Source organism: Oncorhynchus masou, chromosome 16, assembly GCF_036934945.1.
Source record: "Oncorhynchus masou masou isolate Uvic2021 chromosome 16, UVic_Omas_1.1, whole genome shotgun sequence".
NCBI lineage: Eukaryota > Metazoa > Chordata > Actinopteri > Salmoniformes > Salmonidae > Oncorhynchus > Oncorhynchus masou.
This window is the reverse complement of record NC_088227.1, coordinates 35,468,331-35,540,419: the sequence shown is the minus strand read 5'-3', so window position 1 is coordinate 35,540,419 and position 72,089 is coordinate 35,468,331. Positions and strand designations below refer to the sequence as shown.

Sequence of the window (72,089 nt, the reverse complement as noted above, 5' to 3'; positions counted from 1 at the left end):
TTAATGAAGACAGCTTCTCCATCCTGGAGGGGGAAATCAATCATTTCCAGGCCCAGGGACATGTACTAGTCTGTGGTGACCTAAATGCCAGAACCGGACAAGAACCTGACACCCTCAGCACACAGGGGGACAAACACCTGCCTGGAGGTGACAGCATTCCCTCCCGTATGCCCCCCTAGGCACAACTATGACAACATAACCAACAAAAACGGGTCACAACTCCTGCAGCTCTGTCGCACGCTGGGTATGTACATAGTCAATGGTAGGCTTCGAGGGGACTCCTATGGTAGGTACACCTATAGCTCATCTCTTGGCAGTAGTACTGTAGACTACTTTATCACTGACCTCAACCCAGAGTCTCTCAGAGCGTTCACAGTCAGCCCACTGACACCCCTATCAGACCACAGCAAAATCACAGTCTACCTAAACAGAGCAATACTCAATCATGAGGCATCAAAGCCAAAGGAACTGAGTAACATTAAGAAATGCTATAGATGGAAGGAATGCAGTTTGGAAACCTACCAAAAAACAATTAGGCAACAACAAATTCAATCCCTTTTAGACAATTTCCTGGGTAAAACGTTCCACTGTAATAGTGAAGGTGTAAACTTGGCAGTAGAAAATCTTAACAGTATATTTGACCTCTCAGCTTCCCTATCAAATCTAAAAATCTCAAATAGAAAACCGAAGAAAATTAACAACAATGACAAATGGTTTGATGAAGAATGCAAAATTCTAAGAAAGAAATTGAGAAACCTCTCCAACCAAAAACATAGAGACCCGGAAAACCTGAGTCTACGCCTTCACTATGGTGAATCACTAAAACAATACAGAAATACACTACGGAAAAGAAGGAACAGCATGTCAGAAATCAGCTCAATGTAATTGAAGAATCCATAGACTCTAACCACTTCTGGGAAAATTGGAAAACACTAAACAAACAACAACACGAAGAATTATCTATCCAAAATGGAGATGTATGGGTAAACCACTTCTCCAATCTTTTTGGCTCTATAACAAAGAATAAAGAGCAAAAACATATACATGATCAAATACAGATCTTAGAATCAACTATTAAAGACTACCAGAACCCACTGGATTCTCCAATAACATTGAATGAGTTACAGGACAAAATAAAAACCCTCAAACCCAAAAAGGCCTGTGGTGTTGATGGTATCCTCAATGAAATTATCAAATATACAGACAACAAATTCCAATTGGCTATACTAAAACTCTTTAACATCATCCTTAGCTCTGGCATCTTCCCCAATATTTGGAACCAAGGACTGATCACCCCAATCCACAAAAATGGAGACAAATTTGACCCCAATAACTACCGTGGAATATGCGTCAACAGTAACCTTGGGAAAATCCTCTGCATTATCATTAACAGCAGACTCGTACACTTCCTCAATGAAAACAATGTACTGAGCAAATGTCAAATTGGCTTTTTACCAAATTACCGTACAACAGACCATGTATTCACCCTGCACACCCTAATTGACAACCAAACAAACCAAAACAAAGGCAAAGTCTTCTCATGCTTTGTTGATTTCAAAAAAGCCTTTGACTCAATTTGGCATGAGGGTCTGCTATACAAACTGATGGAAAGTGGTGTTGGGGGTAAAACATACGACATCATAAAATCCATGTACACAAACAACAAGTGTGCGGTTAAAATTGGCAAAAAACACACATTTCTTCACACAGGGTCGTGGGGTTAGACAGGGATGCAGCTTAAGCCCCACCCTCTTCAACATATATATCAACGAACTGGCGCGGGCACTAGAAAAGTCTGCAGCACCCGGCCTCACCCTACTAGAATCTGAAGTCAAATGTCTGCTGTTTGCTGATGATCTGGTGCTTCTGTCACCAACCAAGGAGGGCCTACAGCAGCACCTAGATCTTATGCACAGATTCTGTCAGACCTGGGCCCTGACAGTAAATCTCAGTAAGACCAAAATAATGGTGTTCCAAAAAAGGTCCAGTCACCAGGACCACAAATACAAATTCCATCTAGACACTGTTGCCCTAGAGCACACAAAAAACTATACATACCTTGGCCTAAACATCAGCGCCACAGGTAACTTCCACAAAGCTGTGAACGATCTGAGAGACAAGGCAAGAAGGGCATTCTATGCCATCAAAAGGAACATAAATTTCAACATACCAATTAGGATTTGGCTAAAAATACTTGAATCAGTCATAGAGCCCATTGCCCTTTATGGTTGTGAGGTCTGGGGTCCGCTCACCAACCAAGACTTCACAAAATGGGACAAACACCAAATTGAGACTCTGCACGCAGAATTCTGCAAAAATATCCTCAGTGTACAACGTAGAACACCAAATAATGCATGCAGAGCAGAATTAGGCCGATACCCACTAATTATCAAAATCCAGAAAAGAGCAGTTAAATTCTATAACCACCTAAAAGGAAGCGATTCCCAAACCTTCCACAACAAAGCCATCACCTACAGAGAGATGAACCTGGAGAAGAGTCCCCTAAGCAAGCTGGTCCTGGGGCTCTGTTCACAAACACACCCTACAGATCCCCATGACAGCAGCACAATTAGACCCAACCAAATCATGAGAAAACAAAAAGATAATTACTTGACACATTGGAAAGAATTAACAAAAAAACAGAGCAAACTAGAATGCTATTTGGCCCTACACAGAGAGTACACAGCGGCAGAATACCTGACCACTGTGACTGACCAAAAATTAAGGAAAGCTTTGACTATGTACAGACTCAGCGAGCATAGCCTTGCTATTGAGAAAGGCCGCCGTAGGCAGACATGGCTCTCAAGGGAAGACAGGCTATGTGCTCACTGCCCACAAAATGAGGTGGAAACTGAGCTGCACTTCCTAACCTCCTGCCCAATGTATGACCATATTAGAGAGACATATTTCCCTCAGATTACACAGATCCACAAAGAATTCGAAAACAAATCCAATTTTGAAAAACTCCCATATCTACTGGGTGAAATTCCACAGTGTGCCATCAGAGCAGCAAGATTTGTGACCTGTTGCCACGAGAAAAGGGCAACCAGTGAAGAACACGCACCATTGTAAATACAACACATATCTATGCTTATTTATTTTATCTTGTGTCCTTTACCATTTGCACATTGTAAAAACACTGTATATATATAATATGACATTTGTAATGTCTTTATTGTTTTGAAACTTCTGTATGTGTGATGTCTACTGTTAATTTTTATTGTTTATTTCACTTTATATATTATATACCTTACTTGCTTTGGCAATGTCAACACATGTTTCCCATGCCAATAAAGCCCCTTGAATTGAATTGAGAGAGAGAGAGAGAGAGAGAGAGAGAGAGAGAGAGAGAGAGAGAGAGAGAGAGAGAGAGAGAGAGAGAGAGAGAGAGAGAGAGAGAGAGAGAGAGAGAGAGAGAGAGAGAGAGAGAGAGAGAGAGATGATCATCCCAAATGGCACCCTATTCCCGTCTTCGTGCACTACATATGACCAGGGCCCGTAGGGCTTGAACACGACTTCGTTATTGTCCCAAAATGACTTGACAAATACAAAAGACACACTTACTGTGCACCGTTTTACTACAGATCTCTACAGAGGTGTTTTGTGGTGTAACAACATTTTAGTTCAGGAAGTGTCGTAGCCTCGTTCAGGTAAATGTGCAACACAAAACGCCTCAGTGGGAATCTGTGTTAAAATGGTGTATCTTTTGTATTTGTGAAACTATTTTGGGTGGTGTGAAAGCAGAGTTTGACACAATAATTATTAACGGTTTGAAAGAGCGTTGGGACGGTTGCAGGCCTACACGTTGGCTGCACTGTGACCAGTAGTCGACTCGGGACGGCCCATTGGATTCTCAACACTAGACACAACCCAGTAACAGGTCTCTGCATTACAGTATGAAGCTAATATAACAGTGTTAACAGGTCTCTCTCTAAAGCAGTAAAACACTTTGTCTAAATGATGGATCATATCATGACAGTGACAAAATATCCATTGAGACCTATGCCATCCATTTAGGCCTCTCGCTCCCACATTCAGTTTTTGCCTTACCGTCTAAGACAGAGTCGAAGACACAATGCTCTGAGCACACAATTCATTCATCTATATTTCAGCAGCAAATGTATGTCTTGGACCCTGACCAACACTTATGCGTCTGTGTGCTTGGTCATTACTCATGACTGAGGTGTGTGGCCCTATTAAACAGAACAAACCCGAAGCGTGCTAAAAGCATCCTGCCCGGACATCCCATCTAACCGCTGGGATTCATGGTTAAAGATGAGTTTCTTTCTTGTTTTCCAACTCCATACCTAGTGACTTGGTGGAGTGCTGTGGTCCTATAGCAGTGAGACTCATCAATCCTCACCTCTACAGCTCATTGTAAAGCTTTCCTGACCAAATAACTGTCTAGATATGGGTTGTGTTCATTAGTCACCAAAAGGAAGAAAATGGACTGAAACAGGGAGGGACTACAAGGACTAGCCAACAAGAATGGCTGATTTGTTTTATAATGGTCAGTCAGGACTAAACCCATTACAAAAACATGGGAGGGAACGAACGTCATATAAAGCATATATATAATCACAAATGAATCAGATGTCATGCAGTATCAAACTAGAATCCTCCTAACTCAACTCCAAAAGACGTACTCTCTGAAACACAGATGGAAATGCAAAATAACTTCTCCGTTCTTTAACGTAGAGCAATAACATCTCAGTCCTTTAACGTGTAGAGCAATAACGTCTCAGTCCTTTAACGTAGAGCAATAACGTCTCCGTTCTTTAACGTAGAGCAATAACGTCTCCGTCCTTTAACGTTGAGCAATAACGTCTCCGTCCTTTAACGTTGAACAATAACGTCTCCGTCCTTTAACGTAGAGCAATAACGTCTCCGTCCTTTAACGTAGAGCAATAACGTCTCAGTCCTTTAACGTAGAGCAATAACGTCTCCGTCCTTTAACGTAGAGCAATAACGTCTCCGTCCTTTAACGTAGAGCAATAACGTCTCCGTCCTTTAACGTAGAGCAATAACGTCTCCGTCCTTTAACGTTGAGCAATAACGTCTCAGTCCTTTAACGTAGAGCAATAACGTCTCCGTCCTTTAACGTTGAGCAATAACGTCTCAGTCCTTTAACGTAGAGCAATAACGTCTCTGTCCTTTAACGTAGAGCAATAACGTCTCAGTCCTTTAACGTAGAGCAATAACGTCTCAGTCCTTTAACGTAGAGCAATAACGTCTCCGTCCTTTAACGTAAAGCAATAACGTCTCCGTCCTTTAACGTAGAGCAATAACGTCTCCGTTCTTTAACGTTGAACAATAACGTCTCTGTCCTTTTATTAACGTAGAGCAATAACGTCTCCATTCTTTAACGTAGAGCAATAACGTCTCCGTCTTTAACGTAGAGCAATAACGTCTCCGTCCTTTAACGTTGAGCAATAACGTCTCCGTCCTTTAACGTAGAGCAATAACGTCTCCGTCCTTTAACGTTGAGCAATAACGTCTCCGTTTTTTAACATTGAACAATAACGTCTCCGTCCTTTTATTAACGTTGAACAATAACGTCTCCGTCCTTTTATTAACGTAGAGCAATAACGTCTCCGTTCTTTAACGTTGAACAATAACGTCTCCGTCCTTTAACGTTGAACAATAACGTCTCCGTCCTTTAACGTAGAGCAATAATGTCTCCGTCCTTTAACGTTGACCAATAACGTCTCCGTCCTTTAACGTTGACCAATAACGTCTCCGTCCTTTAACGTAGAGCAATAACGTCTCGTCTTTAACGTAGAGCAATAACGTCTCCGTACTTTAACGTCGAGCAATAACGTCTCCGTCCTTTAACGTCGAGCAATAACGTCTCCCTCCTTTAACGTAGAGCAATAACGTCTCCGTCCTTTTATTAACGTTGAACAATAACGTCTCCGTCCTTTTATTAACGTTGAACAATAACGTCTCCGTCCTTTTATTAACGTAGAGCAATAACGTCTCCGTTCTTTAACGTTGAACAATAACGTCTCCGTCCTTTAACGTAGAGCAATAACGTCTCCGTCCTTTAACGTTGACCAATAACGTCTCCGTCCTTTAACGTTGAGCAATAACGTCTCCGTCCTTTAACGTTGAGCAATAACGTCTCCGTCCTTTAACGTAGAGCAATAACGTCTCCGTCCTTTAACGTTGACCAATAACGTCTCCGTCCTTTAACGTTGAGCAATAACGTCTCCGTTCTTTAACGTTGAGCAATAACGTCTCCGTCCTTTAACGTAGAGCAATAACGTCTCCGTCCTTTAACGTTGAGCAATAACGTCTCCGTCCTTTAACGTTGAACAATAACGTCTCCGTCCTTTAACATAGAGCAATAACGTCTCCGTCCTTTAACGTAGAGCAATAAGGTCTCTGTCCTTTAACGTAGAGCAATAACGTCTCCGTCCTTTAAAGGACAGAGTGATTAACTAATATAGTCTGTGTAATAATCCAGGAAGGAAATAGTCCATAGAGACAATGACACTATAAATATGCCAGTTTATGTCAAATCGACATCAAAAGTTTCAAACTTTTGCATTTTAGTTAGCCCTAACCCTTTCCCTAACCTTAACCTAACTATCCTAACCTGCTACAAAAAAATGTACATAAATTGTATTCTATCTAGTCAAAACCGCTAGGGAGTGAACGGGGTGGAGACGATGCACATCACAATGAACCATGGAACATGTTTTTTATTGCAAAACGTAATAAAACGTTTTCTGTTCCCATGCCCTAATTTAAAACGACCCTGGAGAGTCACACTGCAGTCTCTGAAAGTCTATTAATTCAGTGACATGGTCATTTCTCCCTGCATGTCGTATCTAAATGCTAAAATAGGAATGTCATAAACACAAATAAGAATTAATATGATGGTGCGTGTCTCTGGAAATCTATCTTTAATAAATCTGCTTTTCAGAATGGGATACAAACACTGACCTCCAATTTTTTTGCAATTGCTTTTTAATGTAATCTAAATGCAAGGTTCACACAGAGTTTTAGAAGACACATGAAATTAAACAGTATTCAGACCTTGTCTGGCTACCCAGACACATCACTCCGGACAAACGCCACGCCCACTCTAACGTTTCTTCTCCACAATGAATCTGCAGTCGGGTTCCCCTGACGCTGCATTGCATCAACCAATGGTTGCTCAGATGTTGCATTGCATCAACCAATGGTTGTTGCCACGTCATCAACTGTGCAGTCAGGCACAAGATTGCTATAACATAGTGTATGTTGTTAGCTGCTATGTAAAATACATATTCAGGCGTTGTAAGATCTGTTATGTGTCAGAAACGTCTGGGAACACGATCTGAATCTGACCACCTCCCACCTGCATCTCGAACGTGAACACATTCAAGCCATTCTGATTGGTCACAGAAACTCTTGGGTGTGGCCAGAGCCAGGACACACGTGGGTAAAGTGGCGTTTCGGAAATAGTAATTAGCTTTGATGCTCTCGATTGGTTGGAGACAATCCATTCGCTAATGACTTGTTTTGTACAACGCTCCTTACTTTGACGTCAGCAGAAAGGACTTCTAGGACGGCAGTCTGACTGAATGGATCAGCAGAAAGGACTTCTAGGACGGCAGTCTGACTGAATGGATCAGCAGAAAGGACTTCTAGGACGGCAGTCTGACTGAATGGATCAGCAGAAAGGACTTCTAGGACGGCAGTCTGACTGAATGGATCAGGAGAAAGGACTTCTAGGACGGCAGTCTGACTGAATGGATCAGGAGAAAGGACTTCTAGGACGGCAGTCTGACTGAATGGATCAGGAGAAAGGACTTCTAGGACGGCAGTCTGACTGAATGGATCAGGAGAAAGGACTTCTAGGACGGCAGTCTGACTGAATGGATCAGCAGAAAGGACTTCTAGGACGGCAGTCTGACTGAATGGATCAGGAGAAAGGACTTCTAGGACGGCAGTCTGACTATATATGTACCAATGGATCGAGCAGGGGAATTAAATTCAGTACGAGTCATCAGGCAAATTCAGACCCAGAGACACGTAGGAGTCTTTCGAGGTCGTCGAGGGACATTTCCATTTGAGTTCTTTAGCAGACACTCTTATCCAGAGAGACTTAAAGGAGCAATTAGGGTTAAGTGCCTTGCTCAAGGGCTCATCAACATTTCTTACTTACTCAGCTCAGGGATTCGAACCAGTGACCGTTCAGGTACTGGCCCAACACTAGCCAGAAAGACTACTTTTCAGAATACTCAGTAAGATATTGGAGGAACACTTTACTTGAATGTCAGAAAATAATCGTTTTGAATCGTTTTTTGGTTTGGCATTTACAATCTGTTCCGTACGAATCTGTATAGAGCTTCAGATTTGTAGAAAACCAGAAATATATTTAACACAAGGTGTCCTTTAAAAAAAAGAAACATCAGGATTGAGGAAAGATTCAAAAGATATGCTTTGAGAATAAAAACGTTTTTTTTCTAAATATATTTATGTATATTTCATTTTGTTAAAACAGATACCTGGAGGTTATGTGACACCTTCCCTTTATCTTGGTGACATCATTTTACAAGGTAAAACCAACGAATTAGGTAATGTTGACATTAACTTTTTGTACATAGTTTCTCTGAGGCACTCAAAGTGCACTACAACAGGCAACAGCAGCCCAGTATGCCCACCATTAATCACTTTGAGCAGAGCAATTTGCAGAAACAGCAGGGCCATGTCAAAAACAACAGAGAACAAACAAAAACAAAATGTCCCCAAAATACTACCACAGAGCTGGCTGGAAGAACAACATTTTTCTCTAGAAGCGCAGTTGGATTGCTAGATCTATATAGGCCAAACTTCTAAACAGTCTAGGCCATTCTCTCAGGATTTAGACAGGAGACAAATAGGAGAGAGCGAGAGCAGAGAGAGATATTCATGAGATAAAGCAGTCCAAACGGAACGCTTGTTAGGGGCCATTGAGAAGAAGAGGATCTTCAGAGCACAAGATCACGGTAGAGAGAAGAGGGGACCAGAAGAGAGAGTGAGAAAAGCTTGTTAACAGTAAAATACTAGCCAAGAGGCTGTCTCGTTAGAGGAAGACACATCACTGGCTACATTGGGCCATACATGCTGCAAGATCCAGATAGTCAGATCCCTGACATGATGCGCGTGGATGGAGCAAGAGATGGTCACCCATCTTGGAGAAAAAGATTAGATTTAACAAGGTTAATATTGAAATGGAAAGGCAGTTGGGATGTAAACGGAGCTATGCTTTGGCATTAGAGTTTCACTTAAAGGGATAGTCCAACCATATTACAAATGATATACTAGTTTCCTTACCCTATAAACAGTCTGTCCTTTTGTAATTGAGGATAACTATCCCTTTAAGTGAAACAAATAGTCTGCCAAAACTAAAAAAAGTTTCCATTAGGTTAAAGTAAATCAATTGAAGTACACTGCTCAAAAAAATAAAGGGATCACTTAAACAACACAATGTAACTCCAAGTCAAATCACACTTCTGTGAAATAAAACTGTCCACTGAGGAAGCAACACTGATTGACAATAAATTTCACATGCTGTTGTGCAAATGGAATAGACAACAGGTGGAAATTATAGGCAATTAGCAAGACACCTCCAATAAAGGAGTGGTTCTGCAGGTGGTGACCACAGACCACTTCTCAGTTCCTATGCTTCCTGCATGATGTTTTGGTCACTTTTGAATGCTGGCGGTGCTTTCACTCTAGTGGTAGCATGAGACGGAGTTTACAACCCACACAAGTGGCTCAGGTAGTACAGCTCATCCAGGATGATACATCAATGCGAGCTGTGGCAAGAATATTTGCTGTGTCTGTCAGCGTAGTGTCCAGAGCATAGAGGCACTCCAGGAGACAGGCCAGTACTTCAGGAGACGTGGAGGAGGCCGTAAGAGGGCAACAACCCAGCAGCAGGACCACTACCTCCGCAAGGAGGAGCAGGAGGAGCACTGCCAGAGCCCTGCAAAATGACCTCCAGCAGGCCACAAATGTACATGTGTCTGCTCAAACGGTCAGAAACAGACTCCATAAGGGTGGTATGAGGGCCCGACGTCCACAGGTGGGGGTTGTGCTTACAGTCCAACACCGTGCAGGACGTTTGGCATTTGCCAGAGAACACCAAGATTGGCAAATTTGCCACTGGCGCCCTGTGCTCTTCACAGATGAAAGCAGGTTCACACTGAGCACATGTGACAGACGTGACAGTCTGGAGACGCCGTGGAGAACGTTCTGCTGCCTGCAACATCCTCCAGCATGACCTGTTTTGCTGTGGGTCAGTCATGGTGTGGGCTGGCATTTCTTTGGGGGGGGCCGCACAGCCCTCCATGTGCTCGCCAGAGGTAGCCTGACTGCCATTAGGTACCGAGATGAGATCCTCAGACCCCTTGTGAGACCATATGCTAGTGCGGTTGGCCCTTGGTTCCTCCTAATGCAAGACCATGCTAGACCTCATGTGGCTGGAGTGTGTCAACAGTTCCTGCAAGAGGAAGGCATTGATGCTATGGATTGGCCCGCCCGTTCCTCAGACCTGAATCTAATTGAGCACATCTGGGACATCATGTCTGCTCCATCCACCAACGCCACATTGCACCACAGACTGTCCAGGAGTTGGCAGATGCTTTAGTCCAGGTCTGGGAGGAGATCCCTCAGGAGACCATCCACCACCTCATCAGGAGCATGCCCAGGCATTGTAGGGAGGTCATACAGGCATGTGGAGGCCACACACACACACTACAACACAACACACTCATTTTGACTTGTTTTAAGGACATTACATCAAAGTTGGATCAGCCTGTAGTGTGGTTTTCCACTTTAATTTTGAGTGTGACTCCAAATCCAGACCTCCATGGGTTGATAAATGATTTCCATTGATAATTTGTGTGATTTTGTTGTCAGCACATTCAACTATGTAAAGAAAAAAGTATTTAATAAGAATATTTCATTCATTCAGATCTAGGATGTGTTATTTTAGTGTTCCCTTAATTTTTTTGAGCAGTGTAGTTATGTTATGGGGAAAATGGAAGGCAGTGATGGTCAGGCAGCTCTTACATGATGCTCACGCTTCATTTCTGGACAGGACTGTCTTCAGTTAGACACCAGCAGACCACTAGGTCTGAAAGTACTATGCCTCGAGTGCTTCCTTCTGGGCAGGACTGTCTTCAGTTAGACACCAGCAGACCACTAGGTCTGAAATTACTATGCCTCGAGTGCTTCCTTCTGGGCAGGACTGTCTTCAGTTAGACACCAGCAGACCACTAGGTCTGAAAGTACTATGCCTCGAGTGCTTCCTTCAGGGCAGGACTGTCTTCAGTTAGACACCAGCAGACCACTAGGTCTGAAATTACTATGCCTCGAGTGCTTCCTTCTGGGCAGGACTGTCTTCCGTTAGACACCAGCAGACCACTAGGTCTGAAAGTACTATGCCTCGAGTGCTTCCTTCTGGGCAGGACTGTCTTCAGTTAGACACCAGCAGACCACTAGGTCTGAAAGTACTATGCCTCGAGTGCTTCCTTCAGGACTGTAAACCTCTTCGCTGGGTGAACCCAAGTACTGTAGCAGTTCACATGAAAATTCTGAAATGGTTTCTGACTGCTGATATGTATTCAGTGAAAAGTATGCTGCGATCAAATACTCGTTTCTACAAAATGTCTGCCCTGCTAGAGCTGCCCTGGTCAACTGTAGTTTCTGTTATTGTGAAGTGGAAACTCCTCGGAGCAACAACAGCTCAGCTACGAAGTGGTAGGCCATACAAGCTCACAGAACGGGACCGCCTGTCAGTTGCAACACTCACTACAGAGTTCCAAACAGCTTTGGGAAATAGGTTTTTAATGGCTGAGCAGCCGTACACAAGTTTTATATCACAAATGTGAGTTTGGCGGATGCCAGGAGAACGCTACCTGTCCAAATGCATAGTGCCAACTGTCAAGTTTGGAGGAAGAATAATGGTCTGGAGCTGTTTTTCATGGTTCGAGCTAGCCCCCATAGTTCCAGTGAAGGGAAATCTTAACGCTACAGCATACAATGACATTCTAGACGATTATGTGCTTCAAACTTTGTGGCAACAGTTTGGGGAAGGCCCTTTCCCGTTTCAGCATGACAATAACCCTGTGCACAAAGTGAGGTCCATACAGACATGGTTTGTCGAGATCTGTGTGGAAGAACTTGACTGGCCTGCACAGAGCCCTGACTTCAACGCCATCAAACACCTTTGGAACGCAGACTGCGAGCCAGGCCTAATCACCCAACATCAGTGCCCGACCTCACTAATGCTCGTGGCTGAATGGAAGCAGGTCCCTGCATCAATGTTCCAACATCTAGTGGAAATGAGTAGAGGCTGTTATAGCAGGAAAGGGGGGGGGGGGGCAACTCCATATTAATGCCCATGTATGTAGACACACACTACAGCTGAGAAATTCAAGTCAAAACACAGTCATCAAAATCCATACTAAATTGCTACATTTCATAAGTGACTTTAAAAATCTGATATTCAAGGACTGAGACAAATGTTCAGGAATTCTTTTTGCAATTTAATTTTTTCACGTTATTGCTTTACAGTAAAATGCATCGGTTGGATATGTCCAGTATAGCGAGACAATACATTCATATAAGTTATACAGATGTTTTGGATAAATGTTTCATATGAACTAACTTTACATTAAATATATTATCACTATGTTTTATGTCTCATTTTTATTGGTTGACAAATGACTCCCACATCACATTGAGCTCACAGTGCATCAGGTCGTTTCATTCATTCAATAGAATTACATACGGCTCCACTCTGGTGTTGAGAAGTCATAGTTATTGAACGTGTGTGTGTGTGTGTATGGGCAACATTTTCATAGTGCAAACAAATTGTTGCCGAGTGCAAAATAAATTCAGTAACCCTCTATAATCTGTTAGTTTGACAATTAACTTTTCTTCAACAAGGTGTGCTATAAAGAGATGATTTAACTATAGTTTAGTACACAGAGCAATACAGTCAACACACACTGAGGAAAAGTTAAATTAAAATCACACTACTAGATTATAAATTAGGTTCATGGTCATTTTTGCCATAGGGGGGAGGGTGTGTGTAGATTTGTGCACTTTTATTTTGTACAACATGGTTTCCATACAATCTGTATTTTCGATGCAGAGCTATGACATTTATGGCATCTGAATTCTACTTCTTTTTAAACAGTGATAAAGTTGTGGCAGATCGCCCAGAGAACTATTCCACGGTGGCGTGTGAGTGTTAGATGAGTTAGGATAGTCAAGCAGTAAGAGCAGTGTGACCTGCTGTGGTGAGGTGTATTCATTAGCTGCAGACCGTTACAAATCGTTTTGACGGTTGCAAAACATTTCTTTAACGGAAACCGTTTACTCTAGGAACCAAACAGGGAGGGACCTACCTGAATTTGTCCAATAGAAACTCTTGTTTTCGTTGCAAAACATTATCCGTTTAAAGTAAACAGTTTCAAAACATTTTGCAGCAGTCTAACTAATGAATACACCCGTTGTCACCTCTCAGAACCTGGCACCGAGGGCCCAATTTAAAGCAACCCCTAGACCCTACAGACTAGTGGAGATCTGAGAGGATTTGACTGGTATTAGCGCAATATGGTGAAACTTCTGAGCAATGTGGAGCAATTACTGACAGCTGTTAAACACTCGCCACAAGTACCTAGGGCGTAGGGTCTAGGGGTCCATTGGGGATTGGACCAAGGACATGACCACACAGGTGTTAAACTCTCCACAAGTACCTAGGGCGTAGGGTCTAGGGGTCCATTGGGGATTGGACCAAGGACATGACCACACAGGTGTTAAACTCTCCACAAGTACCTAGGGCGTAGGGTCTAGGGGTCCATTGGGGATTGGACCAAGGACATGACCACACAGGTGTTAAACTCTCCACAAGTACCTAGGGCGTAGGGTCTAGGGGTCCATTGGGGATTGGACCAAGGACATGACCACACAGGTGTTAAACTCTCCACAAGTACCTAGGGCGTAGGGTCTAGGGGTCCATTGGGGATTGGACCAAGGACATGACCACACAGCTGTTAAACTCTCCACAAGTACCTAGGGCGTAGGGTCTAGGGGTCCATTGGGGATTGGACCAAGGACATGACCACACAGCTGTTAAACACTCGCCACAAGTACCTAGGGCGTAGGGTCTAGGGGTCCATTGGGGATTGGACCAAGGACATGACCACACAGCTGTTAAACACTCGCCACAAGTACCTAGGGCGTAGGGTCTAGGGGTCCATTGGGGATTGGACCAAGGACATGACCACACAGGTGTTGTACACAGACCCAAACCCACCGCTCAAAACCAAGACAAACAAAGGGAAATGTACAAAGGAAATCAGGTATACTCTTGACCCAAAAAGCGAGCATCATACGTTCAAAAAATATCTATGTATGTACAGTTAATAAGAACCAGTGAAAAGATTGAGAATGCAGTGATCGTTGCAAAGACAACAATGAGAATGGCACTAGCAGAGAACTCTTTCTTCTATGGGGAAAAGACCCACTGGGGTATATACAGAGCAGTGGGGGTAACTGCTATAAACTGATAGTCGAGAACGGTGGGGGGGGGGGGGTCAGAGAGAGCATCGGGGTGTGATGAGGAGAAGGGAGGATAAAGAAGCGGGGGGCAGTAGAGTCTTGAACATAGCGAGTCTACCCCCCCAGGGGTGCAGTTTAGGGGTCCTGCTACTAAAATGTCTGCTCCTCAGGTCCTTCATACAGAGTGGAGATCTCATCTCACAAAGTTCATTCATGGAGAAGGAAAACTTCCAGAAAGTTCAGAGGATTCTGGACTAAACCATCTGTAGCCAACCTGGGGGGTTGTTTCCCAGCAGGAGTCCTTCCCCTCCGCTCCTCAGGTAGAGTTGGTGATTGAGTAATGCCCTTGTACCAGAGGGTCGGACTCCCCCGCACACACAGAATCTACAGTTCCAGAACCTTTCCTCCATGTCCTCTGGCTCGGTCCTTTAGCGGGTCAGTGAGCTCATATTAACCACTAACATTATGGCAACACCAATGTAGTTCCTCCAGAGTCCAACACATATTACGTTGAGATTGCATATACAAGTACCTGCTGCCAACACAAAGGGAAAGAGAAGTCCTCATCTTTAACACTCCCCTATCAATGCAAGTCTCTCCAGCTTATTGTAGACTAAGTTCCTGCAGGTGTTTTTGCATGATGTCAAATGTCTTAGATTGCAGTAGCATGTAGCTGCCGTTTATTTAGAAAGTGGTCGCCGGGGGGGGTCGTGCCATGGAGGAGCCTGCATTTATTGTCCCAACATGCATTGCACTGCAGACAGAAATGGGTATGTGCTCACGATGTTAGAGGTTCAAGTCTATAGGGGATTAGGGAAGGGGGAGGCGGTGAGACCAAGCTGGGCGCGAGCCTGCAAGTCAGCACGCACCCTCGTCATGCCCTCACACAAACACACAGTACAGTACATACACAACCCCCCCCCCCACACACACACAGGAAGCACTATTTGATTCAGAAAGTAGGAGGACAGCTTTGCTTGTTTTAAAGTGCAATATCTACATGTAATTCAGAGAGAGAACACCTATGTCGCCCCCTACTGGATCTGCGGAGGCTCCAGATATTCCCTGATAACCAAACGGCTGTGGTTGCTTGAGACCACCTGCCATGCAGATAGATCAGAGTGAGGGGACATTGCCCCCTGGTGGTCAAAAGGGGTCGAGCAGACAGAAGAACAGACTGAATATCCCATCTGTAACACTATACATGCTACAGTCCAAAGACGTCCGAATATGGACACCGTCCAGAAGATTTCTCCCAACTCTGGAGCAGGTGTTTTTTCTCTTCAGTGTTGTGCAGTCTGAGGGTGTGTGTGTGTGTGATATCTCAGAACAAGAAGAAAAAAAAAAGAGCTGAAATTTCAGCACCACGAATTTTGGAGTTGCCACCATGAGCCAGACGCCTCCCTTCGAGGGGGAGCCAAATGTCCTTACAAGAGAAGTATTTTCTCTGTGTGCTAATTCATTACTGTGAAACAGGCAATGTCCTTTGTGATTGCAACAAGCTCTCAAAAGTATTTTGTAGTAATTTTTAAACTCTATAAAACAAAAAAATACAATACAAAAACAAGAAAAGAAAAAAGATATTCACAAGTTTTCCATTGTGCTGCAAATATACATGACACTTTTCTGGTTGTCAGAGACACAAAGCTTCCTGACAAAATGTCTTTAAGAGTTGATGGAGAGAAGAGAAAAGTTAGAGTAGATAGGAGTGAAAAATGAGTGTCTGCTGCAGAGGGGTGGGACGAAGCAATCTGGGAAAAGTCAAAGTTCGGACTATGTCAGAGGGGTCCAGGTCTGAAAGAGGAGGAGGAGAGTTCCCCCTCCACAGGTTGAGGGTACAAGCAGGATTCAGGGGAGAGGTAGAGTTTTGGGGAGAGGTTGTGTATTCTCCGTAGGGTCTTTGGGTGGATCGGTGGGGTGGGGATGAGAAGAGGAGAAGTTTGGATGGGGGAAGAGTAGGAGAAGGGGTGAGGGTCAATGTTGAGGGTTCGGACTAACCCTAACTTGGACAGAGGTATGTTTGGGTTGTTTGTAAGAGGAAGACTACTGTAGGGTTGATTCTAGAGCCTGTGGGGGAATGCTAAGGAAAGCCAGTAAGACTACAGATCGTGTGGATGGGGGAATGGAAAATGGGTCCAGTTCGTTTAATGTGTCTGTCCACTCCTCAGAACAAAGCCTCATGGGAAAGTGAGTCCAAGCACAGGGAAAGAAAACATTTAAAGACCAGGATCAGATCAAGAGGTCAACAAGTCAGTTATGAAAATGACAGGTGACCTGTCAGACAGGACAGCTTCAGTAACGTGGTGGAGGATGAGGAAAGTCGATTGTGATTGGTTGCCGTTAGGGGTTGAGGGAGGAGCTTCCTTGTTGAGGGGGGCATGGTTCAGCTACTCCTCCATGCACATGGGCAGGTTGACGAAGGTGAACACGTTGTACTCGATCATGATGGAGAAACACAGGAAGACGGCGTAGAGGACCAGCGTGTAGATACCCAGCTTCAGATCCAGCTTCCAGTGGTTCACGTGGATCCCCCCCACCTGCAGAGGGGAACACACACACATATATATATATATATAGTCCCTCTGCAGAGGGGAACACACACATCATATATAGTCCCTCTGCAGAGGGGAACACACACATATATAGTCCCTCTGCAGAGGGGAACACACACATCATGTATAGTCCCTCTGCAGAGGGGAACACACACATCATATATAGTCCCTCTGCAGAGGGGAACACACACATATAGTCCCTCTGCAGAGGGGAACACACACACATATATATATATAGTCCCTCTGCAGAGGGGAACACACACATCATATATAGTCCCTCTGCAGAGGGGAACACACACATCATATATAGTCCCTCTGCAGAGGGGAACACACACATCATGTATAGTCCCTCTGCAGAGGGGAACACACACATCATGTATAGTCCCTCTGCAGAGGGGAACACACACACATCATATATAGTCCCTCTGCAGAGGGGAACACACACACATCATATATAGTCCCTCTGCAGAGGGGAACACACACACACATCATATATAGTCCCTCTGCAGAGGGGAACACACACACACACATCATATATAGTCCCTCTGCAGAGGGGAACACACACATCATGTATAGTCCCTCTGCAGAGGGGAACACACACATCATGTATAGTCCCTCTGCAGAGGGGAACACACACACATCATATATAGTCCCTCTGCAGAGGGGAACACACACACATCATATATAGTCCCTCTGCAGAGGGGAACACACACACACATCATATATAGTCCCTCTGCAGAGGGGAACACACACACACACATCATATATAGTCCCTCTGCAGAGGGGAACACACACACACATCATATATAGTCCCTCTGCAGAGGGGAACACACACACATCATATATAGTCCCTCTGCAGAGGGGAACACACACACACACATTATATATAGTCCCTCTGCAGAGGGGAACACAGTAAATCCTATATATATAGTCCCTCTGCAGAGGGGAACACAGTACATCCTATATATATAGTCCCTCTGCAGAGCGGAACACAGTACATCCTATATATATATAGTCCCTCTGCAGAGCGGAACACAGTACATCCTATATATATAGTCCCTCTGCAGAGCGGAACACAGTACATCATATATATATATATATATAGTCCCTGCAGAGGGGAACACAGTACATCCTATATATATAGTCCCTCTGCAGAGCGGAACACAGTACATCCTATATATAGTCCCTCTGCAGAGCGGAACACAGTACATCCTATATATAGTCCCTCTGCAGAGGGGAACACAGTACATCCTATATATAGTCCCTCTGCAGAGGGGAACACAGTACATCCTATATATAGTCCCTCTGCAGAGGGGAACACAGTACATCCTATATATATAGTCCCTCTGCAGAGCGGAACACAGTACATCCTATATATATAGTCCCTCTGCAGAGCGGAACACAGTACATCCTATATATATAGTCCCTCTGCAGAGGGGAACACAGTACATCCTATATATATAGTCCCTCTGCAGAGCGGAACACAGTACATCCTATATATATAGTCCCTCTGCAGAGCGGAACACAGTACATCCTATATATATAGTCCCTCTGCAGAGCGGAACACAGTACATCCTATATATATAGTCCCTCTGCAGAGCGGAACACAGTACATCCTATATATATAGTCCCTCTGCAGAGCGGAACACAGTAAATCCTATATATATAGTCCCTCTGCAGAGGGGAACACAGTAAATCCTATATATAGTCCCTCTGCAGAGGGGAACACAGTACAGTATGTTCACATTTAATTTATACCATACTTTTTATTTGACCTTTATTTCACCAGGTAGGCAAGTTGAGAACAAGTTCTCATGTACAACTGCGACCACATTTACAACTACTTACATTTTTACAGAAATGCAGTTTATAATAACCCAGATGAATAAAGTTCGGTAAAATAAGGTGGTTCAGTAAAATAAGCTTGTTTCATTTATTGATAAAAAATCCAATCCAAATCACACGTTCACATCGATAAATCACAATATTATGGACATACGCACAATGTCAAATCAAATTTGTGCATATTAACATTTATAAAGGATACCCCCAAATGTCATGTGTAAGCAATTACATTTTCCAATTAGCTGTGATTTAAGATACAGTACCTATGTTTTTAACTGCACATGGTCCCTTTAAAACAACTACTACAGTGCAACAGCATGCACGTTGTGTACCTTACCAGCAAATTCATCTAATGACCCTTTCCATTAGCGCAATTCAGCTTAATGCACTTTTTTCAAACACACACAATCTCTGGCACAGCCTAATAAATACACAGGTAGACTGGTCAGCGGCAGTCATAGATATTACACTACTGACCAGTCATACTGTGTGTAGAGACTACAACACATATAGCAGACATTTTTATCCAAGTGACTTGGTCATTCGTGCATACATGTTGGCCGTATGGGTGGTCCCATCGAACCCGCTACCATGGCATTACAAGCATCCTGCTCTACAAAAGAGGGTATCTGCTCACCGTCAAAGCCACAGATCCCAGTAGCAACACCACAGAGTAGACCAGTCCTCGACTGTTGATCATGACCTAGAGGGGGAAGGCATAGTGCACGTTAGTTAGACGGGGAATATTTCAATCATGTTTTCTAACTGGAAGTTTAGAATTAGAACAATATTCAACATTCTAAAAGTTGTTCCCAACCCCCGTAAACACACAGTCAACCCCCGTAAACACACAGTCAACCCCCGTAGACACACAGTCAACCCCCGTAGACACACAGTCAACCCCCGTAGACACACAGTCAACCCCCGTAAACACACAGTCAACCCCCGTAAACACACAGTCAACCCCCGTAAACACACAGTCAACCCCGTAAACACACAGTCAACCCCCGTAAACACACAGTCAACCCCCGTAAACACACAGTCAACCCCGTAAACACACAGTCAACCCCCGTAAACACACAGTCAACCCCCGTAAACACACAGTCAACCCCCGTAAACACACAGTCAACCCCCGTAAACACACAGTCAACCCCCGTAAACACACAGTCAACCCCCGTAAACACACAGTCAACCCCCGTAAACACAGTATTGGTTAACTCAAGGGGCGTATCTCTACAGTCTAAGTGGCTTCCTCCAGCCATGATGAGCAGAGAACACCTTATAGTATTGAGATGCACTCCTAGGAGACAGGTGGGAGAGAGCTGGAGCAACAATAAGGTCAAGGACTCAGTACTGAAACAGTCCTAAAAAGGTTTTATTCCCCTCTTCAAAACATCAGTGATGAACACTTGAATTCATTTGAGTGTATTCACTTCCAGAAAGATGACTACTATACTACCAATATTTAGTGCATATTGAGCTGAAGTTGTACATCTCTCAGCAGTGGGCTCTGTTCCCTCTGCTCCAGGGTGAAGGCATCAGCGTCCACTCCCCCCATCCTAACCTCAAAGCTAAACTGATCCAAGATCAGTGTCCGGGGTCAACCTCACCCTACTCCGTCCCCTATAGCGGTTCTTACCTCGGAGCCGTAGCTGACCGCCATGGTCTGTAGTGCCCAGGGAACGCCCAGCCCAACCAGGATATCAAACACATTGCTGCCGATGGTGTTGGACACTGCCATGTCACCCAGTCCTACACACAAATGGCTGTCGTTCAAATACAAGCATTTTACATCAAAAACAAACTCCAGAATTCACTTGGAAAAGCCTTAAAGAGTATGGCTAAAGATGGTACAGTCCGAAGCCCCCCCCCCCAAATGAAAAAAAGCCAATGACTAGATGTCCTATCAAAGAGTTCAGGGACAGAAACTAGAGCTGTACCTTGCCGAGCAACAATGAGACTGGCGATGCAGTCTGGAACGCTGGTACCGGCTGCCAGGAAGGTGATGCCCATAATGACATCTGGGATGCCAAGGGTGTAGCCGATGATGGTGACCTGTGACCCACCCCCACACACGTTACGGCTGATGATTCACCAGAACGACAGACAACCCTAGCCCCCCCCCCCCCTCCCACACACACACACCCTCTACCCTGAGACTCACCATCCAGACCATGAAGTAGGAGAAGACAGCGATCCAGACGGTAGAAAGGAAGAAGGAGACCATGAAGAACTTCTCCCAGCGAGGCTTGGCACAGTTGGGGATGGTGAAGAACAGGAGGAGCAGCAGGGGCCACGAGATCAACCACTTGCACTTGCTGCCGATGCCATCTGCAGAACAGCAGTGGAGGATGAAAATATATCAAATGCATTTATAAATCCCTTTTTGTATGCAATCAAAGTGCTTCACAGTGAACCAAGTCTGGAAAAGCATGCAGAAGCACAGTGGTGACAAACTCCCTAGATGAACCTACTACTCTACAACATTCTACAACAGCGTTCTGGTCCTGGAGATCCACAGAGGTCTGAAGGTATTTGTTCCAGCCCACACAACTTACAGAACTAATTTAACTCATCAGCTACTTTAATCATTAAGCTCTTGACAGCTGAAACAAGTCCATTTCATACACACACTTGGCAGTGTGCCATTTACATAATAGTCTGTCAGAGATCATTAGTGTGTGCCATGTACATAACAGTCTGTCAGAGATCATTAGAGTGTGCCATGTACATAAGTCTGTCAGAGATCATTAGTGTGTGCCATGTACATAACAGTCTGTCAGAGATCATTAGAGTGTGCCATGTACATAAGTCTGTCAGAGATCATTAGTGTGTGCCATGTATATAAGTCTGTCAGAGATCATTAGAGTGTGCCATGTACATAATAGTCTGTCAGAGATCATTAGTGTGTGCCATGTACATAGCAGTCTGTCAGAGATCATTAGTGTGTGCCATGTACATAACAGTCTGTCAGAGATCATTAGTGTGTGCCATGTACATAACAGTCTGTCAGAGATCATTAGAGTGTGCCATGTACATAACAGTCTGTCAGAGATCATTAGTGTGTGCCATGTACATAACAGTCTGTCAGAGATCATTAGTGTGTGCCATGTACATAACAGTCTGTCAGAGATCATTAGTGTGTGCCATGTACATAACAGTCTGTCAGAGATCATTAGTGTGTGCCATGTACATAACAGTCTGTCAGAGATCATTAGTGTGTGCCATGTACATAACAGTCTGTCAGAGATCATTAGTGTGTGCCATGTACATAACAGTCTGTCAGAGATCATTAGTGTGTGCCATGTACATAACAGTCTGTCAGAGATCATTAGTGTGTGCCATGTACATAACAGTCTGTCAGAGATCATTAGTGTGTGCCATGTACATAACAGTCTGTCAGAGATCATTAGTGTGTGCCATGTACATAACAGTCTGTCAGAGATCATTAGTGTGTGCCATGTACATAACAGTCTGTCAGAGATCATTAGTGTGTGCCATGTACATAACAGTCTGTAAGAGATCATTAGTGTGCCATGTACATAACAGTCTGTCAGAGATCATTAGTGTGTGCCATGTATATAAGTCTGTCAGAGATCATTAGAGTGTGCCATGTACATAATAGTCTGTCAGAGATCATTAGTGTGTGCCATGTACATAACAGTCTGTCAGAGATCATTAGTGTGTGCCATGTACATAACAGTCTGTCAGAGATCATTAGAGTGTGTCATGTACATAACAGTCTGTCAGAGATCATTAGAGTGTGCCATGTACATAACAGTCTGTCAGAGATCATTAGTGTGTGCCATGTACATAACAGTCTGTCAGAGATCATTAGAGTGTGTCATGATATGATAAAGTCACTGGATAATTTGGGTAAATGGCAACACGTCTACTGAAGTGGAAGCAAATGGCACCAATCTTGTCGACAAAACATTTCCTATCGACAGTCATGTTAAACTCTGTCTGGATAAACATCACGCTAATACACACACACACACACACACACACACACACACACCAGGGATATGAAAGGGGGAGATGGTTTCATTCTCCTGCTCCTCCTCTGCTGGTTTGTCTTCGGGCACGTTGCCATTCTCAATGTCCACCTTCCCCTCCAGAACCTGTGTCTCCACCCCGTTGGCACCCTGGACCAGCTTCTGACGCTGTGAGGAAGATGCAAAACAGGGAGCTGTTCATTACGGTACACATCCGAAAACGTCCAGGGGTGAATTCATTACTCGCAGACCGTAGAAAAACTTTTGGCCTGTTGCAAAACGTTTTTCAACTGAAACACTTTACCGTTTACTCTAGCAAAATGGAAACAGAGCGAAACAGGGAGGGACCTACCTGAATTAATCCAATAGAACCTCAATTTTTTGTTGCAAAACTTATTCCTTTTGGAGTTAACAGTTTGCGTTGCAAAGAGCAAAACGTTTCGCAACAGACCAAACGTTTTGCTACGGTCTGCGACTAGTGAACACACCCCAAGCAGACCCCCGCTGTTTCAGTCAGATTCTTTCTGTTTGGTGTCTAATGAACACTATAAAATCTATATCTGAGACAATTGCATTTTAACATGGAAACAACCTGCTCCTCATCTCGTTCCTGTAGTTGCATCCCTATCTATCCATACCTCAGTGATGATGAGGCGACTGGCCATGCGCAGCCGGGTCTTTGGTCCAAAATGGCTGGTGACCATGACGCGGAGGCCGGCCTCTGGGAAGCGTAACTTGGGAGGGCTGGCGTGCATAATCTCATCGACCATGACCACAGAGCCACGACTGTAAGCCTTACTGGGCTTAACTGGAGATGGACAGACACATTAGTCCTTCACACTGACATGCACACAGACGCTAACACAAACATGCTAGCAAAAAAAACACAAAAAAAACCCACTGAAGTAATTATCCAGTGAAAATCTCACTTAAAAAAAAACTCATACCCACAAGTTGTCTCATCCTGTACTCGTATGTGGAGAACAAAACACTTCATAACTACCTCAAACTTGTATCTCAAACAGACAGTTGTTTGCTATTTCCTCAGGGGATAAGGTCACTTCCCTTAGTCATTTCTGGCCTAAGGATCTCTATTTTGGTGGACTCTTGTAGAAAAGACATGACTTTACATGTTCAGTCATTTGAACATGTATGTATTCAGTGTTAGTTGTTTGAATGTCATCTAAATGTAGGCCAATATGAGCAGGACTATTTTCTAGAACATTTAACTGGTCTTCATGAGATTAAAGTCTTTACAGTTTTACTGCAAAATATGTATTGCCACAATGTTTGTTCTTCAAATTACATATTTTATTAGAACAGAAAAATTAAGTAAATTGCCCAAATCTTGAAAAAAAAAAAAAAGGAATCAGTGAAGTATATCTGTCAGATTTGACATCGCCTAAGTGAATGGTCATTAGTTGGGGCCCTATACAATATACAGTGAGCTCCAAAAGTATTGGGACAGTGACAGAGGTTCAGCAGCAGGTTGTCGGCTTTAAGGGTGTTTTAATCCATAAACCGGGTCCACCGTTCAGAAATTGCAGCAAAAGTATTGGGACAAATTCACACATGTATATTAAATGTAGTCAAAAGTTTAGTATTTTGTCCCATATTCATAGCATGCAACGATTACGTCAAGCCTTTGATCCTACAAACTTGTTGAATGTATTGGCTATTTGTTGTGGTTGTGTATCAGATAATTATTTGCCAATAATTTTTAAAAAGTATTATAAATAAAACCAGTCAACACTTGCTATTCAGTTGTCAATCAACGCACAGTAAATAGCCCATGAGCCACGACTCCGCGTGGTGGCTTTGTGAAAAAAATAATGTGCATTAAAACAACAATTAGCCTAAGTTGCTTAACTCATCGTTACCACTTACATTACATAGGACGCGGAAATTCACGAGCATCATGCCCTCTCCCTGCTCTGTGTAAAGAAATGACTGCAGTCAACCACAGTGCACACACATTGGACCGGGAGTCGAGACAGAGCAGACTGCGTTTCCCCGCCATCGCTTGCTTAGTGACTGACATGCACCGAGTCCATCTAAAGATCGCTAGAAGATGCATGTCAGTCATTCTAGAGGCAGAGGGGCTTGATGGACTAGCGAATTGAAACTTTTAAATGAAAAACATAGTGTAGATAATATGAAGTGGAAAAAGTAGCCGGGTGAAAATGATTAGTGGACGGCGATGCTAATGGAAAACACCAACACAGAAAACATGCTTTTTAACTTGTGGTTTTGGAAAGAAAACTTTTTTTCACTCACACTAACTAAATAGAGGTCATATCTAATAGAAATCTGGAAACACTGGACAACTATTTTACGTTTTCACTTGTGTTTTAAACATACTCCTAGTATAATGCCTGGATGCAGGGTTTAAGTGTTCTATATTCAATTAGCAGGAGTATATTGATTATATAGAAATTGATATGCACACATTAAGTAAACAAAGCTGACAAACAGTCCCTATATTTGGATATTTAGTACCATAAGTCAGTGGGCTGAAACATCAGGAGACAAGCAGAGAAACACGCTGCAGAGAAACACTGCATAGCATGCAGAAACAGTTACTAGACACACACAGCAACAGAAGGTTTTAGTAAGGCTAAACAGACAGGCGCTTTGACAGTGGAAAGAAAGAGGAAGATCTGGGTCGCATCTACACAAGTTACAAGCCGCTTATGACATTAATACCAAAGATAAGGTGTCTAGGCTGAGAGGCAGTGAGAGAAGGAGAGCACTGTGGTTGAGCAGAAGGGTACCTCTTATCCAGTGTTAGTCAGCGTAGTAGAATGGAGACTGTTGAGCTGCAACACCTTCACCACACTGACAGAGGAAGTCCTACCCAAATCCCAGAAGTCCATATTCCAACTTCCCTTCCACAACCCAACCAAGACAAACGCAATTGAACCAAACAGCCATCCCCCCCCCAAAAAAGCCATTCCGCCCCCCCCCCAAAAAGCCGCCATTCCCCCCCCCCAAAAAAAAAAAAGCGCCGCCATCCCCCCAAAAAAACAGCGCCGCCATTCCCCCCCCAAAAAACAGCGCCGCCATCCCCCCCAAAAAACAGCGCCGCCATCCCCCCCCAAAAACAGCGCCGCCATTCCCCCCCCAAAAAACAGCCGCCGTTCCCCCCAAAAACAGCCGCCGTTCCCCCCCCAAAAACAGCCGCCGTTCCCCCCCCAAAAAAAACAGCCGCCGTTCCCCCCAAAACAACAGCCGCCGTTCCCCCCAAAAAACACAGCCATTCCCCCCCAAAAAACACAGCCATACCCCCCCAAAAAACACAGCCATTCACCCCCCCCAAAAAAAACAGCCATTCCCCCCCCAAAAAACACAGCCATTCCCCCCCCCCCCAAAAAACACAGCCATTCCCCCCCCAAAAAACACAGCCATTCCCCCCCCAAAAAACACAGCCATTCCCCCCCCCCCCCCCCAAAAACACAGCCATTCCCCCCCCCAAAAAACACAGCCATTCCCCCCCCAAAAAAAACACAGCCATTCCCCCCCCAAAACACAGCCATTCCCCCCCCAAAAAACACAGCCATTCCCCCCCAAAAAAAACACAGCCATTCCCCCCCAAAACACAGCCATTCCCCCCCCAAAAAAACACAGCCATTCCCCCCCCAAAAAACACAGCCATTCCCCCCCCCACAAAAAAACAGCCATTCCCCCCCCAAAAAAAAAAAAAAAAACAGCCATTCCCCCCCCAAAAAAAACAGCCATTCCCCCCCAAAAAAACACAGCCATTCCCCCCCAAAAAAAAAAAAAACACAGCCATTCCCCCCCCAAAAAACGCCATTCCCCCCCCCCAAAAAAACGCCATTCCCCCCCCCCCCAAAAACAGCCATTCCCCCCCCCAAAAAAAAAAGCAGCCATTCCCCCCCCAAAAAAGCAGCCATTCCCCCCCCAAAAAAGCAGCCATTCCCCCCCCAAAAAAGCAGCCATTCCCCCCCCAAAAAAAGCAGCCATTCCCCCCCCAAAAAAAGCAGCCATTCCCCCCCCCCCCCCAAAAAAAAAAGCAGCCATTCCCCCCCCCCAAAAAAACAGCCATTCCCCCCCAAAAAAACAGCCATTCCCCCCCCCCCCCCAAAAAACAGCCATTCCCCCCCCAAAAAAGCCATTCCCCCCCCAAAAAACAGCCATTCCCCCCCCAAAAAAACAGCCATTCCCCCCCCCCAAAAAAACAGCCATTCCCCCCCCCCCCCCCCAAAAAGCCATTCCCCCCCCCCCCCCAAAAAAAAAAAAGCCATTCCCCCCCCCCCCAAAAAAACAGCCATTCCCCCCCCCAAAAAAACAGCCATTCCACCCAAAAAAACAGCCATTAGTCAATTTTGGGAATTTCAAAAGACGACCAGTTGAGAATATGTCTTGGAGAAGCCTTGGTGTGTACTACAGCCTGTCTGGTCAGCCTTACCTGCTGCTGTGCTGAGTATAGGTAATGAGGGGTCATCAGCCCCATAACAAGCTGTATTACCATCCTCCATCTCGCTGCTGGCCGCAGCGTTACCGTTGGCCTGGTTCTTGTCTTTACCCCCTTTCCCCGTGAACAACTTCTGCAAGCTCTGGTTAAACCTGGGAGAAGAGGGGAGAGGGACACTGGTCAATGGCTCCCTTGTTCATCAACAGCCAATAACTCAATTGTATGCAGTGCTGTGTGAACACTAGGGACCAGTTTCCTGGACACAGATTAATAAATTGACTTAATTCTCCATTGAAAAAAACAGACATTTTAGGACGAGGATTAATAGGTTTAATCTGGATCCTGTAAACTGGCCCTGTGTATACAGTAAACTGCATCAACATTGTTACAACTGGTCATATTTACAAAAACTGTGGCAAACTCAGTTCTGCAACTTCTGGGGAATGTGAACCATGTTATATCTATGACATCCTATGCATGCACACTTCTAATGATACAGCAACCCCTATGGACGGAAAAGTCTGAAATAGTCGGTGAGTAGGCCATTTTCCCAGAGTGGCTTTTATAATGGGTCATAGAAGGGCAGTCAGAAGTCCTTTCCTCCAAACGAGCCAAGTCTGGTGCTCTTTAGCCACTGCAGAGGGAGGATTAAAGTGTTATGGCTGGACTGGGAGTGAGCAGGCTGGGGCTGAGACACAGATTACTGGCAGCAGAAAGTGTCCTGGATGAACCAAGGCAGAAACAGACAGAAAAAAAAAACTCCCACCCCCCCAAAAAAATAAAATATCTTTGCATTCAGTCTTTGTACATTTTTTAGAAATATATACACACACATCTTAAAAGAGATGTTACAGAAAATGTAAACCTCTCGCTTTGGGCTGGATGTGTCAATGTGTAGTTTGTATTTCTTATGGATCCCCATTAGTTCCTGCCAAAGCAGCAGCTACTCTTCCTGGGGTCCAGCAAAATTAAGGCATTTTATACCATTTTAAAAACATTCAGAGATTTCACATCACACTGTGTGCCCTCAAGCCCCTTCTCCACCACATATCTACAGTACTAAATCCATGTGTATGTATAGTGCGTATGTTAGTGTGTGTGCCAATGTGCACCAGAATTACGGTCTTACCTCAATTAGCCACCAAATCCCTAGGGTATTTCCTGGTAGTTGTGCTTCACCATTTTCCCTACATGTCCCCCCCCCCCCCCCATGTGGGCCAGCCCCCTAGCAATTCAAGTTCTAGCCAGTGAGCTTCACACCCTCGCCTTTTGAGTGACAGCTAGCAAGATGAACAAACGGCAGAGAGACGAAGGAGAGAGAGAGCGCGAGAGAGAGAGAGCGCGAAGGAGAGAGAGAGAGCGCGAAGGAGAGAGAGAGAGCGCGAAGGAGAGAGAGAGAGCGCGAAGGAGAGAGAGAGAGCGCGAAGGAGAGAGAGAGAGCGCGAAGGAGAGAGAGAGAGCGCGAAGGAGAGAGAGAGAGCGCGAAGGAGAGAGAGAGAGCGCGAAGGAGCGAGAGAAGGAGCGAGAGAAGGAGCGAGGAGAAGGAGCGAGGAGAAGGAGCGAGGAGAAGGAGCGAGGAGAAGGAGCGAGGAGAAGGAGCGAGCGATGACGCGGTGCACATATAATAAAAGGCCCAAAGTATGTGGACATCCCTTCAAAAGGAGTGGATTCAGCTGTTTCAGCCCCACCTGTTGCTGACAGGTGTATAAAATCAGCACAAAGCCATGCAATCTCCATAGACAAACATTGGCAGTAGAATGGCCCATACTGAAGAGCTCAGTGACTTAACGTGGCACCATTATAGGATGCCATCTTTCCAACAAGTCAAAATGCTTGCCCTGCTAGAGCTGCCCCAGTTATCTGTAAGTGCTGTTGTGAAGTGGAAACGTCTAAGAGAAACAACGGCTCAGCCACGAAGTGGTAGGTCACCCAAGCTCACAGAACAGGACCACCGAGTGCTGAAGCGCATAGCATGTAAAAAGCCTCGGTCCTCGGTTGCAACTCACTACAGAGTTCCAAACGAACCTCTGGGAGCAACGGCAGCACCAGACCTGTTCGTCAGGAGATTAATGAAATGGGTTCCCATGTCAGAGCAGCCGCACACAAGTTTAAGATCAGCATGCGCAACGCCACGGGTCGACTGTAGTGGTGTAAAGCTCGTCGCCATTGGACTCTGGAGCAGTGGAAACACTTTCTCTGGAGTGATGAATCACACGTCACCATCTAGCAGTTCGATGGGCGAATCAGGGTTTGGCGGATGCCAGGAGAACGCTACCTACCAGAATGCATAGTGCCGACTGTAAAGTAGGTGGAGGAGGAATAATGCTCTAAGTTCCTCGGCGTAGACGTCACTGACAAACTGAAATGGTCCCACAAACAGTGTGGTGAAGAAGACACAACAGCGCCTCTTCAACCTCAGGAGGCTGAGGAAACTTATCTTGTCACCCAAAACGCTCAACTTTTCACAGCTGCACAATCGAGAGCATTCTGTCGGGCTGTATCACCGCCTGGTACGGCAACTGCTCCGCCCACAACCACAAGGCTCTCCAGAGGGTGGTGCGGTCTGCACAACGCATCACCGGGGGCCAACTACCTGCCCTCCATGACACCCGATGTCACAGGAAGGCCAACAAGATCATCAAGGACCTCAACCACCCGAGTAACTGCCTGTTCACCCCGCTACCATCCAGAATTTGAGGTCAGTACAGGGGCACCAAAGCTCGGACTGAGAGACTGAAAAACAGCTTCTATCTCAAGGCCATCAGACTGTTAAGCAGCCATCACTAACTCAGAGGCTGCTGCCTACATTGAGACCCAATCACTGGCCACGTTAATAAATGGATCACTAGTCACTTTATACAATGCCACTCTAAATAATGGTTTACATGTCTATACTGCATTTTATACCATCTATTGCACCTTGCCTATGCCGCTCGGCCATATACTTATATGTACATATTCTCATTCACCCCTTTAGATTTGTATGTATTAGGTGGTTGTTAGGGAATTATTAGATATTACTGCACTGTCAGAACTAGAAGCACAAGCATTTCACAACACTCACATTAACATATGCCAACTATGTGTATGTGACAAATAAAATGTGATTAGATTGTTTGGGCTAGCACCCTTAGTTCAAGTGAAGGGAAATTCTAAACGATACAGCATACAATAACATTCTAGACGAGTCTGTGCTTCCAACTTTGTGGCAACAGTTTGGGGAAGGCCCTTTCCAGTTTCAGCATGACAATGCACCTATGCACACAGCGAGGTCCATACAGAAATGTTTCTTTCGAGATCGGTGTGGAAGAACTTGACTGGCCTGCACAGAGCCCTGATCTCAACCCTATCGAACACCTTTGGGATGAATTGGAACGCCGACTGCGAGCCAGGCCTAATCACCCAACATCAGTGACCGACCTCACTAATGTTCTTCTGGCTGAATGGAACAAGTCCCCGCAGCAATGTTCCAACATCTAGTGGAAAGCCTTCCCAGAAGAGTGGAGGCTGTTATAGCAGCAAAGGGGCGACCAACTCCATATTAATGCCAATGATTTTGGAATGAGATGTTCAATGGGGCAGCAGGGTAGCCTAGTGGTTAGAGCGTTGGACTAGTAACTGGAAGGTTGCAAGTTCAAATCCCCGAGCTGACAAGGTACAAATCTGTCATTCTGTCCCTGAACAGGGAGTTAACCCACTGTTCCTCGGCCGTCATTGAAAATAAGAGTTTGTTCTTAACTGACTTGCCTGGTTAAATAATTGTAAAATAAATAAAAACAAGCAGGTGTCCACATACTTTTCACATGTCTGCATATACAGTACCAGTCAAAAAAGTTGACACACCTACTCATTTCAGGGTTTCTTTATTTTTCCTATTTTCTACATTGTAGAATAATAGTGAAGACAAACTATGAATTATGTAGTAACCAAACAAAGTGTTATATTATAAGCGTTATAATATATTTTATATTTGAGATTCTTAAAAGTAGCCACCCTTGATGACAGTTTTGCACACTATTGGCATTCTACAATGTAGAAAACAGACAAAATAAAGAAATACCCTTGAATGAGTAGGCGTGGTACTGTATATGAAGTCGTACACCTTTCTCTTTTTTCCGGGGACCACTTTTGGCTCGCTAGCTCTACTTTTAGAACTACTGGCTAAAAAGTACAGGAAAATCTCTTCAAGATATCCGCCCTCAGTTTCATTGGCCGCCCTGAGTTGCGTGATGTCAGACTTAGTAGTGCAGCACTTACTTCATGATGAGGATGTATCCACAGTACATGAGCACCAACACCAGGCTCTCCCACCTGAGACGGACAGAGGAGCACAGACCAATGAAATCACATCACAGTAACCTGATAAAATCACATATCGCCCAATAAGGAGCAGAGTTCAGGTACATAACCAATGAAATATCAAAGGTCATATTTTAAAAGGGGGCAGATCACTTACCACACCACCTTCTCATCGTAAATGAACTGGGGGAAAAGAACACGGGCAGAAACCAAAACAATGCCAGTTAGGAAGTATTCAATAAATATATTGTTTATGGTGGAATACAGTACATGTTGAGATCAATTTAATGTCAGACTTACTGCAATAAGAGCTAGGATAGACAAGATGTAGTAGAATGAATCTCGGAAAACAGACCACCAACCCAACATTACGACCTAGAAAGAGAAAGAGTCAGGAAAGAGATCCCGTTCTTGTATTCAGTAACTAAAGTGTCTCAGACTAGACGTTCTGATCTAGGATCCCCTTCTCTACGTATAGCCCATTCGGAACGTATTCAGAAACCCTGACTTTTTTCACATGTTAGGTTAAAGCACGATTATAATATTGATTCAATAGTTTTTACACACAATACCCCTTGTTCAAATCAGGTTCAAGTCCAGGCTCTGGGACACTCAAGGATGTTCAGAGACTTGTCCCGAAGCCACTTCTGTCATCTTGGCTGTGTGCTTAGGGTTGTTGTCCTGTTGGAAGGTAAACTGCTGCCGCTACCTACGCTTCCCAGCACGATGCTGCCGCTACCTACGCTTCCCAGCACGATGCTGCCGCTACCTACGCTTCCCAGCACGATGCTGCCGCTACCTACGCTTCCCAGCACGATGCTGCCGCTACCTACGCTTCCCAGCACGATGCTGCCGCTACCTACGCTTCCCAGCACGATGCTGCCGCTACCTACGCTTCCCAGCACGATGCTGCCGCTACCTACGCTTCCCAGCACGATGCTGCCGCTACCTACGCTTCCCAGCACGATGCTGCCGCTACCTACGCTTCCCAGCACGATGCTGCCGCTACCTACGCTTCCCAGCACGATGCTGCCACTACCTACGCTTCCCAGCACGATGCTGCCACTACCTACGCTTCCCAGCACGATGCTGCCATGTTTTCTCCAGATGTGATGCTTGGCATTCAGGCCAGAATATCTTGTTTCTCATGGTCTGAGAGTCCATTAGGGGGCTTTTGGCAAACTCCAAGCGAGCTGTCATGTGCCTTTTACTGACGAGCTGCTTCCGTCTGGCCACTCTACCATAAAGGCTAGATTTGTGGAGTGCTGCAGAGATGGTTGTCCTTCTGGAAGGATCTCCCATTTCCACAGAGGAACTCTGAAGCACTGTCAGAGTGACCAACGTGTTCTCGGTCACCTCCCTGACCAAGGCCCTTCTCCCCGGTTTGCTCTGTATGGCCGGGTGGCCGGCTCTAGGAAGTCTCGGTGAATCTAAACTTCCATTTAGAATGATGGAGGCCACTGTGTTCTTGGGGACCTTCATTGCTGCAAAAATGTTTTGGTTCCTTCCCCAGATCTGTGCCTCGAAACAATCCTGTCTCGGAACTATACGGACAATTCCTTCCACCTCATGGCTTTGTTTTTGCTCTGACATGCACTGTCAACTGTGGGGCCTTATATAGACAGGTGTGAGCTTTTCCAAATCACCTGAATTTACCACAGGTGGACTCCAAATAACTTGTAGAAACATAAAGGATGATCAAAGGAAACAGGACCGGAGCTCAATTTAGAGTCTCAAAGCAAAGGGTCTGAATACGTACAGTTGAAGCTGGAAGTTTACATACACTTAGATTGGAGTCTTTAAAGCTCGTTTTTCAACCACTCCACAAATTACTTGTTAACAAACTATAGTTTTGGCAAGGACATCTACTTTGTGCATGACATGTAATCTTTCCAACAATTGTTTACAGACAGATTATTTCACTGTATCACAATTCCAGTGGGTCAGAAGTTAAAGTTGACTGTGCCTTTAAACAGCTTGGAAAATTCCAGAAAATTACGTAATGGCTTTAGAATCTTCTGACAGGCTAATTGACATCAGTTGAGTCAATTGGAGGTGTACCTGTGGATGTATTTCAAGGCCTACCTTCAAATCAGTGCCTTTTTGCTTGAAATTAGTTTTTTTGTTTTTTTTTTATCAGCCAAGACCTCAGAAAAGAATTGTAGACCTCCACAAGTCTGGTTCATCCTTGGGAGCAATTTCCAAACGCTTGAAGGTACCACATTCATCTGTACAAACAATAGTATGCAAATATAAACACCATGGGACCACGCAGCTGTCATACCGCTCAGGAAGGAGACACATTCTCTCTACTTGAGATGAACGTACTTTGGTGCGAAAAGTTGAAATCAATCCCAGAACAACAAAATGACCTTGTGAAGATGCTGGAGGAAACAGGTACAAGTATCTATATCCACAGTAAACGAGTCCTATAATCGACATATCCTGAAAGGCTGCTCAGCAAGGAAGAAGCCACTGCACCAAAACCACCATAAAAAGCCAGACTACAGTTTAGAGGTCGACCGATTAATCGGAATGGCCGATTAATTAGGGCCGATTTCAAGTTTTCATAACAATCGGAAATTGGTATTTTTGGACACCGATTTGGCCCAATTTTTTTTTTTTACACCTTTATTTAATCTTTATTTAACTAGGCAAGTCAGTTAAGAACACATTCTTATTTTCAATGACAGCCAACCGGGGAACAGTGGGTCAACTGCCTGTTCAGGGGCAGTATGACAGATTTTTACCTTGTCAGCTCGGGGGATTACATCTACCTTACATCTAACTAGTCCAACGCTCTAACCACCTGCCTCTCATTGCACTCCACAAGGAGACTGCCTGTTACGCAAATTCAGTAAGAAGCCAAGGCAAGTTGCTAGCTAGCATTAAAGTTCTTATTAAAAAAAAAAATCAAATCAATCATAATCACTAGTTAACTACACATGGTTGATGATACTACTAGTTTATCTAGCGTGTCCTGCGTTGCATATAATGGATGCGGTGCGTATCGTTGCTCCAATGTCACGACTGTACCTAACCATAAACATCAATGCCTTTCTTAAAGTCAATACACAGAAGAAATATACATATTTAAACCTGCATATTTAGCTAAAAGAAATCCAAGTCAGCAGGCAATATTAACCAGGTGAAATTGTGTCACTTCTCTTGCGTTCATTGCACGCAGAGTCAGTGTATATGCAACAGTTTGGGCCGCCTAATTTGACAGGATTTTACGTAATTATGACATAACATTGAAGGTTGTGCAATGTAACAGGAATATTTAGACTTATGGATGCCACCCGTTAGATAAAATACGGAACTGTTCCGTATTACATTGAAAGAATAAATGTCTTGTTTGAGATGATAGTTTCCAGATTCGACCATATTAATGACCTAAGGCTCGTATTTCTGCGTGTTATCATGTTATAACTAAGTCTATGATTTGATAGAGCAGTCTAACTGAGCGATGGTAGGCACCAGCAGGCTAGTAAGCATTCATTCAAACAGCACTTTCGTGCATTTTGCCAGCAGCTCTGCGGTTTATGACTTCAAGCCTATCACCTCCCGAGATAAGCTGGTGCAACCGATATGAAATGGCTAGCTAGTTAGCGGGGTGCACGCTAATAGCGTTTCAAACGTCACTCGCTCTGAGACTTGGAGTGGTTGTTCCCCTTGCTCTGCAAGGGCCGCGGCTTTTGTGGAGCGATGGGTAAGGCTGCTTCGAGGGTGGCTGTTGTCGTTGTGTTCCTGGTTTGAGCCCAGGTAGGAGCGAGGAGAGGGACGGAAGCTATACTGTTACACTGGCAATACTAAAGTGCCAATAAGAACATCCAATAGTCAAAGGTTAATGAAATACAAATGGTATAGAGAGAAATAGTCCTATAATAACTTCAACCTAAAACTTCTTATCTTGGAATATTGAAGACTCATGTTAAGGAACCACCAGCTTTCATATGTTCTCATGTTCTGAGCAAGGAACTTATGCGTTAGCTTTTATACATGGCACATATTGCACTTTTACTTTCTTCTCCAACACTTTGTTTTTGCATCATTTAAACCAAATTGAACATGTTTCATTATTTACTTGAGGCTAAATTGATTTTATTGATGTATTATATTAAGTTAAAATAAGTGTTCGTTCAGTATTGTTGTAATTGTCATTATTACAAATAAATAAAATATATATAAAATAAAAAAAACATTTTTATTTAGTTAAATCGGCATTGGCTTTTTTTGGTCTTCCAATAAATCGGTATCGGCGTTAAAATCATAGTCGGTCAACCTCTACTACAGTTTGCAACTGCACATGGGGACAAAAATCAAACTGTTTGGCCATAATGACCATCGTTATGTTTGAAGGAAAAGGGGGAGGCTTGCAAGCCGAAGAATACAATCCGAACTGTGAAGCACGGGGGTGGCAGCATCATGTTGCTTTGCTGCAGGAGAGACTGGCATTGAGGCAGGAAAATTGTGGATATATTGAAGCAACATCTCAAGACATCAGTCAGGAAGTTAAAGCTTGATCGCAAATGGATCTTCCAAATGGACAATGACCCCAAGCATACTTCCAAAGGTGTGGCAAAATGGCTTAAGGACAACAAAGTCAAGGTATTGGAGTGGCCATCACAAAGCCCTGACCTCAATCCTATAGAAAATGTGTGGTCAGAACTGAAAAAGCGTGTGTGAGCAAGGAGGACTTCAAACCTGACAGTTACACCAGCTCTGTCAGGAGGAATGGAAGGCTACTCAAAACATTTAACCCAAGTTAAACAATTTAAAGGCAATGCTACCAAATACTAATTGAGTGTATGTAAACTTCTGACCCACTGGGAATGTGATGAAAGGTGAACTAAATCATTCTCTACTATTATTCTGACATTTTACATTGTTAAAATAAAGTGATGATCCTAACTAATCACAGGGAATTTTTACTATGATTAAATGTCAGGAATTGTGAAAAACTGAGTTTAAATGTACTTGGCTAAGGTATATGTAGACTTCCGACTTCAACTGTACATAAATAAGGTATGTTTATTTTTAATACATTTATAAAAATGTCAAAAGAAATCTGTTTTCACTTTGTCATTATGGAGTATTGTGTGCAGATTGCTGATTTTGTTTTAATGGGTCTGAATACTTTCTGAAGGCTCTGTAATCCTATTCATTATCATCTAAAAGAGGCTAAACTGATCCTAGATCAGCACTCCTGCTCTTTCTGAACACGGGCCCAGAAATATGCTTTCCAAGACAGTCATCTGGACATGGTTCCCCTTAGGGGAACTCAATCTTCCCATTTACTTCTCAGCCCATAAGTGATCCAAACGCACATGCTGCACTAAATGAGACCTGAACGCACACATGGATACGTACAAAGAAACAAACACACCTGTCCTGCGAAGATTCCGCACACACCGATGATGCACAGGATATTAAAGACAGCTGAGCCAACGATTGTCCCAACCCCCACGTCACCGTGGGTGATGAAGACACCTGCACAGAGGGGAGCGAGCCATCCACAATCAGCCCTGACAACAGCCATCTGGGAGAGTGTGTGTGGGTATTTTTTATATTTGGATATATTGGTGTGTGTGTGTGTGTGTGTTAAATCTGGTGAACAGACACACGTAGTGTCTGTCAGAAGACTGTGGGATGTGATGATTAAGTCACTTTTTTCCAGTACGCAGATTTTCTTTAAACACTGATCATTTGGACAAGTCACAGTTTCCCAGGAGTTGACATCTTTCACATTTCAGAATGGGGAGGGGACATTTGGTTCATGCTTTGTCTGAAAGTTCTCTAGTATGGTTAGTATTTTATCCCATACATCTCTCCACAAAACATAATCCAGCATCTGACGCAAATACACAAGATTTTACTTCTGGGTATCAGAGATGTGTTGGTGTGTGTGTGTCATATCTTACCAATGACAGAGGCAAACAGCTCTGGAGCAGAACTCCCAGCTGCCATAAAAGTGGCTCCGGCAACATCCTCACTTAGGTCTAGTTTCTGACAGACAGAAAGAGACGAGAGAGGAGACCAGAGAGGAGACCAGAGTGCTTACTCAAGGTGAGCTTCCAAAAAGATTTGCATTTAAAATGTGGCACTTCATGTATCTTCACACGCAAGTCAATCATAGAATAGAGAAGTACTTCATTAGGAATATTTGATTCAGTTCTCAAAGAATATTGATTAGTGAAAGTATTACTCGAGAAGTGCCAACCTAGCTACTATGTTAGCAGAAAACTTACCTGTGTTAAGAACATAAGGCCTAATATCTCTGACCACTTTCACCAGATTGTGTTCCTAACAAGGGTGGGGGGAAACTGTCCCTCACCTCACAGATCTTCTCCAGCGATGTCACAAAGTAGTCATCACAGATTATAGCCAGGGCCAGGAACATATAGAGGGCCTGTGGAGAGACGGGAGAGAAGTCATGGTGTGTGTGCGAGCATACGCGTCAAACATTAACTCAACAGAAATTGGCTTAACTGATAGGAAACTTGGCAGATCAAGGAAGGAAGGAAGGAAGGAAGGAAGGAAGGAAGGACCAAGAGAGCACTATCGACCAATCCCAAAATGGAGCCCTAACACATAGCTGCTAGGTATGACGTAGATCTGAGAGGATTAGAAACATCTAGGATTACATACCTAAGGTAATAAATGTGGGGAACATTCTACCTAACATATCTGAAGATGGAACTACTACTACCACCTAGTAGAATGATAGCCATCTGATCTGGGAATGATACAATCACGTTGAAAATTGTTTGTATATTGCTTAGACATTAACTGCAGTGCATACTGCATAATATCCGCCTAGCCTGGTCCCAGATCTATTCGTGCTGTATAGCCAACTATTGTGATTATTTTCATGCCAAATAACCATAGCAGTTGGCAAGACAGCACAAAGATGTGAGCAGGCAATTGTTCCTTAGCATTGTGGGAGTGAGATAAAAAAAAAAAACTATTCTATTTCAGTACAGCTGACGTGATAGATATATAAATTATAGATCAAGACTGACACTGGGTCCAGAGGGTGCTGTGCTCCAGCCCAGCCACAGGGGGCACTGTAGGACCAGCGAATAATTCGCTCCAATTTACCATTCGTCCTCTCATCTCACCCTCATAGCATTACATTAAATGAATCAAGATTCTTCTTAACTTGACACATATTACATGTGAGATGTATTTTATTTATACAGCTAAGTCAATTAAGAACACATTCATATTTACAATGAAGACCTGTAAAATTGAGGAAAGGTTCCTAGACCAGGGCTGAACCCAGCGGGACAGAACCCCTAGACCAGGGCTGAACCCAGCGGGACAGAACCCCTAGACCAGGGCTGAACCCAGCGGGACAGAACCCCTAGACCAGGGCTGAACCCAGCGGGACAGAACCCCTAGACCAGGGCTGAACCCAGCGGGACAGAACCCCTAGACCAGGGCTGAACCCAGCGGGACAGAACCCCTAGACCAGGGCTGAACCCAGCGGGACAGAACCCCTAGACCAGGGCTGAACCCAGCGGGACAGAACCCCTAGACCAGGGCTGAACCCAGCGGGACAGAACCCCTAGACCAGGGCTGAACCCAGCGGGACATAACCCCTAGACCAGGGCTGAACCCAGCGGGACAGAACCCAGCAGGACAAGGTTTGCTGTTAGTGAGGCTACAGAAGGGGGCAGGAGCCCCTGCTTTGGGTCAAATTAGTGTGAGATCAAGCTGGTGTGGTGGAGAATGGAGACAAGGTATGCCAGTCCATTCAACCCTTAATAGGGTGTCCAATTAAAAACACATATTTTGACCAATGGGTAAAAAAAAAAAAATTAGTAATAATAGTGACTAAATCAGTGGAGGCCAGACCAAAAAAAAAAAAAAAAAAATGTCAAATATCATCGCCTCCAGAGCATATAAAACAATACAGCTAAGATAGACATGACATGTAGTATTTTCAGATTTTAGTGTACGCTTTTACATATTAATGCAAAATTCCTGTTCTTTTTCAAAGATCTCTCAAAAACAAAGACAGTATCACTGTGAAATGTCAGAGCACTGAGCGTACCACAAGTTTTGTATTTGCAAAGCCTTTTACATTTAATTCAGTTTGTGTCATGTCAATTTGGCTTTTTGCGACCACCACACGTAAAAACCTCAAATCGCTGCGAGAAAGCACACCGCTCGGTCAACAGAGCTCAGTGCGTATTATGGGATGTATTAGGTTACGAAACCACGTACGAAACTTTTAGACATTACTAGACATTATTAGACATTATTAGATATTACGTTAATAATATGAAAGACAGACCCCCTGAACGATTCACAACATGATCATATGTCTTGGTAAAATGAAGTTTAGAACATACGTGAAATGTCATCACCAAAGTGCATTTTTCACCCACTCTGGGCAGTGTGAGTTGACACCCTACCCCCAGACACCTCTTGATAATACTGGGGGGGTACCAGACGTTTCTTACCCACTGAAACCGAGGAGCTCACTTGACCCCTTAAATATTTTCAATTTTCAGGATAACAAAATACAAGATATAAAACATAATTAATGTGAAGATATTGAAATAAGCCATCAGTGCCCCAGCAAATATGTGTGGTGAAAAATCCAGCCATCATTCTAAGACCAAGGTCTAGGTGGAGGCATTCCCATATTACTTACACCTTTCATACCAGGGGGCAATCAAGAAGTCTACCGACTGGGGCTAGGGACAAGAGGTTGATTTTGTACTGGACCAGTGATGAAAGCATCATAATTAGTAATAGATGCATTCAAAGAGCTGCCTTACCGCCACTATGTGCAGCAGGACGGCCCCACTCTTGCGCTCGTTGTTGGTGAAAAGGTCTTCAGGGAACTCCTTGATCGCTGAGGAGAGAAAACATCACCGCATGTCAGTAATGTGCCTGATGTCCAAACTCCAAGGACGAGGTCACCTTGTGACGTGGTGGCAGCACTGACCGAGAGGTTTGTAAAGACTTTGAAAATGTTCCGGTCAACTCCGAAACACAGTACTTCATTTCTGTGGTGACGTGATTGACAGAAGGTTGTCAAGACACAATGTGTGTACAAAATACATGTCAACTTCGAAACACGACTTCCTTTCTGTTTGCATTGTGTCACCAATGGACCCATCCTCATCACCTAAAATAATGACAATGAGGTAATTCTCACAGGGCATGAACTGGTTTGTGTGTTCAGTAGGGGGAAACAGTTTAGAACCATATATACTACCTGAACTTGTCTAATATGAAACCCTTGTTTTCCATTGCAAACATTTCAAAGAGCTTTCTTTACAGTGTGCCCTTCTGAACACGGACCTGATAGAGGCCAAGGAAGCTAGGTGGCGACACAGACACAAGGCTCATTCACCACCTCTAAACCTGGCCAGAACACAGGTTGACCCCTGACTCTACTGATCCCTGTACTGGCCAAAAACATGGTCACCCTGCTGAGCATCTGGTCACAGCAGTGAGCAACAGACTGGCCCTCCATGGGACCCAGCTAGTGTCTGGACTAGGAATAATGTTGTATCCACCAGAAGGCAGATATACTCCCACCTGCATGTACCTTCTCTTCCCATTACTTCCATCGTGTAGAACAATGTCACAGGCAATCAGGATACCAGACCATGAAGTTAAAACGATCCTAGATGGTCCAAAAGCCCCCATGGGCTACATGCAGGAGTGTTGATCTACATTTGCACATGCCTTGATACAAGTCATGCCAACAATCATGCATCACGGTTCAAAAGCCAGCAGAAGTACTAAGCACAGTTTCATACTAAGTACGCACCAATAACCTACATTTGATCTTCTGCGGCATATAGACTCATGAAATGGCAATGATCACCTGAGACCCTATACCAGTGCACCTGTCACACACACCTAGTGCAATACACCGTCTATATACATTAGATGGCGCTCATGACTGATTCACTAACCCAGGTTCTAAATCCTCCTTGGCAACATTACTTTGGCCCAACTCTTCCAAGGGATATCATATGATATTACAGTGGCCTATGACATCCCTTCCCCAGTAGACATGCAGGTAGGGACGAGGAAAGAGAGCGTTTTAAATGTCAGATTGGCGATTCCCGTTGGTCGCTGTCCATGGTGCTTAATCTCCGCTAGCAGCATGAATTGTTTATATTAGCGCAGTGTCGGTACTTTGCCACGTGACAAAGTCCCCATAGAGAAATGTCTGAGTCCTCCCAAGGTCGGATGCTGCATGTCACAACAGATAGTCAACAAAGGCAATATGTGAAATTCAGTGCGGAAAAATATTACACCATTGACTAGATTTTGCCTATTGTATTTATGAAGACAGTCATTGTGGCAAAAGCTTCGTGTAGACTACTGTTCTGGAGATCACAGGTGCAATAAATTAAAACGACAGCTGCGCACGAGGAGGCTTTGTACTCGAGTGGCATAATGTAACACAACAATAACAGCCCAATTCGGGAAATACCATAGGCATCATTAACTTGACTCATTTGGCAATGACGACTACAAAGCTTAGAGGAATCAAATAGAGCTGACATCCAAGTAAATAACATACGTTTCCCCGAGAGTGGCTTTAACCCGCTCTCTGTACAGTCCACGTTTGCCCGTTACGTCTTCCAATACCGACTGGGGTGTTCTGTGAGTCAATCAATAATTGAATGGCTCTACCAGCCATCACCATCTCTCCCTCTTTGCAGTTAATGGCACAATCCCTTGGTGCCACGATGCAATCAGATCTGGCTGTGCGCGTGGTATAAATAGGTACGATAGCAAAAAAAGTACTTAGAGGACGCGACCGGGAGCTAGCGCACAGTTGGGCGGACGGAGGGGTCGCCTCTCGCTCACCGCGTTGTAAACAGTGAACCTGACACCGTTTGCGCAGTGTTTGCCCGTGTCCTTCCCTGCGGAGGTCAGTCCGGACACGAACATGCTTCAACAGCCCTTTGCCACACGGGGATAGGCGGGGAGTTCGCTAGGCTACTGCGACAGCAGACAGAAAGGGGATCAGCCCGTAGGCGTGAGCGTGCTGCTTGATTAAATGACGCGTCTCAAACCTGGCCCAAGAATAGCATCATATAGACTAGCTAGATTAACACCCTCACATAGGCCAAGGTTATGTATATGCTCTCTTTCTGCCAAATGTCTCGCTATTAATTGGAAGAACGTCATCATGCATCGATATAGTTTCTCCAACAGTGTTGATGTTTAAACATTGGCAGCCTGCGGTTTCTACGTCCATTTTTAGACGTTTAAAATTAATATATACGCTTTGATTGTTGAATAATAAAACTTGTTTTACTTTTGTTTATAAAACGTAATTGTAAATAAACACTAACATGGTTAAAAGTATCATTTTGATTTAATGGGTGGTCAGTCCTTGCCTCCATAGCTCAGTCCATGGGTTTGAGAGGAGTTACATTAATCCATCCCTCAGCTGTTCACCAAATCAGTGGTGGGGTTGCAGATTTTTTTTTCAAAATGCAGATTCACCCTTTAAAAAAAAGTCGGAACACAAGTGGGATCCAGAGGTGATGGCAGTTGCACTGACAAGCCCCTGCTGTGTTCAGCAGGTTGTTGCAGCTGGTCAGTGTGTGGAACCCTTTTGGGGGGGGATATCTCTTTGGAGTAGGCTATGTATCATTTCGTTTCAACCCCAGTCAACTTTGAAATAATGTTCTTGGTGGATAATTTGTATTTTTTTTTTTTTAAATCAACATTCCTGAACATGGTAAGCACAAATTGAAGACATGACAAACCACCCTTCCTACCCATGCATAAGAGAGGTATATCTGTGTACCAGCTAAATGTGTAAAAATGGACACAGCACCACTTTGATATGAATGTCAAGTGGCACACCATACATTAATGCACTGCAACTTCAAAATCACATGCAGTGATACACCTTGGCCCGGTATAGACACTCAAGTTGTACAACTGATGCACGACACAATGGTTGTGATCCAACGGAGAGTTTCCACATAGTCGGCATTTATCATCATTTAGAAAAACTCTCTGTTATGAATCACATCTCTTGTGCCAAATGTGTTGCACATCAGTGTACAGGACCCGAATCCACAAAGTCACACTAAAAGCATGCCAATGTGAATCAATTTCAACTAGAATACCTTTAGTTATGACAAAACAACGTACAAAGTAGTAGGCTAAGAAAGTCTGAGTGACATATTGCACACATGCAAGGTTAAAATAGTTTGGTGCCCTTAAATAATATGTTAACTTCTATCATATTAGGTTCTGTGCCAACGATAGTAGCAGTGAATGCTGTCATCGCAGCTTTACGTCACTTGAGCTGAACCATCTGACTCAGCCAAAATACAACATTAAATTATTTTATTTCCACCGATGACCTTTTAAATGCCCAAGTAGTATTTTAGTCAGTCTACAAAATGTACATTCTATCGATATTGTTTTCCACAACGGCAGTTAGTGTAAACCAGCACTAATGTGTGGCATTAACAAGCTATATTTTGTACCACGTAAATACATAGTGTGCTCAATGGACCTTGTGAAAAGGACAACAGCAGAATAACCTCCATTGTCACATTGTTGTTGAATTTGTTTGGGATTGTTTCATTGGGAAGTCTAACTGGGAAGGCAGAGAGAAACGTCTATTCATAAAAAAAATCGCTGGCTTTTCTGTTTGGACACCTGACGAGTGGCGGCTGCTTATGCAAGAAAATGCTGGCAACACTTTTGTTTATCCGTCTCCTCCACACCCACCCACACACCCACACACCCCCAGCCCCAGGAGTAATCTAAGTCCAGAGCTCTGTTGGAGGGTTTACCAGCACAAGCCTCTGCCCTGCTAGTGCGAACCACTGGTTGGTCAATGAGATTCTTATCCAATCATCTCCTGCCACATACCAGATCCTATAGGCCACAACTGTCTGGACATTAGGCCTGTGATCATAAGTAGCTCTAGTGCTCTCCTCGCCACGTCTGTCACACACTAAATACATTTGTTAAGCTTGGACTTGACAAACATATCTCCATATGTATTGGTACATCAACATGACTGAATAGGCGGTGTGTGTGTGTGTGTAGTACATGGAAATGGGCTGCCATCTCTGCCAAATTTAATGCATGCATTTCGTGTTCTTATCCGGATGCACCGAGGACTGTGGCGGTCACAAAATTGCATGATTGTCATGCAAATGACTGTCGGTCTCACGGTAATTGACCGTTAATTAACAAACTAATTTAGCATCTTCTGGCTTCCACACAGCCACTGATTCAGACCTTTGGAACATCTACATTTTAAAAAGTCTAATAAATCCATGTAATAGTCTACACCGTCATAATAAATCCATTATTTTAGACAGGTCTAAAGCAACATGATGAAAATGTAGTCCATTTCAGAACAGCATCCTCTGAGTTGTCCTCATGTTAGGTCCTGATCTGGCTGTGCCAAATGGCTGTGGGATACACTACTTCATTTAGCAGACAACATTTGCTTAAAATTCCGTGGCATTATTTTATAGTATTAAGAATACAATTGAACAAAGCTGAATTGAATAGAGAGGATATTTTCTCTAAAGGATTTGCGGGAGCGCGCATATGCGGCTATTCTGTGTTGAGGACTTAACATAGAAATAGGTACTCCTAGATGCTTAAATGAGTTAATGTAACTTTAGTTCTACAAACGTTGGGCTATATGTTTTGATTTTTAATACATTGTAAGTCAGCATGAAGCGACTAATGATTTTTTTTTTTTAAGTATTTCATTCACAATTTGACAAGAAAATGCCTTGAATTTCCCGGCGGCATCCCCTTTGTGTGGCCGTAACGCACCCTAAAAAAATCCATTACTTTTACGACCAGTGGCCATTGTGCCCTTGACCCGGGGTGCTGCGCGCTCGGAAGCACTTCACATGGCTCTCCATCAGGCTTCAAGCGAATACCGATACATCGGGGATACAACTGCGTGCATTATTATCCAATTCCGAGGTGCATAATTGCAGGTCCCCCAGAGTACAAAAGTTGACCTATTTTTTTGTGAGAAATAAATATTCCGAACATAGTCTGGGACAGTTGTGGGATACGATAGATCCCAAATTAATTAATAGGCTATTTATTCACATAAGCACAGCAATGAGCACATGGCAGTACGCTATAAGCAAATATTCCATTACCGGGAAAACACCATTATCAAAAGTGACCTTAAATGCAATTATGCATGTAATGCTTTTACTACAAAAAGTGCATTTTTATGGCGAAAATTTTCTTCCCCAAAATTGAAACATGCTGCTTATGTTGGGCTGTACACTCTTTGTAAAGTACGTAGATGAATGTGCTTAATTTTAAGAAGTTATTTGGCCACTTTCGTTGTGATACAAACCTTAACTCATGTAGGCCTATATGTTTTGATGTGTGACTAAGACTTTAGAAAGTCAGTGAAAATATATAATTCACAAGTGATTGGCTAATATTGTCACCCATCAGACCTTTGATTTAACCCTCCTGTTGTGTTCATTTCATGTTGATTAATTGTGTACTTGGTCCAAAATGACCGCCCCGTTTTAGCTGATTATAAATCCATAATAATACATATATTATCACCTAATGTTGTGTTAAAAAGATCTATCAATTTAAGTTCTTGTGAACATTACAAGTTTGAACACATTTGCTATTCATGGCCCGTAGGCCTCAGCGTTAAGATTGCCTGCAATGACAACAAGCTCAGTCCGATGATGCTGTGACACACCGCCTCAAACCATGACGGAACCTCCACCTGCAAAATCAACCCCGCTCCAGAGTACAGGCCTCTGGGTTAAGCTCGTTCCTTCGATGATAAACATGAATCCGACCATCACCCCTTGTGAGACAAAACTGCAACTCGTCAGTGAAGAGCACTTTTGCCAGTCCTGTCTGGTCCAGTGACAGTGGGTTTGTGCTCATAGGCGATGTTGCCGGTGAGGTCTGGTGAGAACCTGCCTTCCAACAGGCCTACAAGCCCGCAGTCCATCCCTTCTCAGCCTATTGCAGACAGTCTGAGCACTGATGGAGGGATTGTGTGTTTCCTGGTGTAGCTCGGGCAAATATTGCCAGCCTGTACCCGCAGGTGTGATGTTCGGATCCTGTGCATGTGTTGTTACACTTGGTCTGCCACTGCGAGGACAATCAGCTGTCATTCCTGTCTCCCTGTAGCGCTGTCTTAGGCGTCTCTCAGTATGGACATTGTAATTTATTGCCCTGGCCACATCTTCAGTCCTCATGCCTCCTTGCAGCATGCCTAAGGCACGTTCACACAGATGAGCAGGGACCCTGGGCATCTTTCTTTTGGTGTTTTTCAGTCAGTAGAAAAGCCTCTTTAGTGTCCTAAGTTTTCATAACTGTGACCTTAATTACCTACCCTCTGTAAGCGTCTTAACGACCGTTCTACAGGTGCATGTTCATTATTTGTTTATGGTTCATTGAACAGGCATGGGAAACAATGTTTAAACCTATTTACAGTGAAGATCTGTGAAGTTGTTTTTGTATTTTTACAAATTGTCCTTGAAAGACAGGGTCCTGAAAAGGGATGTTTCTTTTTTTTGCTGAATTTATCAAATAAGATACGTGAAATTAGTTTTGATTTAGAATGGACCATTATCATGCACCTGTATCGAAAAAGGGGCAGGCGAAAAAAATCCACGTAATCTATGCACTTAAATAGTGAATGAAGGAGGCTTTTCCCCGAGGTTTATGTTCATGCCAGCCAGGTAGGCTGTACTCCTGTTGTAAAGAGAAGCAATGTGCTAAATATTAGGAAAGTTGAGAAATAAATAGTAAGCCTATAGAAAGCAGATGGGATCCTGATTTCTTTTAAATAGAGGCCATCACTCTGTTCTCCTACAATTGCATAGCCTACAGACAATGTTGCGCAACATGAGCTCATGGGCTTTCATTAAGTGTTTGATTAAATGTTCAAGTACATTTGCATTGATGTCAGAGTGATTAGAGGGACAATAGTGTTGAGTACCAGGCAGTTAGCAAGTTTGGTAGGCTACTAATGACCATCAGCAGCAGAGCTTGAAGAAGCCTAATTACCGTAACTAAACGGTCACGTGGAATTTGACTGCCTTCATGACCACCGGTGTGGCGTTAATACTGTCACAGCAGAAGCCCTCGTTGCACCTTTCAAAATGTCCATTCACTTATCAGCCATAATCAAACAGAACACATTAACTATGCAGTAATTTAATGCATTTAGTCTGTAATGTGACTGATAGATGTATGCTGAGGCCTTACAAAACAGGGCTTCGTCTATCTGTTGTCCTGTACCCATATCAGGATAGACCGACCACTCATCACACTAGCCAGTTCTGATACCATTCTGCCAAGGACTAAACCAGATCAATTAAGGTTCCCCACAAGAAATGCCATTACTAAAATTCATACCATAGCATGACAGAATATTACATTCTGATTGGTCAAGAGGGTGTTGACTATTTTCTGAAATACGTAATGCAAAACATAATATTCAACTGGAAAATGTAAATGATGAAAGTTGCAAGTAACGAATCGTAATTCATTATTTGTAGATAATTACTCATTTGCATGACCAGATTGTCATTCGTTACGCCTGCCAATGATGTCTTAGGTACACAAGAATTGTGACATCATCAATGGAGGCCCACATCATACCGTCTACTCTGGGGAGCTGGTCAGGGTCAGGCTGAACATCTGAGCATGTTGCCGTGGCACCTCGAAACCATGTCAACACTGCAAATCCCACTGTTGGCATGTGGCGGTTGACGTACCAGTCCAAGCTGTGCCTCCCCGTCACATGGCTGGGTAAACCCACTCCACAACAGCCGCGCGCACACACACACACTTGATGTGCACATACAGAGACACACAGAAATGTCATTGACACACACACACACACACACCTTCTGCTCCAGTAGATTGACGACACACGAGTCCCTTCAGACATCATACGTCAGTGTAGTACACGTGGCCACAGAGTGACGGGGCCACAGAGTGACGGGGCCACAGAGTGACGGGGCAGGCTAGTTGTAGAGGTGGGAGGGGAAGCAGACTTGTTGGACCAGTAGATTGCTGCTTCAATAACCTAAAGGGGTAACCGCTGTGGAATGTATATATTCAGCTGTGTAATGGGGTGATAGGCAAAACAAATCCCCCTAAAGGATCACTCCATGGACATGGAACAAACGCTTATAGCAGTGGGTTCTATTCAGAGTGTACTTAGTGGCCAAATCAATGCATGGCTGAATTATAAAATTGCTGCATTGCTCTAAACAGTTAATTGATGTAAAAACCATACACTCATGAATAATATGCAAAAGTGTTGAGTCAAACCTCTCAATGGTGAGCAAAAAGGGGACTTGAATACAAATACATGAATAAATGGGAGTCTGATGTGGGCGTGTTGGACAAGATAGATATGAACATATAGACATGAACGAGAGAAGCTGCTGCATGCAGTACAAGACAGTCACTCACCCATTCTACTGGGTCCTGGGCAGTACAAGACAGTCACTCACCCATTCTACTGGGTCCTGGGCAGTACAAGACAGTCACTCACCCATTCTACTGGGTCCTGGGCAGCACAGGACAGTCACTCACCCATTCTACTGGGTCCTGGGTAGCACAGGACAGTCACTCACCCATTCTACTGGGTCCTGGGCAGCACAGGACAGTCACTCACCCATTCTACTGGGTCCTGGGCAGCACAGGACAGTCACTCACCCATTCTACTGGGTCCTGGGCAGCACAGGACAGTCACTCACCCATTCTACTGGGTCCTGGGCAGCACAGGACAGTCACTCACCCATTCTACTGGGTCCTGGGCAGCACAGGACAGTCTCTCACCCATTCTACTGGGTCCTGGGCAGCACAGGACAGTCACTCACCCATTCTACTGGGTCCTGGGCAGCACAGGACAGTCACTCACCCATTCTACTGGGTCCTGGGCAGCACAGGACAGTCACTCACCCATTCTACTGGGTCCTGGGCAGCACAGGACAGTCACTCACCCATTCTACTGGGTTCTGTTCATTTAGTGCCTGCAACGTTTTAAAAACATATTGCAATGGAAAATGGAAATGCCTGTTTCTTGTTGGACCCATTTCAGTCTCATTTCATCCGTTTGGTGCCAAATGAACAGGGCCCTGTATAGCTCTTCCTGTTGGCATGCGAGGAAGAAAGCGGAAGGAAGGTCACGTTCCAATATGCGGAAGCTGCAGCAGCATAATCCCCTGCTTGTTTAATTCCTCTTTTAAAATGCTTCCTTCTGGTGTTTCCCCAGAGTTGATTAACCTGCTTGACTCGCCACCGAAAGATGGCAAGCAGGGAGGGAGGGCTGGAGAGCGGGGCGGGCTGCAACAACCGGCCGGCTACCGTTTCTAACGGGTCACCCGCTCGCTCCACATTCGCCCAACCATCGCCCCTTAAATCAATTTTCCCAACACTACAGCCTTTAATGTACGGCACTTTCTCCAGCCCTCTTTCCCTCACAGACACACACACACACACACTGCAGTTTCAATGATGCCAGTGTCCTGATGTGGGCAGTGTGACTCACCTTCCCATATCACACCTGCCAAATCATGCAACATGTACACACACACCTCCACCTCTCTCCTGCAGATTAGTGTGATGGAGTATCTAAAACCAATGTAATCAAAATCCCCCCAGGGATTATTACATACTACAAACAAGGCTATACTAAAACCTTTGCTTTATGGTTCAGTTTCACTTAGCTTTTTTTCTGTTCTAATACACCATAAGCATATTAATTATGCTACTGGAATAAGTCAATGTATTCCTCCTATGATTTAACCTTGCAATCGAGTAAGTGCCTGTAACAGTGTACAATTCAAAAGCAAGTTGTTCACTCGCCAATTTGGTTCACTTCCCCTGTAGGGGCTAATAAAAAACTCAAGTTTTGCAATAAAACAGAACTGCTTTCCCTCAGAATTATTATACGCTGTCAAATTAGGCAGAACTCCAGTCCCCCGGGCAGAACTCCAGTCCCCCGGGCAGAACTCCAGTCCCCATTCATCATTGGGCCAGTCAAAGGGGAATTGAGATCTCTAAACACACATTTTAATTATATAAAAAGGGGGTAATGACTCAAGAAAATAAAACACAGCAGCATTCCAGTTGATATGATACTGTGAATGAAGTCAAATATCAAACATTCCATTTCATTTGATGCCTGTGTTTAATAGTCTAGTGTACCAGCAACGTAATTCTTAGATTTTTTTTAATAACGTCTATTTCTAAGAACGTAATATTGCTAAACGCCCAATAAACCTAATTTACGATAAGGGTCTTCATCAAGCGTCCTCCGCCTCTGATCAACAACCTCTGGTGAACCCAGGAAAGGACTCTCCTACTGAGCAGAGAGATAATGATGAAGAAAGAGAAGACAATAACATCGGCCTAATTACACACAGCATAAAAAAGGCTTTTGATTTATTATCCATCTCAACCATTGAGTTTACCCTGGTGCCATCCCCAACCAAACTCTCCCTGCTCTGTCCCAGGGGGCCGAGGGGGAGATGCCAGGATGCTACATGGTCGTCCCGGTCACACTTTGAGAGCACATTTCTGGAAACACAACCAGACTGTCAAATGAGCATATTTTTATATTAGAAAGACATATGGTCGGCCAGGAGAATGTAGAACAAAAGAGGAGAGGAGGAATGAATGGGGCAGTCTGCCTGGAGTGGGCAAGAAGGCCTTGGATGAGAATAAAGGTAATCCCCCTCGGGATTAGAAGTAGTACGATTTCCATCTCATAATCTTGTCAACTGGCACTCGTCTCAAAAGGACCCTACTGCGTTTAAATAAAGTTACCAAAAATTCTATGCACTTGACAATGTAAATCCAATATACTTTGAGAGTAATACAACAAATTAACTCTACAAAATACATTTGTAGAGTAAAAGTGTTAACTCATTAGGTTTATGGAGGCTTTGCTTGAACAATTCAACACAAACCAAACTTCCTCTTATAACAGGATGGTTCAACCTTCAACACTTCCAGTGAGGCCCTCAGACGGTTGTGCTCTTTGTGGACAGTAATGAGAAACTGTCAATCTCCATTAGGTCAAACATGTCACAAAGGAGCTATATATACACACACACTGCTCAAAAAAATAAAGGGAACACTTAAACACAATGTGACTCCAAGTCAATCACACTTCTGTGAAATCAAACTGTCCACTTAGGATGCAGCACTGATTGACAATACATTTCACATGCTGTTGTGCAAATGGAATAGACAACAGGTGGAAATTATAGGCAATTAGCAAAACACCCCCAATAAAGGAGTGGTTCTGCAGGTGGTGACCAGACCACTTCTCAGTTCCTATGCTTCCTGGCTGATGTTTTGGTCACTTTTGAATGCTGGCGGTGCTTTCACTCTAGTGGTAGCATGAGACGGAGTCCACAACCCACACAAGTGGCTCAGGTAGTGCAAGCTCATCCAGGATGGCACATCAATGCGAGCTGTGGCAAGAAGGTTTGCTGTGTCTGTCAGCGTAGTGTCCAGAGGATGGAGGCGCTACCAGGAGACAGGCCAGTAGATCAGGAGATGTGGAGGAGGCCGTAGGAGGGCAACAACCCAGCAGCAGGACCGCTACCGCCGCCTTTGTGCAAGGAGGAACAGGAGGAGCACTGCCAGAGCCCTGCAAAATGAACTCCAGCAGGCCACAAATGTGCATGTGTCTGCTCAAACGGTCAGAAACAGACTCCATGAGGGTGGTATGACGGCCCGACGTCCACAGGTGGGGTTTGTGCTTACAGCCCAACACCGTGCAGGACTTTTGGCATTTGCCAGAGAACACCAAGATTGGCAAATTCGCCACTGGCGCCCTGTGCCTTTCACAGATTAAAGCAGGTTCACACTGAGCATGTGACAGATGTGAGAGTCTGGAGACGCCGTGGAGAACGTTATGCTGCCTGCAACATCGGATGCTTTAGTCCAGTCCTGGGAGGAGATCCCTCAGGAGACCACCCGCCACCTCATCAGGAGCATGCCCAGGCGTTGTAGGGAGGTCATACAGGTACGTGGAAGCCACACACACTACGGAGCCTCATTTTGACTTGTTTTAAGGACATTACATCAAAGTTGGATCAGCCTGTAGTGTGGCTTTCCACTTTAATTTTGAGTGTGACTCCAAATCCAGACCTCCATGGGTTGATACATTTGATTTCCATTGATAGTTGAATGTGCTGACAACAATCACAAATTATGTAAAGAAAAAAGTATTTAATAAGAATATTTCATTCATTCAGATCTAGGTGTTATTTTAGTGTTCCCTTTATGTTTTTGAGCAGTGTATATAGCCAGTCATTACCTTCCAAAGTGTCTGTTACCTTGTGTCACCCTCCGAGTGTTTAAGGGACAACTCCCTATAGTCAGTCATACAACATGTTTAGAAGTTAATGATCGGAATCACAACAATATCACAGTGGAACAGAAGCTTGAGTCTGCTCATACATAAACGATATACGTTTAAATGATATACCTAGTTGTCGTTACCAGTGTACTGTTAAATCAATGAGAATTCATGCACACCTGAGCATTCATCATAATTTATCAAGCCAAATGTGGAACACCCTTTCAGCAATGTCAGTGGTTTCTTCTGTGTACTGCACAAAAATCTCTCATTCCTAAGAGGACCAAGGCTGCTCTAACATATTCAACACCTGAACTTAGAATTGGTATTTTAGTGTGTATTGCAATGCTAATTATTTAAATGGCCTTGGAGCAAAACTAAACAACGCAGAATGCAGGTCAATGGACCAGAAGAAAGTCTCTGCATTGACCAATAAACCCTGTGCGCCTGATCAGTGTTTTAAATAGAACACTGATCAGTTACTCTTTGGGGGTTGAGGCTGGGTATCTGAAGTACTGCGAATAGAAAATAAATTTCATTGATTAGTGTGAATAGTTTTTATCGTCTCAAATAAAACTGAAGGACCTTGGCGTTACTCTGGACCCTGATCTCTCTTTTAACAAACATATCAAGAATATTTAAAAGGACAGCTTTTTTCCCATCTTCGTAACGTTGCATAATTAAGAAACTTTCTGTCCAAAAATGCAGAAAAGCTAATCCATGCTTTTGTCACTTCTAGATTAGACTACTGCAATGCTCTACTCTCCAGCTACCCGGATAAAGCACTAAATAAAACTTCAGTTAGTGCTAAACAAGGCTGCTAGAATCTTAACTAGAACCCCAAAATGTGATCATATTACTCCAGTGCTAGCCTCTCTACACTGGCTTCCCGTTAAGGAAAGGGCTGATTTCAAGGTTTTACTGCTAACCTACAAAGCATTACATGGGCTTGCTCCTACCCATCTTTCCGATTTGGTCCTGCTGTACATATCAACACATACGCTACGGTCACAAGACACAGGCCTCCTTATTCTCCCTAGAACTTCTAAGCAAACAGCTTGAGGCAGGGCTTTCTCCTATTGAGCTCAATTTTTATGTAATGTCTGCCTATATCCTTGTGAGAGATGCAGAATCGGTCTCAATCTTTAAGTCTTTATTGAAGACTCATCTCTTCAGTAGACAGCAGGTCCTATGATTAAGTGTAGTCTGTCCCAGGGGTGTGAAGGTGAACGGAAAGGTAATGGAGCAACTAACTACCCTTGCTGGCCGGTTCCCCTCTCTCCACTTGGATTCTCTGCCTCTAACCCTATTACGGGGGCTGCCGTTCCATGCCATCCCTAGGAGGGGTGCATCAGTTGAGTGGGTTGAGTCACTGACGTCGTCTTCCTGTCCAGGTTGGCGCCCCCCCCCCGGGGTTCGTGCCGTGGGGGAGATCTTCGTGGGCTATACTCGGCCTTGTCTCAGGGTAGTAGGTTGGTGGTTGAAGATATCCCTCTAGTGGTGTGGGGGCTGTTGTTTGGCATAGTGGGTGGGGTTATATCCTGCCTGTATCGTCGGACAGGGCCACAGTGTCTCCCGACACTTTCTCGGAGGACCTGAGCCCTAGGACCATGCCTCAGACTACCTGGCCTGATGACTCCTTGCTGTCCCCAGACCACCTGTTCATGCTGCTGCTCCAGTTTCAACTGTTCTGCCTACGGCTATGGAACCCTGACCTGTTCACTGGACGTGCTACCTTGACTGCTACCCGGACTTGTTGTTTTGGACTCGCTCTCTACCGTACCTGCTGTCTCTGACTGATCAGCTATGAAAAGCCAACTGACATTTACTCCTGAGGTGCTGTCCTGTTGCACCCTCTACAACCACTGTGATTATTATTATCTGACCCTGCTGGTCATCTATGAACATCTTGGCCATGTTCTGTTATAATCTCCACCGGGCACCCGGAGTTTTTCCTAGCCACCGTGCTTCTACATTTGCATTGCTTGCTGTTTGGGGTTTTAGGCTGAGTTTCTGTACAGCATTTTGTGACATTGGACAATGTAAAAAGGGCTTTCTAAATAAATGTGATTTTCAAATAATAAATACAAAACTAGGGCCAATGTCACCCGATAGAAGACTAACTCATTAAGAACAATGACGACAGTAGTTTTCTCCAGTGATGGAGCATACCTGGCTCTGTGCAGTTCTTCGACTCTGTCTCATTGTCGTTGTCGGGTTCATGTCCCATGAGCCTCCTTCCCCAATGTTCGTGCTTCTCGTGTCCATTCTCCTGGATCATTCCATGGCCTGGAAGAACAAAACATATTATAAAAGGGAGGGTATCCTTGCTCATCAAAAACCATGTTACAAAGAAGCTGAGGAAACACTGAACCGAACATAACCAATGTATCTGTGAAAAAGATGCTCAAAATTCACTGAAGCATTCACAAATCATGTCAACCATCTTAAAATGGATATCTTCAAGATGCTTAACTGATAGATTTGAAACAAAATGTATATGCATTTCTACCACACTTGATAATTAATCACATTGTTGGATGGAGTGGATTTAAAATTTCCCCCTTCCATTCAGGTTTGAATGTGTCAAAGGGTTTTAAATGGGATGAATACAAAATGAGAACGGTTTAATTCCTGATTGCTGGATGCAAGTCACCCAGACACACGGCCAACTTCCAACGCTTGTGGCTTTTGATCAGTCATTTCTCAAAGGTTTTCCAGAGCTTTTGAATGACATTTTAATGAGCAAATAACCCAGATTTGCAGGCATTCAGTGTTTGACCCCAGTTAGATTATAGGCTCACTGATTTCAACCACCAACACAAAATTATTACAGCCCTAACCAAATGACTTAGTAACCTTTCCCTTTGGGTAATGACTTTTGGTCAAGTCTTTGAAAGAACAGAACAGACCAACCAGACTTAAGCCTTGAGGTAAGACAATTAAGATGCGTTACAACGTCTGAACTCCATCGGAGATAAAAGCCTCAGGATGAATCCATGGAAATTGCAAGGCAAAACAAGATAGGGGTTTTTAAGCCCCTTTCTCTGTCACCTAACTAATTTGCTGTCTTGAGGCAGAATACAAAGATGTTAACCAAGCAGAGGAGCATCTAGCTACCTTTGACTGCATTATGCTGCGAGAGAGAGGGAAAGAAAGAGGGCGAAATCATCCTGCAACTTGGTCCAATCAGCTGGCAAGGGAGACGGACCAAGGATGCCTATCAATCTCTGCCATGAGCGGCTCCCCTCCGCCTCCCTGCCCTGATGTCCCAGACACCTCTCCATTCCATCGCATCAACACCACACACACACACACCTGTCAGACCGGGGCCCTGGCTCTGTAACCACAGTCAGCCCTACTCTACCTTGTCCATCATGGAGACAAACACCACCTCCAATCAGACTGGAGGTGAGAGATGATGGAGACTCCCTCCTTGACAGAACAGAGAAGCATAACCCTTAAGTAGTCCATCACTCAATTCCCATCTATCTGGTCTATTCAGCTTGGCACTACATTAGTCCCAGAGTACTCCCATCCGAGTCAGAGAGGGGACAGAGACAGTATGTCATGATGAATGCCTGGTTATTATTCTGATGGTGGTTCAAGAATGAGAGCAACATGGAGTGCATTCAGATGAGTTGGGAGGGATGAGTATAGGGGAAGTGAGTACAGGTGGGGGGGGGGGGGGGGGGTTATATTGCTCTCTGATCAAACACCTGCCTCACCTCACAAAAGGTGACGATCAAGCATGTACCATGTCCCAACATGGTTGGCGTTCACACAGCATGTCCCCTCATCAAATAACCTCTTAATGGCCGACAACCACGGCACACGTCAGCAACCTGGAATCAATGCTAAATAAAGCCAAGCCATTACTTTGGTCCCCAGAGAGCCTTTTGGAGATGAGCTCATCTGTGTGATATCATTCCAGAATAATCTTTTAAGCCTTTTGTTGTTTGTAATGTAATTAATAAAAATTCCAATATATCCGTGAGCGCTGACATAAGCCTATACCACATTGTGTGCTGATTTATTTGTTTCTGAGTTCAAGGGTCAGAGTGATTGACATCAGATGGACATGTTCTGTTACTGGGTAGGAGGTGGAGGGTTAAACGAATTGAGAACAAATCAGATTGTGCCCGTTCCTTACCTGCATGCCTACAGCAGGCAGAGGATGGCCTTCTACGCTGTCTCCCCTGTGTACGTTAATATTACTCTGAATGCAAATATGTCAGGTGAATAGATTCATTTTGAAATTGGAGGATTATGTAGTGTGTGTGCGCGCTCCAAGCTTATTGTGTCCATCCTAAACATGGCTGCCTAATCACTAATCACCTAATCGCTGATTTTGACATCCATTGATAATTGATCTCGGGTGAAATCTCCATTTGTGTCAGACCAGGATGAAGACAGTCTGAGTGACAGAGCACTTATCAGTCATACATATGATGTACTGTTCAAAAGCCAACTTACAGGGATACTTGTCTGTGTGATAAAACACACACACACCTCATTTCATTCATGTTTTGTTGTCACATACAGTGCATAGGTGCAGTGACATGTGTTTTACAGGGTCAGTAGTACTACAGTGCCCCTGGAGCAAATCAGGGTTAAGTGCCTTGCTCAAATGCACAGCTACCGACGTTTCACCTTGACAGCTCAGGTATACCTATATCATCCTAATTTGTGGGGAAATCTGATTCTGTGAGCCTGTAAATGTTCACACACACCTGAGGTGAGTCCTGCATGGGGGTACATGTCCTTTGGTTGTTGGGCATGTCACTCACACACACCGTGCATGGTAAGCCATCTGAAACGTAAGTTTACACAGAGCACACCTCTGAGCAGCTGCGAATAATGTATTAGCCATCGAGAGAGAGAGACAGATAACTCCTCATGTTTAACCAATGTTCCAAACCTGTGTAATCTTCTACGGCCTCTGCGTAATCGTATCTCTCCAACTCCTTGCGGAACCAGGGAGCTGGAGAGTGATTAAGGTGATCCAGTGTGCAATGGTGTGTGAAGCCCCGGGCGAGACGCGATGATGCCAGCATTACCACAAGCCTACGCTCACTCGCTCCCTTTCTCTCAACCGCTGCGTGACTGATGATGCGCCTGGCACAGGCACATTTTGCCATAGGTTGTCAACGCTCAAACCAAAATGTCGACCAACACATAAGCAACTTTCAAATATTTGTGGGGTTCCATGATTCATCCGAGGTGATGTAGGCTGCTACATGCTTGTCAATGTGTTAGCCGCCGTGGCCGCTTCTCTTAGAAACGTGTCGTTGCCTCTGCGCACACTGCGGCATATGGACAGACCGACGCATACTCAAACGAGGAAGAAAAATATATCATTGTGGTTCCCTCACAATTAACAGGTACATGTGAATAATTTAATGACAGCGTGCGGAATGCCGAGACAAACATAAGCTAGGCGACAGCCACTGCGTCGACAATGAAACTAGATGCTGTTTCTCTCGACACTGGTATAAAGCAAACGTTACGCATTTTGCAATGAATAATTAAGAGTAATAACCCTGCAATATCGGTGGTTCCATCTTCTCTCCATCGGTTTGATGCAGATAAATATATATGGAAATGCGGGGGGGGGGCGCACCATAAATTATTTGGACTGAATGTTCCGCTTGCATGTCCTTGAAAATGTATTTTTATGACCGTGGCGAAATACAATTCTCTGTAGACTATATAGTTAATGGCTAGCTGGTTATAGGGTGCACCATTACACTGCAGAATTCTCAGCTGTTCCGCTTCGTCCTCCCTGCCCCGCGTTTATCAGCAGTTTCCACAGCTCACACTCACCTGTCTTTGTCAGAAGTGCTGACATGCTCCACGCCATGAAGAGGACACTGCAGAGAAAACACACTTGCACGAAAAGCATCTCTCTCCTCTTGCGAACTTTGAAAATCTTTGCGATTATGGTCTTTTTCGAGACGCTCTTGTTCTCATCCTGGTCCATGGCTGCAGCTCGGCCAAACCGTGACTTTTCGTCCTTGCCTCACTGCAGACGGGAGAGACCGAAGGAATTGCCCGTTTTCGCAGCTTCACATAGAATAGGCTCGGGACGCGGTCCTTATTTGAAGTGCCCGGAGCGCAGATGGGAAGTGGTGGAGCGGACGGTTTGCACGTGCCGCCGAGACAAGGCTGTTCAGCTGTTTGATTGCTAGAACAGCGCGTGAAAATTCCGTGCCTGCACACAGGGCGGGCAATTCCGATGGTCTCCAATCAATTCAGCATTCCCTCGCAAATCCCAGATTCTGCCCTTTAAATTTTAGCAAATAAACTGCCATTTCATTTGAAACGAATATCACTGGTTGCCTTCAAATTAGCACAAAATCGACTACTGAATCTCAATTTAAATCATCTTCTTCAATGAAATTATTAAACTGGATGTGGCTGCAGAACTAGGCTACACGCACCAACTGCGTTCTGCCGCCGCATATTAATTGCAACCAATCTGATTTCATCAAGGTTCGCCTAATTGTTACATTCGTGAAGCAAAGTCATGTCACCTCGGTATGGCACCTCCCCTTAACTTCCTAGTGCAGAAGAATAGACCCACAGATGATGAAACAATCATTAACTCCGTCGTTCCAGGTGTAGTCTTCTTGTACAGTTTTTGGTTGTTATGATAACACTTCGCCGGATTCTGCCAACTGCAACTTTTCCGAGAGTGTCATGCGCAGACACGTGATAGTGTGCAACAATAGATAATTCTCTCGTAGAGAGCTCGGTTACAACTGAACTGAAAACAACTGGACCATCATGCCAGCCGGGTATTGATCACTCTGAACGACAACGCCTCTTATTTGACCACACATTATTCGCAGGTTGCCGCTGAGGCGAAATAGATTTGGATCAGTGCGGATGAGGTGAGGCAAGCCATATCATGCTACGGAAGAGATACCCAGACCCGTAGATTGCTGCAGTATTGGAGAAACGCAATCTAATATCTGTCTGCATCCTTCCTGAACATAACACCCTTTAACAACTGACTGACCCTGCTTACTGGGATATTCACAGTTTGATATACCTGTATGAAATTGAGGTGAAAGATCCCATAGCTCCGAGGTACCAATATACCTGGTTGTGCCCTCACCTTGAATTATATTCTCACAATCCCCAAATTTGGTCAAGACTTTGGGGCTTATGCATGGCTCTATCCTGCTGAGCAAGAATGCATGCAAATCAGAATGCACAATTGAGTGCCTGGAGGAAAACGTTAACACTGACATTTCAATAGGCTTAATAATAGTGTCAAGTAGCCTATTTCATACAGTGTTGTGTATATAGTTCTATGCCAGTGAAGTATGACGAATATAAAGTATGGTTAGCTGCTTTAGCTATGTGCCTTTGTGACGGTTGAGGTAAGGACAAGTCATTATCGTGTATCTATGGATGGACGTGTTATCACCTTATGCTCACCTTGTGCGAGAGGTGGCCCTAGTGCACCTACTTCCTTATATGAAGGTGTCAATATGTGTGACATTTAATAATTTGAAGAAAGTCTATATAAAGGGTTGTGTGTGTCTGTGGCTCTACTCCCTTGCACCTATGTGTGTGTCAACGGGTACACAGTGGTGTCACTGTGACTGCTGCATGGGCCCTCAGCTCTGCTGCTCTTTTCGCTCTGTGGGGCCACATCTCCAGATCTCCACTGCAGCAGTCGTGTGCAGAGGCCACCCCCATTAACCAGTCTATTAACCAGTTATATTTATTGACTACTCCTGCAATAATTAACTCCATTCCCATTGTTGAACTTTTAATAGCTTGCCTTGTTCAATTAAATGTTGATGACTTTCCCACTAATGCAGTATGACATACTTGAGTGCCACCAATGTAGCCCACCGTTACAAATCAAACACACACCTGTTTCATAACAATAGACCGCTGTAGACAGTAGCCCTGAGAAGGTGCTGTGGGACAGAGATTGCTCCAAACCCCTCAGGTCACCTTAACTGACAAGATAACATGCGGGAGAGGAGATGCCGCATGCACCAATCTGCAGAGTGCAGGTTGATAAGTCAGTAAGCAGCCTGTCAAAAAGCAGCCTGCACCAGAGACTCTGGGTTCGCGCCCAGGCTCTGTTGTAACCGGCCGCGACTGGGAGGTCCGTGGGGCGACGCACAATTGGCCTAGCGTCGTCCGGGTCAGGGAGGGCTTGGCCGGTAGGGATATCCTTGTCTCATCGCGCACCAGCGACTCCTGTGGCGGGCCGGGCGCAGTGCGCTCTAACCAAGGTTGCCAGGTGCACGGTGTTTCCTCTGACACATTGGATGTGTGCTGTGTTAAGAAGCAGTGCAGCTTGATTGGGTTGTGTATCGGAGGACGCATGACCTTCAACCTTCATCTCTCCCGAGCCCGTAGTACGGGAGTTGTAGCGATGAGACAAGGTAGTAGCTACTAAATAATTGGATACCACGAAATTGGGGAGAAAAAGGGCAAAAAAAACACACAAAAAAGCAGCCTGCCAAAAAAAAACTGCCTTTCGGAAAACCAGCCTGTTAGAAACCAACCTGTCAGAAAACCAGCCTGTTAGAAACCAACCTGTCAGAAAACCAGCCTGTTAGAAACCAGCCTGTCAGAAAACCAGCCTGTTAGAAACCAGCCTGTTAGAAAATCAGCCAGTCAGAAAACCAGCCTGTCAGAAAATCAGCCAGTCATCTTCCGTCGGGCCCGCCCACTTAGCAAAAAACAGCAAAACACCAAGGAGGATATAGAGGTCAGGGCACTTGTCTCATAATCTCCAGTGGACCTGCATTATGTCAGGACAGGTCACCAGTTTGTTAAAAACGACCTCCATACCTCACTCACTGTGCAGTTAGGGATGTACTGCAGTACCATTGATGCTTTCTGAGGGGCCCGTGACTGTGTGTCGGCTGGTCGTGTGGATAGAAGGCGTCTTTGTCATTAGGGAGGGCTTTTTAATCTGGCCCCAGGTCTTGTCTTCATCCTGTAGGCTGCAGCTTGGGTCCCCAGCCACACACACACACACACACACACAACATGTGTGACACGCCCCGCGCCCATGCCAAAGGATTAGTCCCCCAGGCCGCAGCCCACACGGAAGGCAGGCAATCGGGGAGCCTTGCCAGGGCCTGCTTACAGGGTTTTATCCACTGTTCTACACTCCCTGGCCTCTCCCTGGTCATTTCAAAGCTATACACACATTGCCTGCCTGCTTGCTCCCTCCTGCTCCTTCTGTGGGAGCCATCGCAGTGCCACAGACCTGCAGCAGAGAAACACAGAGAGAGAGAGAGAGAGAGAGAGAGCAGTGTGCGTATGTGTGTACGTGGACTGTTGTGGCCAAACAACTTACGATGCAAAAGCAAAAAAAGCACTAATCTCATTGGAGGAAAGGTTTTTAATAGGGACGAGCAGGTTGTCAGAGTAAACAATCAGTCTAGTGTGGTTGCCTGTTGCTGGGAATAAATGGCAAGCGATGTGTCATGTTCTTCTCCAACGAAGACAAGTGTCGAGGGCTTTAACAATGGACCGTGTGACACAAAACAATTGGTGTGTTCAACCTAGCGACAGTTTCTCCTGCTCTGTCCATCAGCAATGGGGTGATTCAAGCCCCGCTATTCACAATTCAAATGAGCAATGTCTGCATCTCTGCATTGTCATGCTACATAACTTGTTTGTACTCTAAAGTTGTTAGCAGGCATTATGTAAGTGGGGTGGGAGGGGGGGGGGACAAATGAATGGGTTCAGATGTACAGTTGCTAGGCTGAGCTGGGATATCCAATCAGTTGCTAGGCTGATCTGAAATATCCAATCAGTTGCTAGGCTGAGCTGGGATATCCAATCAGTTGCTAGGCTGAGCTGGGATATCCAATCAGTTGCTAGGCTGAGCTGGGATATCCAATCAGTTGCTAGGCTGAGCTGGGATATCCAATCAGTTGCTAGGCTGAGCTGGGATATCCAATCAGTTGCTAGGCTGAGCTGGGATATCCAATCAGTTGCTAGGCTGAGCTGGGATATCCAATCAGTTGCTAGGCTGAGCTGGGATATCCAATCAGTTGCTAGGCTGAGCTGGGATATCCAATCAGTTGCTAGGCTGAGCTGGGATATCCAATCAGTTGCTAGACTGAGCTGGAATATCCAATCAGTTGCTAGGCTGATCTGAGATATCCAATCAGTTGCCTGGCTGAGCTGGGATATCCAATACTATACATGAGAGTGGCAGATTCACCAGTAACATGCAGAAAGCTGAGCGAGCATACGTGTCCATCTCTAGAGGACAGGAGAGGATGAGGGAGGAGAGGATGAGGGAGGAGAGGAGGCCTGGGTGACAGTGGGAGCTGCAGGAGGAAGTCTGACACCTTGCATTAATGCCCTGCTGGCATTGTAACCAATGTTTAGCTAATTGTTCAGGAGCTGGTGGAGGAGAGAGGGAGGGGAGTCCGAGGGACGCTAATCCGCTAGTCTCCGGTTCTGTATTAATATCACAATGTAACGCAGAAGCCAGGACTGACCTTTTTTACTGATGGTTTCCCATGTGCTAACGTTCCCCCAACTTTCCCCACCAGAACAGATGCCACAAATAGCACAGTACAGCATCGTTGTGTACAAGGAGAGTCCCTGGGGAAGCTCAAAATTTACTCCTCGCAAAAACCTCAGTTGGCTGCAGGAAAAATAAAATATTCATCCTCGAGGTGGAGCGTTGGTTCTGTGGCAGCACTGCAGGTGTGTTTGTATGCCTGGTCGGGTGGGAAGAGTAAACAGCAGGGAGAGACAAGCTGCAGAGAGCCTAATAACATATGCATTCTGGAGCCAACAGTCATCCCCACTATGACTGACTGATGTCATCTCCACTATAACTGACTGACTGATGTCATCTCCACTATAACGATGTCATCTCCACTATAACTGATGTCATCTCCACTATGACTTACTGACTGACTGATGTCATCTCCACTATGACTGACTGATGTCATCTCCACTATAACTGATGTCATCTCCACGATAACTGATGTCATCTCCACTATGACTTACTGATGTCATCTCCACTATGACTGACTGACTGACTGATGTCATCTCCAATATAACTGACTGACTGATGTCATCTCCACTATGACTGACTGATGTCGTCTCCACTATAACTGATGTCATCTCCACTATGACTTACTGACTGACTGATGTCATCTCCACTATGACTGACTGACTGACTGACTGACTGACTGATGTCATCTCCACTATGACTGACTGACTGATGTCATCTCCACTATGACTGACTGACTGATGTCATCTCCACTATAACTGACGTCATCTCCACTATAACTGATGTCATCTCCACGATAACTGATGTCATCTCCACTATGACTTACTGATGTCATCTCCACTATGACTGACTGACTGACTGATGTCATCTCCACTATGACTGACTGATGTCATCTCCAATATAACTGACTGACTGATGTCATCTCCACTATAACTGACTGACTGACTGATGTCATCTCCACTATGACTGACTGACTGACTGATGTCATCTCCACTATGACTGACTGATGTCATCTCCACTATGACTTGCTGACTGACTGATGTCATCTCCACTATGACTTGCTGACTGACTGATGTCATCTCCACTATGACTGACTGACGAACTGATGTCATCTCCACTATAACTTACTGACTGATGTCATCTCCATTATAACTGATGTCATCTCCACTATGACTGACTGACTGACTGTCATCTCCACTATGACTGACTGACTGACTGATGTCATCTCCACTATGACTGATGTCATCTCCACTATGACTGATGTCATCTCCACTATAACTGATGTCATCTCCACTATAACTGATGTCATCTCCACTATGACTGACTGACTGACTGTCATCTCCACTATGACTGACTGACTGACTGATGTCATCTCCACTATGACTGACTGATGTCATCTCCAATATAACTGACTGACTGATGTCATCTCCACTATGACTGACTGACTGATGTCGTCTCCACTATAACTGATGTCATCTCCACTATGACTGACTGACTGACTGATGTCATCTCCACTATGACTGACTGACTGACTGATGTCATCTCCACTATGACTGACTGACTGACTGACTGATGTCATCTCCACTATGACTGACTGACTGACTGATGTCATCTCCACTATGACTTACTGACTGACTGATGTCATCTCCACTATGACTGACTGACTGACTGATGTCATCTCCACTATATCTTACTGACTGACTGACTGATGTCATCTCCACTATGACTTGCTGACTGACTGACTGATGTCATCTCCACTATGACTTACTGACTGACTGATGTCATCTCCACTATGACTTACTGACTGACTGATGTCATCTCCACTATGACTTACTGACTGACTGATGTCATCTCCACTATGACTTACTGACTGACTGATGTCATCTCCACTATGACTGATGTCATCTCCACTATGACTGATGTCATCTCAACTATAACTGATGTCATCTCCACGATAACTGATGTCATCTCCACTATGACTGACTGACTGACTGTCATCTCCACTATGACTGACTGACTGACTGTCATCTCCACTATGACTGACTGACTGACTGTCATCTCCACTATGACTGACTGACTGATGTCATCTCCACTATGACTGACTGACTGACTGATGTCATCTCCACTATGACTGACTGACTGACTGATGTCATCTCCACTATAACTTACTGACTGATGTCATCTCCACTATGACTGATTGACGGATGTCATCTCCACTATAACTTACTGACTTACTGACTGACGGATGTCATCTCTACGATGACTGACTGACTGATGTCATCTCCACTATGACTGACTGAATGATGTCATCTCCACTATAACTTACTGACTGACTGACTGATGTCATCTCCACTATAACTTACTGACTTACTGACTGACTGATGCCATCTCCACTATCACTGACTGACTGACTGATGTCATCTCCACTATAACTTACTGACTTACTGACTGACGGATGTCATCTCCACAATGACTGACTGACTGACTGATGTCATCTCCACTATAACTGACTGACTGACTGATGTCATCTCCACTATAACTTACTGACTGACTGATGTCATCTCCACTATGACTGACTGACTGACTGATGTCATCTCCACTATAACTGATGTCATCTCTACTATAAATGATGTCATCTCCACTTTGACTGACTGACTGACTGTCATCTCCACTATGACTGACTGATGTCATCTCCACTATAACTTACTGACTGATGTCATCTCCACTATGACTGATTGACGGATGTCATCTCCACTATAAATTACTGACTTACTTACTGACGGATGTCATCTCCACGATAACTTACTGACTTACTGACTGACGGATGTCATCTCCACGATGACTGACTGACTGATGTCATCTCCACTATGACTGACTGACTGATGTCATCTCCACTATAACTTACTGACTGACTGATGTCATCTCCACTATAACTTACTGACTTACTGACTGACGGATGTCATCTCCACGATGACTGACTGACTGACTGATGTCATCTCCACAATGACTGACTGACTGACTGATGTCATCTCCACTATAACTGACTGACTGACTGATGTCATCTCCACTATAACTTACTGACTTACTGATGTCATCTCCACTATGACTTACTGACTGACTGATGTCATCTTCACTATAACTGACTGACCGACTGATGTCATCTCCACTATATCTTACTGACTGACTGACTGACTGATGTCATCTCCACTATTACTTACTGACTGACTGATGTCATCTCCACTATGACTGACTGACGAACTGATGTCATCTCCACTATAACTGACTGACTGATGTCATCTCCACTATGACTGATGTCATCTCCACTATGACTGACTGATGTCATCTCCACTATAACTGATGTCATCTCCACTATAACTGATGTCATCTCCACTATGACTGACTGACTGACTGTCATCTCCACTATGACTGACTGACTGACTGATGTCATCTCCACTATGACTGACTGATGTCATCTCCACTATAACTTACTGACTGATGTCATCTGCACTATAACTGACTGACTGATGTCATCTCCACTATGACTGACATCTCCACTATAACTGATGTCATCTCCACTAGAACTGATGTCATCTCCACTATGACTGACTGACTGACTGTCATCTCCACTATGACTGACTGACTGACTGATGTCATCTCCACTATGACTGACTGATGTCATCTCCAATATAACTGACTGACTGATGTCATCTCCACTATGACTGACTGACTGATGTCGTCTCCACTATGACTGACTGACTGACTGATGTCATCTCCACTATGACTGACTGACTGACTGACTGACTGATGTCATCTCCACTATGACTGACTGACTGATGTCATCTCCACTATGACTTACTGACTGACTGATGTCATCTCCACTATGACTGACTGACTGACTGATGTCATCTCCACTATGACTTACTGACTGACTGATGTCATCTCCACTATGACTGACTGACTGACTGATGTCATCTCCACTATGACTTGCTGACTGACTGACTGATGTCATCTCCACTATGACTTACTGACTGACTGATATCATCTCCATTATGACTTACTGACTGACTGATGTCATCTCCACTATGACTTACTGACTGACTGATGTCATCTCCACTATGACTGACTGACTGACTGATGTCATCTCCACTATAACTGACTGACTGACTGACTGACTGATGTCATCTCCACTATGACTGACTGACTGATGTCATCTCCACTATGACTTACTGACTGACTGATGTCATCTCCACTATGACTGACTGACTGACTGATGTCATCTCCACTATGACTTACTGACTGACTGATGTCATCTCCACTATGACTGACTGACTGACTGATGTCATCTCCACTATGACTGACTGACTGACTGATGTCATCTCCACTATGACTTGCTGACTGACTGACTGATGTCATCTCCACTATGACTTACTGACTGACTGATATCATCTCCACTATGACTTACTGACTGACTGATGTCATCTCCACTATGACTTACTGACTGACTGATGTCATCTCCACTATGACTTACTGACTGACTGATGTCATCTCCACTATGACTGATGTCATCTCCACTATGACTGATGTCATCTCAACTATAACTGATGTCATCTCCACTATAACTGATGTCATCTCCACTATGACTGACTGACTGACTGTCATCTCCACTATGACTGACTGACTGATGTCATCTCCACTATGACTGACTGACTGACTGATGTCATCTCCACTATAACTTACTGACTTACTTACTGACGGATGTCATCTCCACTATAACTTACTGACTTACTGACTGACGGATGTCATCTCCACGATGACTGACTGACTGATGCCATCTCCACTATGACTGACTGACTGATGTCATCTCCACTATAACTTACTGACTGACTGACTGATGTCATCTCCACTATAACTTACTGACTTACTGACTGACTGATGCCATCTCCACTATCACTGACTGATTGACTGATGTCATCTCCACTATAACTGATGTCATCTCCACTATAACTGATGTCATCTCCACTTTGACTGACTTACTGTCATCTCCACTATGACTGACTGACTGACTGATGTCATCTCCACTATGACTGACTGATGTCATCTCCATTATAACTTACTGACTGATGTCATCTCCACTATGACTGATTGACGGATGTCATCTCCACTATAACTTACTGACTTACTTACTGACGGATGTCATCTCCACGATAACTTACTGACTTACTGACTGACGGATGTCATCTCCACGATGACTGACTGACTGATGTCATCTCCACTATGACTGACTGACTGATGTCATCTCCACTATAACTTACTGACTGACTGACTGATGTCATCTCCACTATAACTTACTGACTTACTGACTGACTGATGCCATCTCCACTATCACTGACTGACTGACTGATGTCATCTCCACTATGACTTGCTGACTGACTGACTGATGTCATCTCCACTATGACTTACTGACTGACTGATATCATCTCCACTATGACTTACTGACTGACTGATGTCATCTCCACTATGACTGACTGACTGACTGATGTCATCTCCACTATAACTGACTGACTGACTGACTGAATGATGTCATCTCCACTATGACTTACTGACTGACTGATGTCATCTCCACTATGACTGACTGACTGACTGATGTCATCTCCACTATGACTTACTGACTGACTGATGTCATCTCCACTATGACTGACTGACTGACTGATGTCATCTCCACTATGACTTGCTGACTGACTGACTGATGTCATCTCCACTATGACTTACTGACTGACTGATATCATCTCCACTATGACTTACTGACTGACTGATGTCATCTCCACTATGACTGATGTCATCTCCACTATGACTGATGTCATCTCAACTATAACTGATGTAATCTCCACTATAACTGATGTCATCTCCACTATGACTGACTGACTGACTGTCATCTCCACTATGACTGACTGACTGATGTCATCTCCACTATGACTGACTGACTGACTGATGTCATCTCCACTATAACTTACTGACTTACTTACTGACGGATGTCATCTCCACTATAACTTACTGACTTACTGACTGACGGATGTCATCTCCACGATGACTGACTGACTGATGTCATCTCCACTATGACTGACTGACTGATGTCATCTCCACTATAACTTACTGACTGACTGACTGATGTCATCTCCACTATAACTTACTGACTTACTGACTGACTGATGCCATCTCCACTATCACTGACTGATTGACTGATGTCATCTCCACTATAACTGATGTCATCTCCACTATAACTGATGTCATCTCCACTTTGACTGACTTACTGTCATCTCCACTATGACTGACTGACTGACTGATGTCATCTCCACTATGACTGACTGATGTCATCTCCATTATAACTTACTGACTGATGTCATCTCCACTATGACTGATTGACGGATGTCATCTCCACTATAACTTACTGACTTACTTACTGACGGATGTCATCTCCACGATAACTTACTGACTTACTGACTGACGGATGTCATCTCCACGATGACTGACTGACTGATGTCATCTCCACTATGACTGACTGACTGATGTCATCTCCACTATAACTTACTGACTGACTGACTGATGTCATCTCCACTATAACTTACTGACTTACTGACTGACTGATGCCATCTCCACTATCACTGACTGACTGACTGATGTCATCTCCACTATAACTTACTGACTTACTGACTGACGGATGTCATCTCCACGATGACTGACTGACTGACTGATGTCATCTCCACAATGACTGACTGACTGATGTCATCTCCACTATAACTGACTGACTGACTGATGTCATCTCCACTATAACTTACTGACTTACTGACTGACGGATGTCATCTCCACGATGACTGACTGACTGACTGATGTCATCTCCACAATGACTGACTGACTGATGTCATCTCCACTATAACTGACTGACTGACTGATGTCATCTCCACTATAACTTACTGACTTACTGATGTCATCTCCACTATGACTTACTGACTGACTGATGTCATCTTCACTATAACTGACTGACTGACTGATGTCATCTCCACTATATCTTACTGACTGACTGACTGACTGATGTCATCTCCACTATGACTTACTGACTGACTGATGTCATCTCCACTATGACTGACTGACTGATGTCATCTCCACTATGACTTGCTGACGGACTGACTGATGTCATCTCCACTATGACTTACTGACTGACTGATGTCATCTCCACTATGACTTACTGACTGACTGATGTCATCTCCACTATGACTGATGTCATCTCCACTATGACTGATGTCATCTCAACTATAACTGATGTCATCTCCACTATAACTGATGTCATCTCCACTATGACTGACTGACTGACTGTCATCTCCACTATGACTGACTGACTGATGTCATCTCCACTATGACTGACTGACTGACTGATGTCATCTCCACAATAACTTACTGACTTACTTACTGACGGATGTCATCTCCACTATAACTTACTGACTTACTGACTGCGGATGTCATCTCCACGATGACTGACTGACTGATGTCATCTCCACTATGACTGACTGACTGATGTCATCTCCACTATAACTTACTGACTGACTGACTGATGTCATCTCCACTATAACTTACTGACTTACTGACTGACTGATGCCATCTCCACTATCACTGACTGATTGACTGATGTCATCTCCACTATAACTGATGTCATCTCCACTATAACTGATGTCATCTCCACTTTGACTGACTTACTGTCATCTCCACTATGACTGACTGACTGACTGATGTCATCTCCACTATGACTGACTGATGTCATCTCCATTATAACTTACTGACTGATGTCATCTCCACTATGACTGATTGACGGATGTCATCTCCACTATAACTTACTGACTTACTTACTGACGGATGTCATCTCCACGATAACTTACTGACTTACTGACTGACGGATGTCATCTCCACTATGACTGACTGACTGATGTCATCTCCACTATAACTTACTGACTGACTGACTGATGTCATCTCCACTATAACTTACTGACTTACTGACTGACTGATGCCATCTCCACTATCACTGACTGACTGACTGATGTCATCTCCACTATAACTTACTGACTTACTGACTGACGGATGTCATCTCCACTATGACTGACTGACTGATGTCATCTCCACTATAACTTACTGACTGACTGACTGATGTCATCTCCACTATAACTTACTGACTTACTGACTGACTGATGCCATCTCCACTATCACTGACTGACTGACTGATGTCATCTCCACTATAACTTACTGACTTACTGACTGACGGATGTCATCTCCACGATGACTGACTGACTGACTGATGTCATCTCCACAATGACTGACTGACTGATGTCATCTCCACTATAACTGACTGACTGACTGATGTCATCTCCACTATAACTTACTGACTTACTGATTGACGGATGTCATCTCCACGATGACTGACTGACTGACTGATGTCATCTCCACAATGACTGAC

At 44.3% G+C, this 72,089-nt stretch overlaps 1 protein-coding gene across 2 annotated transcripts; it reads right to left on the bottom strand.

Moving 5' to 3' along the window:
- Positions 1-12,509: 12,509 nt before the first annotated feature.
- On the bottom strand, positions 12,510-59,682 carry LOC135557906 (sodium/potassium/calcium exchanger 4-like). 2 transcript variants are annotated; one of them, XM_064991600.1, is made up of 17 exons: positions 58,891-59,682; positions 55,237-55,353; positions 40,478-40,554; positions 38,020-38,094; positions 37,607-37,691; positions 37,072-37,175; positions 31,983-32,057; positions 31,840-31,865; positions 31,641-31,694; positions 27,378-27,535; positions 23,587-23,756; positions 22,972-23,116; positions 21,115-21,281; positions 20,891-21,005; positions 20,590-20,702; positions 19,588-19,653; positions 12,510-17,090 (listed from the first exon to the last, which is right to left on the bottom strand). In XM_064991600.1, exons 1-17 carry the CDS (start codon positions 59,045-59,047, stop codon positions 16,941-16,943), a joined length of 1,854 nt encoding a protein of 617 aa, XP_064847672.1. In that variant the 5' UTR covers positions 59,048-59,682; the 3' UTR covers positions 12,510-16,940. The 2 variants fall into 2 exon arrangements, with proteins under 2 accessions (XP_064847672.1, XP_064847671.1); XM_064991599.1 differs by having other exon boundaries at positions 27,438-27,535; positions 58,891-59,681.
- Between the last annotated feature and the right edge of the window lie 12,407 nt (positions 59,683-72,089).

Bases quoted from the DNA above. Each gene is read 5' to 3' on its own strand.
- LOC135557906 (XM_064991600.1), bottom strand. From the start codon at position 59,047: ATGGACCAGGATGAGAACAAGAGCGTCTCGAAAAAGACCATAATCGCA. The intron at 55,354-58,890 runs GTGAGTGTGAGC...TTGTTCTTCCAG, and splicing joins AGCACTTCTGACAAAGACAG to GCCATGGAATGATCCAGGAG. The intron at 20,703-20,890 runs GTACAGCTCTAG...ATTTGTGTGTAG, and splicing joins TCTCATTGTTGCTCGGCAAG to GACTGGGTGACATGGCAGTG.